We start from the raw sequence: 69013 nt of genomic DNA, 5'->3' as shown, positions 1-69013 counted from the left end.
CGAACTGTTCTTTAGTTGAGCTTTTTACGTCAAAAATATATTATGTTATATATTACAAATCTATTACAAAAATATATTCAAGTTCGCTTTCTGGGAGCTGTGTGCCTAAAATGTTGGTTAGGATATTTCTTCGTGTGTATGTCGCATGCCCAAAATGATCAGATCGAAACACTTTGTAACCATTCCATGAAATTAAAAAATCACTACACTCGGAGACAAACCAAGTTTTAGACACACTAATAAAATCTATCTTAGAATCGGTGAACATATACCTTAAATCTTCTCTTTCCTTTGGCAGGAATTGTGCAAGCGGTAGAACGTTCAAAATAAGACGGATTTTCAAAATACTCCTCTTCACGACCTCTAAACTGGTGCTTAAGTCGTGTTTGAGCAACCTCTCGTTATTGAGAGTAAAAAAAAAAATCGATGCCCTCGAGACAAATACAAAAGTTTCTTTTTCGCGCGAAGATTTTTAAGAATTTTTAAAATCTTGTACTTTTGTAACGGTTTTTTCAGAGGTAGCGCTTCTTTTTTCACATATCTTAAGTACTCACATCTGGTTGTAATGAACTTAGCCATTCCTATGGGTACCTATGGGTACCCATTCCACTATGAGTGAAAAGCCCGAGTTTTTGGCATTTATGTAATTTTTTCTGGGTAAAATATTTGATAGCGACTTAAGTTTTCTGATTCCTAAATATTCCTAAATAGAGCAAATCTAGTTTAAGAAGATTTTTACCTAGTACCATACCTTTTTTGCGCGCTATCAAATGCGGCTGATTTTGAGATGCTTGTTGATAACTTGTGAAAAAGTGCGGGAAAAATTTAGCAACTTGCAGCTGTAATTGTAGCTCGATTACAAAGTTTATATACAAGTAAAAAATGGAAATAACAGGTCGAGCTATTTAAATTAATTGTTAATACATGTTTCTTTTATAATTGCGTTTAGTTATTTAATTGTCCAATGTTTTGTTCGTGTGTCTCTTTAGCTTGGTACTAACAATTGCACGTGTTTTCTGTGGAATATTACTTTTGCACAGCACACCACTGCACAGAGGTTCAAGTTACATGTTATTAACCAAATATTATAGAATCATGTGGTGTAAATGTTTTGATGAAATGTAGATGAAACTTTTACAATTCAAACGAAAACTATCCATTTTATTGCTTAGTTAAACAAGTACCAAGGAAAAGGCAATTGTACGTTGGAGCGATTCCAATCAAATTACTTTTAACCAAACAATCATTCAATCAGGCAATCAAATATTTTTTTTTAAAGTTCTAAAATTTTTTAAAGGATCTTTTATCATAATTTATCTTTTGAATACCTTTTTTATAATAAATACGACGTAAATGGGATCCAGTTCGTATGGTTGCGGGAGGTAGGCGGGGTCCAAATGACCAAATTTTTTTTTTCCGAAATTCGACTTTAGTCTAACGAACATTCATGCCAATTTGTAGAGCTCTAGCTCTATTTTTTGTATCAATGCCAAAAAAACGGGCGTTTTACCCATAGTGCATTCTACAAAGCTGTTGAGTGCATCTACCTAGTATGTATGTAAATATGTATGTATGTATATGTATATACATATGTAGGTGTTTTTCGAATTTTCCTGAGTTTTTAAATTCAAAGCTATACAAAGTTTAATATTTTTTGAACGGTAAGCTCAAACCACAATATGTTTGGGTATACACTATAGATGCATTCATTAGTTTCATAAAATGGAGAATTTCATTACAACCAGACGTAAGATACTTAAATTATGTGAAACAAAAAAACGCTACCTCTACAAAAAGCACCTGAAAACAAAACCAGACCATAAAAAATAATTTAAAAAAGTTCTGCCATAAAAAAAAAAATTTTGTTTTAAACAAAATGTAAAGCCCTCAGTCTATCAGAAAAGTCGGTTTGGTTCGAACCTTAAATAAAGAGTTCAATTTTGTCGGGTAGTGTTATAACTCAAATTTCAGCGACATTTTATGAAAAATATTAATGCAAATTTTTGATAAACGTCGTGCAGGGATGTCTAAATACAGTGACTTAGGGACATGTCCCATGGAACAAAAAATTCGTTGGTTTCACATGTCAGCAAGCCTTTGTGGAAGAACTTTTCTCAAGAATCCGCTTTCTTATTGGATATAATAGTAATAGGAAAATGGTTTTAACTTGAAGAAAGTGAACTTTTGCGTATTTGAATAGGTTTTCAGATCAAAATGCAATAATGCAACTATATGCCAATATTGCCTTTAAATCAATTTATATAAAACTATCGAAGCAGAATTACATAGAAATACGCTTTTTTTGACATTCAATTTTTTTTGGCATTTGGCGATCTTGTCAGACAAATGACCATATATTCTTTATCAGCGTGAAGCGCTAAGTCTTCGTTGACTAAGTCTGACTGTTTAAACTTTAAGTTTTTTCGCTCCATCTGCCATTTACATAACTTCTCAAATCAACTAAAACGGCGTTATCGTAATATATTGGGCAATAAGGAGGCCTTAACTAGTGCTAAAACGTGGCGATCCAATCGAACTACTTTCTGCCGTATGCAAAGCATGCGAGTAAGTACACAAGGGCGAAACACCCGAAGAGCAGAATGCAGAACAGAGACCAGATCGCTAGAACGAGAGTCAAGGAGTTTCAGCAAAAACTTTCCGGACTCTCGTCATTCCGTTGTTAGTCGTCGTTGTCGTCAGTATAGGTTTTCAGGTTTCGGTTTTAGGTTTTTTTTCAGAGGTGGCGGCTATTTTCTTTACATATGTACATATGTAACTTAAGTCATTATGAAAAGCAATTTGATGCAGATAGAAATTAAACCCAAGCACTTTTTGATTTTAACTTACCGCCTTGCAAATATTAAGCTCTCAAATGCAAAAATGATGAAGGAAACGTTTTCGACCCCATAAATTATATACCTATATTCTTAATCAGCATCAATAGCCGAGTCTGTCCGTCTTGATTGTAGGCTAGCTCTCAGATACTATAAGAGATAGAACCAAATAGAGCTATGTATATAGAGCTAGAGTCTATAGCCCATAGAGTCTATAGAGCTAGTCTTTGAGTCAAAGGAGATATCTTTGTGTTTCTAATAATATAGAGGATGGGAACACCATTTTGGCATTTCTAGAGGGACTTCCTAAAATGGTTTTTGAATCTTACTCTTGCCCACTTAAGGCCACACAGGTTGTGGGTGGCCACCTTACTAACCAAAATTGTCCAACCAAAAAACAAAAATGTAAGTATCTCATTGATGTGGCTTTTAAACTTTTCATTATTTACCGCTAAAAGCAATATCAAGGAAATTTAAAAAAAACCTTGGGGTAGAAGCGGCAATAGGGAAAAGTTTAAGGAGCAGAGCAGAATAAAAGGAAAAACGAGAAGGGACGTTTGAGACGCTTCTTACGCGTCACAACTTTTATACCCGGTACTCAGAACTACATCTGTACCTAAACGGTTTTTTCAAATTTTACATTGTTTCTTCAACTGTCATCTACATCTACATCACTTCTCACGCTAACACGCTCTTTTAGCTCGCACTCCTCCCCTAGAGCCACACACTACACGAAGCTGAGTGTGGAGAGATGATGATGTGATGAGAGAATGTGCAAAAAACAAAAAAAAAGCTGCTGGACTGTGTGGGTTTAGTCAGTGCAAATAAATTTCTTCATTCTGGCTAAAATAATAGTCAAATTTGAGTTAGGAGATCTGATAGATATGGTCATTCCCTACAGAACGAAGTTTTAGTTTTCTTTTATCTTCAAAATTGTGGCTGTGGGAGATTTTCGCTTTTTGTGGGGGCAGAAGGGTGCGGGGCAAATTTTTGAAATACACTTGTAACCGTTGCAACATCCTCTAGCTTTTATAGTCTCTGAGATCCAGGCGCTCAACAAGACGGACGGACGGACAGACGGACGACAGAAAGACATGCCTCAATCGACTCGGCTATTGATGCTGATCAAGAATATAAATACTTTATGGGGTCGGAAACGTTTCCGTCTGTGCGGTACATACAACCGTTATTCCCCACAATTACAATATACCTTATTTACTCTTCGAGTACCGGGTATAAAAATAATGCACAAAAAAGAAAGCAATGTGAAAATCATTGGGTTCTTGCAAAGTGCTCGACTTGGCTTCTCCTTTCGTCTGCTAAGGGTGAGACGGATTTGTCCTTCAACTTCTCTTTTCTCGTGGAACGCACACTACCCAATACTAAGAGTAGGAAACTTAACTCTCCTGTTGACTGTTTGTTCCGTTACACTAAGCAATCTCTTCTCCTTCGTCCCTGAATGTCTCGTAGTCCACCACTTTTTTAACCACTTCCTAGTCGCTTTATTCAAGTTTTCACTTTAATTGCAAAAGGCACTTTTTTCCGTCGTCTTGCCTGTGTAAATACCATTACCAGTTTCAACCTTTTCTTCGTGATTGTCACTGAACGAGTCTAAATGTCTTGAATTTATTAAATTAGTTTCTTGAATGCTTTTCAACACACACACATAATAGAAAAATATGCACAGAAATGCCAAAATGATATTGGATATGCTTAAAGAACCTATCAATAAAAACCATAAATTGCACTGGATAAAAAGTCCCGGCATATATGTAATTTTTTTTGGGTTAAATATTTGAATGCGACTTAAATTTTCTGATCCTGAATATCAAGATAAAATAAAACTGGTTTTAGAAGATTTTTACTGAGTACCATACATTTGTTGCGCGCTTTTAAAGTCGGCTGATTTTGAGATGCTTTGACTTATGAAAAAGTGCGGGAAACATTGAGCATCTTTCAGCTTTAATTGTAGCTCGATTTCAAAGTTTTAATAAAAGTGAAAATATGGAAATAATAGGTCGGTCAATACATGTTTTTTGATAGTTGTGTGTAGTTTTTTAATTGTGTGTGCACGTGTGCACGTGTGTTCTGTGGAATATTACTTTTGCACAGCACACATTTGATGATGCCTATGAGTTTACTCATGCAGCGCTGCTGGAGGTCTGGACCAACAACAATCGTGAAGCAGACGCAATAAAATGTTGTAATTTAAAGAGTATTGACAACAAATGACCAAGTAGAGATACAACTTTTAAATTTCAATCGAAAATTATCCAATTTATTGCATAGTTAAACAAGTACTAATCGAAATTCAATTGTATGTTGGAGCGATTGCAATCAAATTACTTTTAACCAAACAATCATTCAATCAGTCAATCATATATTTTTTAAAAGTTCTAAAATGTTTTAAAGGATCTTTGATCATAATTAATCTTTTGAACACATTTTTTTTATACCCGGTACTCGAAGAGTAAATATGGTATATTGTATTTGTGCTAATAACGGTTGTATGTTACGCACAGAAGGAAACGTTTCCGACCCCATAAAGTATATATGTTCTTGATCAGCATCAACAGCCGAGTCGATAGAGCCATGTGTGTCTGTCCATCTGTCCGTCTGTCCGTCCGTCCGTCTGTCCGTTTTGTTGAGCGCCTGGATCTCAGAGACCATAAAAGCTAGAGCCACCAAATTTTGCATCCATATTTCTGTATGCTCACACTGTTTCAAGTGTATTTCAAAAATGAGCCCCGCCCCGTAGGTACTGCAGTTTCTTTACTTTCGTCAGGTCGGTGTTCTTGTCGATTAAAGAGGAAAACATGCTGCAAAACGAAGCCATAATATGTAGCCTCCACCTAATTCCGGCAGCTTCAGTTCCGGCGGGCGAGGTCGACTCTGCACTACGACTGTTACTGTGGCGTCTCCAATGTAATCGGTCTTTATTGTTAGAGCATTGTGGACTGCCGCTTTTTAAACTCCCGCTTTATGCTAATATTTAGCAAGACCACGCAGCCGTTAAATTCGTCTCTCAAGGAACTACCGATCACATCGAGGTCTATTCTCTCCAGGGCATTGCGATGCTCGTTGAATGGCGCCAGAACGTCCGATCCGTAAGTGACGATCGCTGAACTAATCTTTACTGAGCACGCCATCCCCTCCTTACCGACGGCCCTTCAAATTCTCCGTGCTGCAACGTCGGAATCGAGTGACAGGGGGGAGGGGGTGCACAGAAGGACTGTGCTTAGAGTCCGTGATAACGTAAAGGTTAATAAAGCTCAAAAGTTTTTCTGTACTGGACAAACGATTTACAGACCACCTGCGAGAGCTGACAGTTTTAAACGCACTGGTCTGGTATAGTTGACAACAACAAAAGCATACACACTTAGAGCAAACAGAGCTGTAACAACAGCAAGCAGAACGTAAAGCGGATGACGCGACAACCGTTTCGGCTGATTGTGCGCAACCGCACGAGCAAACAGACAGACAGAGACTTAGCTATTGATGCTGATTAAGAATGTGTATACTTTATAGAGTCGGAAGCGTTTCCATCTGTGCGTTACATACAAACATATGTACATCCACTTTCGATCACAAAAACAACGTACCTGCACAATTTTACATGGAATTTTCATGTGGTTGTTAAAACATTTGAACGAACGAACGTACACTCTTTAAGTACTGGGTGTCGTGTAATGAGAAAAATGTCGTCCTGCTGTTACCGAAAAATGGCTCGGGGCGCACATATGTCATGTTTCTGATTTTTCCGGAGAGCCAGTTGCGCCTCGCATACGGATATTGCTGTGCCCTTGCGAGCGGACACTTTTTATACCCGGTACTCGAAGAGTAAATAGGGTATATTGTATTTGTGCACAAAGTGAATGTATGTAACGCACAGAAGGAAACGTCTCCGACCCCATAAAGTATATATATTCTTGATCAGCATCAATAGCCGAGTCGATTGAGCCATGTCTGTCTGTCCGTCCGTCTGTCCGTCCGTCTTGTTGAGCGCCTGGATCTCAGAGACCATAAAAGCTAGAGCCACCAAATTTTGCATCCAGACTTCTGTATGCTCACACTGTTACAAGTATATTTCAAAAATGAGCCACGCCCTCTTCCGCCCCCGCAAAAGGGCGAAAACCTCCCAAATCTACAATTTTAAAGATAAAAGAAAACTAAAAACGCCATTCCGTAGGGAATGACCATATCTATCTGATCACCAAATTGGGATCCGATTGGATCATTATTATGGCCACAATGAAGAAATTAAGTTGCAGTGGCTAAGCCCACCCTGTCCAGCAGCTTTTGTTGCTTTTACACATTCTCTCATTCACACTCTGCTTCGCGCAGTGGCAGAGGCCTCTTCCCCTGACACGTCTCTGACTCATCCTCTGCCACGACTCTGCCGCTGCCTCTGCCCTAACTCTGCAGTGTGTGTCTCTAGGGGAGGGTGGCGAGCTAAAGGAGCGTGTTGGTGTGAGTAGTGTTGTTGATGTAGATGACAGATGAAGAGAAAATGTAAAATTTGACAAATAACCGCTAAGGTGCAGATGTAGTACTGAGTACCGGGTATAAGAGTTGTGACGCGGCTTAAGACGCGTCTCACAACGTTCCTCCTCGTTAAAAATCAGAGAGAGCTTTTGGGACGGATTGAGCATTATTAGAGGATTTGATGAGCGGCACAATTTGAAATTGGAGACATCTAAATTTCCCCTTTCAAAAATCGTACAGTTTTCAACTGCAAAGGGCAAAAGAAGATTTTGGACAACCTCTGTTTCTGAGAGAGGAATATCTTTACTCGCCCCAAAACTTGATATGTATGAACTTAACGAGGAAGTATATAAAATGCGTTTGTCGCAGTTCATTTTGGAGTTCTGTTTTCAGATTGTCATCAAGGCGACAAAGTCAATAAATTCGCTACAGTTCGAAAAAAAATTGAAATTTGTAATTACGCTTCGGTACTCGATGTATAAATAGGGTATATTTTATTTGTGGGGAAAAGTGGATGTATGTAACGCACAGAAGGAAACTTTTCCGACCCAATAAAGCCATGTCTGTCTGTCCGTCCTTGTGAGCGCCAAGTACTCACAGACCATAAGAGGTAAGGCAACCAAGCTTTGCGTCCAGACTTATACTTCAAGTGTATTTCAAAATTTCGCATCGCCTCCTTCCGCCCCACAAAGGGCGAAAATCTTTCACATCCACAATTTTGAAGATAAGAGAAAACTGCAATTCCGTAGAGAATGGTCATTTCTATCAAATCGCCGAATATGATTGGATAGAAAAATTCAAAAGGTTGCGTATGTATAGATATACATATGTATATATGTATTTATGTATGTATCAGACTAAGGTTACATACATATGAATGTACATACATACATACATATACTGACTGAGAACCCAGTTTAAAATTTGCTAGAAGTGTCTCACAATCGTTCCTACTCGTTTAAAATTACAAAAACACTTTATAAATCGATCTAAAAAAATATAAGTTGAGCATTTAATACACAAAAAACTAGCAATTAAGCACCGGAATCAAAGGTTCACTCTGACAATTTATTGGAATGCTCTTAGACATCGTACCATCATGGCCTCGTCCATACTAATTTTGAAAAGCGGGTCAAATGCAGTTAATGTAATAAAGATATCTCAGTTTTTTCAGATGTTATTAGTTTAGCAAGCTGAAATGGCCGAAGGCCCCACTGTTCAGCTAGCCAAGAATAAACCATTTCACTCATCTTTTTTTTTAAATAGTTTATCAAACTAAGCGGAAGAATTTTTCTTTAGAATCATCTACATACATACATACATACTTATCTTATAGGATTTAATCGTAAAACAAAACATGACCATAAAAACAGAGACTTTTGCTTCTTTGCTTCTTCACATCAAAGTTATTTAACTTTAACTTTTAATAAGTTTAGACGATAGCGTTGCTACAGAATTATAGGTTTTGAATGTTTTTTCTGTGAGGTATGATTGTTCATTCTGCCGATTTTTCGGGCTCCACACGCCGCCGAAGCTAACACAATCGGATTAAACCTCTAAATCTTACTATTATATTTAACCATTTTAACTAGAATAAGGACCGTGAAAATAGCCGCTTCAAATTAATTTCTAATTGTTATTCAGGGATCTGATTGATATATGTATCCGTTCTCTACGGAGCTGCGCTTTCAGTTTTCTCTTATCTCCAAAATTGTGGTTGTAGCAGATTTTCGACTTTTTTTTGGGGGCGAAGGGAATTTGGAGTTGGAAATTTCGAAACAAACTGGATTCAGTGTGAGCTTGATGACTCTAGCTCTTATGGTCTCTGAGAGACAGGCTTCAAGCAAGACGGACAGGCGGACGAACAGACGGACGGACAGACTGACGGACAGACGGACGGACAGACAGACATGGTCAAATCGACTCGAATTTTGATGCTGATCAAGAATATATAAGCTTTATAGGGTCGGAAAAGGTTTATTCTGAGCGTTACGCACATTGCTCCCATATACTCTTCGAGTACGGGGTATAAAAATAGAATTAATTCGAATGAATTTGGGAACAGCCTTCACTCTCATTCATTCCATTCCTGTTTTATTGTTTGAAAGTTGTGTATATGAGTTTTACTCATTTACCTACTCATTTAAATTATCTCGTCTCAAAATTCGAATTCACTAAAATCATTTTGAGCTTTGTTGATTCGAATGCAGAATTTATTGACATAAATGTACATGTGTGCTTAAAAGCATTTTTGTGGACATTAAATTGGTTGTTCTCGGTGGACCACTTCAGAGAAATGCGATCGATGTTCAATATTTTATAATTGGTTTGTTTGTTTTTTTTTATGGATTTTCAAATGTGTAACACTTTTCGAATGAATTTTGAAATCGGAAAATTACATGGTAATCCTAAAATTTGTGGAATACCAATTATATGTACTTGTGCGGCCGTACGGCATCCGGTTAGAAGTGTACCAAAACCACAATCCGCCTGCGAGGGATTAGCCTGTGCAGGTACAATGCTCTAACTGAATTCTCCACCTCCTGTCCTCTCGTAGAGCCCCCGGGGACAGCTCTTCACTCAACCCTCGGCTCAGCGTCTGTCACAGCTGGCAAACAAATAGCGATGATGACAACAATTTAAAATCCATCAAGAGCACAAAAAGGCCTCATTAAGTCAAGAGGGTGACAGCAGGAATGGGGTAGGCGTTGCTGGCCGCTGCTTCCAAGGGGTGAAGAGACGCATACCTCACTCCTAAGCCAACACCCGCCCCCCGTTTGTCAGGCGCAAAATGTAAGCATAAGACACAATAGTAATTATTGCCTAAATAATTGCAAATGATGAACCAATGTGCACTGCAACTACTTCCTTTTCACGCTCCTTTTAAATGTGTTATGGTGCGGGGTGACTGTAGAGGATGTCTTTGAGTGGGGTGTCAATTTGGTCCATCAACATTTTGCCGTTGCAAGTGTACTATTCAAGTGTGATGCATTTTTTGTTTTTTAATTCAATTGTTATCTGCAACTTCAGCATGCCGATCATGAGAGAGTAGTTGACACCAATACATTCTTTTCCTTCTCGCTATAACAAATATTTACAATTTGATCTGATCCAGACTCAGCAACCTGTCAGCGATATGTAATTTTATATAATTCAGCGTTTTCATATTTTCGTATAATCAGAAGTGCGGATATCACCTATCCATATATGCGCCTATAACTTTAGAGTTTCTGGTAATTAAATAGATCATTAGGTGAAAATAGTATAAACGGAGCGCAAGAATTAAGAGATAGTCATGGTAAACGCACATGATCAGCGTTTTTGTTGCAAGAATTCATGGATAAGATTTTGAGAAATCTATTGTAAAAACGAGAAGGGACGTGTGAGACGCTTCTTACGCGTCACAACTTTTATACACGGCACTCAGTACTACATCTGCACTTTAGCGGTTATTTGTCAAATTTTACATTTTTTCTTCATCTGTCATCTACATCAACAACACTGCTCACGCCAACACGCTCCTTTAGCTCGCCACCCTCCCCTATAGAGTCTATAGTATGGACCAGGGCTCGGCACCCATACAATTAACAAGCCGTTTTTGCGTTTGTGTGTGAAAACGCGCGCAAAACGGAACATTTCACTTTATTGGTATTGGTACGAATCACTGTCAGGGGCAGCGTGAGGGCAGCGCAGCAGCAGCTCATTTTTCAGCGGCTCTAGCTCTTATAGTCTCTGAGTACTAGGCGCTCATTAGGACGGACAGACGGACAGACAGACAGACAGACAGACATAGACTCGGCTATTGATGCTGATCAAGAATATATACACTTTATGGGGTCGGAAACGTTTCCTTCTGTGCGTTACATACAACCGTTATTCGCACAAATACAATATACCCTATTTACTCTTCGAGTACCGGGTATAATTAACCGAGTAAAAGGAGACTCATAGTTCGCTAGTAAAAATAAATTTAAACGAGAAGGCACGTGTGAGAAGCTTCTTACTCAGTAGTACATCGGTTTTTATACCCGGTGCTCGAAGAGTACATAGGGTAAATTGTATTTGTGGGGAAAAAGTGTAACACACAGAAGGAAGCGTTTCCGACCTCATAAAGTATGTATATTCTTGAGCTGCATCAATAGCCGAGTCGATTTAGCCATGTCTGTCTGTCCGTCCATATGAGCGCCTAGTGCTCAGAGCCCATAAAAGATAGGGCCACCAAGTTTTGCATCCAGTCTTCTGTAGGCTCATACTGTAACAAGTGTATTTAAAAAAAAAATGAGCCGCGCCCCTTTCGCCACCAAGGGCGAAAGGCTCCCACAGCCACAATTTTGAAGATAAAAGAATACTAAAAACGCCATTCCGTAGGGAAGGACCATATCTATCGGATTGGAACATTATTATAGCCAGAATGAAGAAATTACTTTGCAGTGGCTAAGCTCAACCCGTCTAGCAATTTTTTGTCTTTTTTGCACATTTTCACATCCACACTCTGCTTCGTGTAGAGTGCGGCTCTAGGGCTAAAAGAGCGTGTTGGCGTGAAAAGTGATGTATATGTAGATGTAGATGTTGATGAAAGATGTAGAAAAAATGTAAAATTTGAAAAAAAAAACCGTTAAGGTTTACTACTGAGTACCGGGTATAAAAGTTGTGGCGGTTAAGAAGCGTCTCACACGCCCCTTCTCGTTCTATTTCCCATGTTTCGGCTCTAGAGTGGACTTCGAAGTGTATTAGCACTAAGCAAACAACACCAGTCAAAAAAAATGTGTTGTAGTCAAATGAAACGAAAGTCAATTTGCTAAGATTTGTTAGGAAACCTCATATTAGGCACCTTAATACAACTTCCCACGACCAAATGTACCCACGACGAAAGAAATGCACCTTCGAGGCATTGAGTACCTTTCTGAATCTCATTTTCGTAAGTATGTACATCCACTTAAGCTTTGAGTGTATTAATTATCGACTCAAAATCAACAAATTGTATATAATACGACTACTAACCGGTGCATTGAGATCGTTTTTCAAATTTTCCGAAGAGAGAAAGAATTTTTTTTTGATTTTACAACAATTAGGTGTGTTGAACTAAGCCGATGTTGCGTGCATTCTTCCGCGTGTGTTTCGTTATTTTTTGTCCTAAATCGCCGTGAAAGCTTTTATTAAACCCATTTTAGAATCGTAACACTATCTGACGTTGTGTGACCTTCATATCCTGGTGTAAGGATGTTTGTTCTTTCAATATCCGCACAATGTCCTCCTCGAGCCATCCTGAAACTCTAAACAACAATAAAAACATCCGGATCAACAGCAAAAGTTATTTTATATCTTCAATTGCTGTTAGTTTATGAGTTGTTACCAACAAAATTCAATTAAAAATGTTTCAAAAAATGTTATAAAAAAATTAGACTGCGTTTCTATTATTTTTTCCATGACAAAAGCGTGGTCTTCATACAAATCAGGATACACTGCTAAAAAAAACTTACGAAAGAAGCCCTGAAGAGGGTCATATATAAAATCCTAATATCCTGGTGTGAATGCGCCTGTCGTTTCTATTAATATTTCCGCCACTGCACTATGGGTAAAAAGTCCGAATTTTTGGCATTTATGTAATTATACCCGGTACTCGAAGAGTAAATAGGGTATATTGTATTTGTGCGAATAACGGTTGTATGTAACGCACAGACCCCATAAAGTATATTCTTAATCAGCATCAATAGCCGAGGGTATGTCTGTCTGTCTGTCTGTCCGTCCGTCTTGTTGAGCGCCTGGATATCAGAGACTATAAGAGCAAGAGCCACCAAATTTTGGATCCATACCTCTGTATGCTTCCTCCCAAACCTACAATTTTGAAGATAAAAGACTGCGCCTTTCCGTAGGGAATGACCATATCTATCAGATCACCAAATTGCGATCCGATTGTATCCTTATTATAGCCGCAATGAAGAAATTAATTTCTAGTGGCTAAACCCACCCCGTCCCGGAGCTTATATTTGTTTTTTGCACATTCTCTCATTCACACTCTGCTTCGCGCAGTTCGCGGCCGCTGCCTCTGCCTCTGACGTCAGTCTGCATTGTGTGGGTCTAGGGAAGGGGGGCGAGCTAACGGAGCGTGTTGGCGAGAGACGTGTTGTAGATGTAGATGACAGATGAAGAAAAAATGTAAAATTTGACAAATAACCGCTAAGGTACAGATGTAGTACTTAGTGCCGGGTATAAAAGTTGTGACGCACAAGAAGCGTCTCACACGTCCCTTCTCGTTATATTAAAAATCGTGAATAGAGCTGATTTTCGCGATTTGCTGTGGCGGAAGGGGGCGGTGCGATATTTTGAAATACACTTGTAACAGTGTGAGCCATTTGAATGCAAAATCTGGTGGCTCTAGCTTTTATAGTCTCTGAGATCCAGGCAATTCCACAGTAAGTAAACCTGTGGCAGTGACCTGGTGGCAGTTCGACACAAACACGAATACGTGCTTGGCGCCCAGATAGTAACGGATGGACTGTCTCTTGTCCTAGCGCATCAGCGCAAGGTCGAGAAATATAAGAGACTTGAAGTTACTTCTGCAGTGCGACGAGATTTCGATGTGTCTGTCATTGTCGTGGAATCTGGAGAAACCAACCCGTCAAAGGACTGATCGCGAAAGATCTCCTATCAACTGGTGACAGCAATGTCATCAGCTCCAGAGTATTGATTGGCGGAATATACTGCTTCCGGCAGTTCATTTACCTCATAAAGTATTCTAGAGATTGGACTTAGCCAAAAAACACCATGTGAGGAAAGAACAATATTGCTACCTGGGCACAATGTAAATTTAGGTTTAAGCTTCGCCGCTATAAAACTTGAGGGAAGTTTTGGTAGGTAGGTACGCCGAATCTTCAACTTGTTCAAGTGAATAATTTATAGAAACTAGGTTATACTGTCTGGCTGGCTTACGTCGCAAGCTTTACGTCTTCTTGTTCTCGGCTTGCAGATTCAGAATTTGTGTCTTCGCTTTAGGCCGTAACTCATTGCGACCATATGCGATGGTCATCTTTGTTGCGAATCTTGGTATCCATTAGAAGCTCGAAAGGGGTGGTATCGAAGCTTCTGGTGTACGACTCGATCAACGTGCCTAAACCATTTGGATGTATCGTCTATACTGAGCTTGGAAAGCCCGGAGATGATCACTGAGTTGAGCCTTTCCACCTGCCCGTTTACCCGTGGAAGTGCGGTAGTCGTCTTATCCAGTTTAATTGTTTCGTCTTCGCAGTACTGCAGTACTTGGGCGGTAAACGCCGAGCCTCTATCTGATATGATACAAGCAGGGTTGCCAAACGTCACGCTTTGGCTGCGTAGCTTTAAAATGACCTCGTTAGATGTAGTAAACTTTGTAGCGTATAGCCAGGAAAACTTCGTGATAGCGTCGATAACGGCAAGTATATGTTTGTAGCTCTCGCTGGTTGACTCCAGTGGACCAAAAAAGTCGATGTGATACGTCTTCAGCGGTACGTCATATTTTTGCAGTGGGTGCAAAAGACCTTCATGGTTACCTCGCTTGCGATCAACTAATATGCAACGTACACAGCAATCGATTTACTTCTTGATTTTGACGTCTAAACTTGGTATGTAATACTCCTTGTATTACTCCTCCTGTTCGTCTTGCTGAGCTAAACTGCTTCCGTCGCTTATGTGCATAATGGGATATTGGGAAAGTGCGTCCACGTGACGCATTCGGGATCCTGCGCAATGCTCGACTTCATAGCTGTAAACCTGCAAAAGCATTATCCATCTTGTCATTCTTGTGGACAGATTCTACTTTTCTAGTGTTCTGGTGAACGCGTTACAGTCTGTTATAATCTTAAATGGAATACCCAAAAAATAAACTCCAAAATTCGTCCATGCCTCTATGACCGCAAGTATTTGCAACTCACAGCTCGTGTATTTGCATTGCGCATCTGTCGTTTTTGCTCATGTAATACACTGGATGTAAATGCCCATCGTCTGGTGATTTTCGCATAAGCACGGCTCCAAAACTGTCTATAGATGCATCCGTATGGAGTTCTGTCTCGTACTGCTTATTGTAAATGGCTAGCACTGGGTTTGATGTTAAACATTTCTTCAACACTCTTAAAACTTCTTAAAAAACTCGGGAAAAGTAAAACAAAAGTATATATTGTGTTCTCTATTTTGTATTGACAGGTGCATTCTTTCGGCGATATTTTTTCGACTTTTCCCGAGGTTTTTAGACAAAATTTCTTAAAAAATACCTCACAAAAATCAACACTTTTGCATTTCAGAGCATAATATTTAAAAGACGATAAGCTAAAACCACAAAGTGTTTGGGTTTCACTTTTTAGCTGCATCAATCAGATTTTCAGATAAACAACGTTCTTTACAACCAGATGTAAGATACTTAAGTTATTTAAAGTTAATTAAATCATCGCAGGGATAATCGGATTTTGATCACAGCTACGTTGCCGCATTGATCATAGGTTATGTAAAAAAAGAAACCACTAAGTATGAAAAAACCGTTACAAAGAAATACCAGACTTTACAAACACATCAAAAACGAGAAGGGACGTGTGAGACGCTTCTTACGCGTCACAAGTTTTATGCTCCGTACTCAATACTACATCTGTACTCTAGCGGTTTTTGTTCAATTTGTTCAATTGTTCAAAGCAGAGTAGGGATGAGAGAATGTGCAAAAAACAAAATCAAGAGGGTTTAGCCACTGCAAATTAAGTTCTTCATTGTGGCTATAATAATGATCCAATCGGATCTCATTTCGGTGATCTGATGGATATGGTCATTCCCTACGGAATGTAGCTGTATGGTCATTGCGTCATTTTTTAAATACACTAGTTTCAGTGCGAGCATACGGCAGTCTGGAGTCAACATTTGGTGGCTATAGCTCTTATAGTCTCTGAGAACTAGCCGACAAACAAGATGGACGGACGGAGAGACGGACAGACAGACATAGACATATGGCCTCTCCCCCTGACACGTCTCTGCCTCTGCCTCTGCCTCTGCCGAGACTCTGCAGTGTGTGTCTATAGGGGAGGGTGGCGAGCTAAAGGAGCGTGTTGGCGTGAGCAGACGTCCCTTCTCGTTCTGTATCTTAACATGTGCCATTAGTGTAAATCCTGAATATCTCGGCTGAGACAGCGTACATGAGTGTATATGAGTGGCGGCGAGTATTTATGTTTGCGTGGACTTAAAAATATCAAATATCATCCGACGCAAATCAATTTGCTATCGTCTCCCAGTTCTATGGCCAACATCACACATTTTATGAGACACGTGTCTCCACTTTACAAGGGAAACAACAGCCAGTACTGCCAGTAAGCAGGCAGCGGTCAGAGGAACGGAGACAGTCTGCAAAAAATCAAAATAAGTCGCAAACCGGGTCACGTGTGTGTTAATTTTGTCACCTCCTTTTTAGAAGAGCTTCCTAATTCGGTTCAATATGAAATATATGAAATGCTTTGGAGTCCTCCCACTTCCCCTACCATTCCCTGCACTTGCGGTTCCATATCCCCTGCCGTTCCTTAAACTTCACCCTACTGAGCGAGAAAGCGCCTGCTAATTTTCAGTGTGATTGTTGTTTCTTCAATTCAATCATTTTATTTGTTTGTCACTCACCCCAAACACACAACAGAAGGTTCAGAAGTAAAAAAACTTGGTTTTCGTAGCGAAATGGTATTTTTAGAGTAAAAAAAACAAGATCAACAAGTTATGCAAAGTACATAGATAATGGTAATCAAAGAGCTTAGGGATGTCGAAATGGATGTGTGTAACGCTCAGAAGGAATCGTTTCGACTCCATAAAGTACATACAGTAAGCACACATATTATTCGTACACCATCATCACCCTAGTTTGAACACCTATAACTTGGCGTACGGTCAACGTAAACAGGAAACACATAAATTATTCGCACAGCCGTCCGCCATCCTTAAGTAAAATTAAAATATTAGAGGTAAAATGAACAATGAAAATTTTTGTTTGCTATGTTTAGTCTTTATGATGTCTAAGAACACTAGGAACAACCTTTCCCCCATGGAAGTGGTGCCCCATGAATTAATATTGACCCCCTCCACAAGCAGTACCGGTTGCAATAACTCCCTCGATGTAATTTTGGGCTTCCGTATCCTTTTTTAAAAATTGTTCTACACAGGCTTAATGAAACTCATGTTAACTAGCCGTAGTAAAATTTTCAGCTAGTTGCAGTTTTAAATTAGTAATTATACCATGGCCGAAGCCAATAGGAGCCGATCCACTATACTGATTAGGCAGCCAGTTTTACCTCGGTCTGATCCCTCTATGAGTTGTTTGCTTAGTGATAGAACTCTCTCAGGAATTCAAAATCGAAATCAGTACACTCTCTCGATCGTTCTCTCGGGCACAATTGTTGGCTTTTGGTCGTCGTGTCATTGCTTCACCGGTGCATAAGCTTCGCAAATCAAAAGTGCCGCAAAAGTGAACACACAAACGTTTGACCTTGTATTATCTCACTCGTTGAATTATCGTTTTTAATTGTAATCGGCTAGACTTATACACCTTGAAGTCCACTCAAGAGCCGAAACATGGGAAATAGAACGAGAAGGGACGTGTGAGACGCTTCTTAAGCGCCACAACTTTTATACCCGGTATGGTACGCAGTAGTAAACCTCAACGGTTTTTTTTTCAAATTTTACATCTTGCATTTTAAATTTTTTCTACATCTTTCATCAACATCTACATATACATCACTTTTCACCTCAGTGGGGTATCTTAAAAGTAATGATGGACGTGGACAAACATGGGGTGTAAAGTAGTGGCATACGCCGACGACGTTGCAATTATCTTCTCTTAATGACCTCCAAACTCGCGCGACTTTCAGAATGGACGAATTCGCGCGAACTTGGTCTAAATCCCTACAAAACGGAACTCACCTGAATGCAGGCTCTCCTTCAGCGACAGTGCCAATTGCACTACTTGACAAAATCGAAACTTTTGTTTATGGTATTTGGTACGAAATTTTGACTTTAAAACCTCAGGAAAAGTCGAAAAAAACGTTTATCCTGTGTCCGAAATTTTGAAATACACTTGTAAAAGTGAAAGCAAACAGAAGTATGGATGTAAAATTTGGTGACCCTAGATCTAATGGTCTCTGAGTACTAGGCGCTCATAAGGACGGATAGGCGTGCCCCTGCTGACAAACCTGGTGGATGTTGACTGCCCCAGTGAGACCTCAACGGTCCAGCATTGAAGCATCTGATCGATAACGCTCACCGTCCGGGAGTCAATCGCCAGATCCGTCAGTGCTTCCGTGATAGTGGCCGGGAGGGTGTTGTTGAATTTGTTGGTGAATTCCTTTGTGCTGAAGCGACGATTCTATAGGGTGTGTCCTTGGGAGAAAATACCCTCGAAATCCGCTTGAGCCAGTTTATGGCTCATACCCCAGCGTGGATTAACTGTGCTGGAATAATGCCATCTGGTCCCGGGGACTTGTAAGGCTTGAAGCTTTTAATTGCTCAGGATATTTTCTCGGAGTTTAAAAGGTTTAGAATAGATCCTGTGCAACTGGAGGGAGAGGCACTGTAGCTTGTCTTACTTTCAGTGCAGCCTGGGAAATGTGTGCAGAAGAGAAGATTTAGCGATTCGTCGCTGGACGTTGTCCATGACATCTCAGCGTTCTTCAGATAGCCCAAAGATGGGGTTGTCTTAGAGAGTATTTTTCGCAAGCGGTAAGCTTTTGAGTTACTTTCGATTTCGCTGCAGAACTTACGCCATAAGGCGCGTTTGGCTTTCCTAAGTTCTTTGTTATAAGTTGAGAGGCTGATCTTGAAATCTGACCAGTTCTGCTCAGCGTTTAGAGCTTCTTCCGACCTCTGGCTCTACCAGGGGGCATGACTTATCAAGCGCGGCAATGCACGCGATGGTAAAGGTTTTGACCAGGTTGATCGTGGCTGTCCTTGAGATATCCCCCTCTGGGGGGACTCAGGGAGCAGACGGCCTAGCTGCTCTGCGTATCGGCTCCAGTTGGTCCGCCTCAGAAAAAAGTTTCCACGTACCTATGGTCCGAGAAGGTGTGCTCTTCAAGGACCCTCCAGTATACTATGTTATCCTGTATACCATGGGAGGCAAGTGTGAGGTATAAGACCTCCGTGCCGTTCTTTATGAGAAACGTGGTCTTGTTTCCCCGGTTTAAGATGACCATCCTGGTGGTCAGTAGATAGCTGAATAGATACTAACCCCGTTTAATTGTGTCGGAGCTCCCCCACTGGCAGTGGTGGGCGTTGGCATCGCATCGGGACGTCTCCCCATCGCACGGCCTCCAGCTTGGCCACACCTTCAGGTAGAGGGCCGCCGAGCAGCCATCCTGGCAGGCGATGGTTTTCACCGTGGTTTGGTGGCACCCGGCGTCCGTACATGTCGTTTTCCTTGAGCTCCAGCAGAATTCTATCCTGGAGCTCTGCGGCAACATGGTGCCATTTTTCCCGAGGGACAATGCCATCCTTGGCGACAGGGTCCTCTACCGAACGCTGCCGCTTGCTTGGGGCCTTGGCTGCGCCCTTCCCAGCTTTGGCTGGCTGGAAATCTGGGAGAATTTGTCTAGCCCATCGCCTCTGCTCCGCTCCCTTTTCCGACGACTTGAAAGCAGGGTCGTCGATTGAGAGGATGTAAGCCGCGCGCCTCCTTTCTTGGTAAGACGGCTTACTCCTCTCTTGTGCTTCACCGCTGCCGGCCTAAGTTGCCCGGATTTTCCAGGTCGCAAGGCGCTTACAAGCCGCGATAACGCTCTGCTTGGCAGCCTCCTCACTGACTGGTTTGCCCTTGGGTTCCCCAGACTTGGACTGGACCGATTGGCTTATCGGCCCTGTCCCCGCAGCGGGCCGACGCGTTTTCTTCGGACCTGGCTGGGATTTCCGCCTAACGATGCGCGGCGCCCTCTGGCGGCACTAGACATGGTGTGCAGTGATTGAGCCAGCAGCAACATTGTCGGAGGGGGTGCGGGCTAGCCACTGCAAATTCTATTCTTCATTCTGGCTACAATATGTTCCTGATAGATATATATGGCCATTCTCCACGGAACTGACTTTTTATACCCGGTACTCGAAGGGTAAGTAAGTTGTATTGTATTTCTGAGGAAAATTAGATGTATGTAACGCAGAGAAGGCTAATCAACCAATAATAACCAATCAATCAATCAGTCAAATATATTTTTTGTAAATTCAAAAAGTTTTTCAAAAATCTTTAATCACTCTTAATCTTTTAAATAAATTTTTATAGCCGGTACTCGAAGAGTAAATATTCTATATTGTATTTGTGGGGAAAAGTAGATGTACGTAACGCAGAGAAGGAAACGTTTCCGACCCCATAAAGGATATATATTCTTGATCAGCATCAATAGACGAGTCGATATAGCCATGTCTGTCCGTCCGCAGAAAACATAGTTTTTGTCTTTTGCAAAGTTAACTCAAAATATTAAATTTTTTTCGGATATTTTTATTAAGAAAATAGATATTTTGCACTCATGGATAATAATTGTGTTTGAGCTTTACTATTTATTACTTATGAAAATTTCTTTTTTTAAAACATGAAACAACAGTAGCTCTTCTGGAAATAGTTATAAATAGTTATAATTAATGAAATACATATTTTAATTGGGCTTTTTTTTACTTTCATCTTCTATGCTTTTCGTACTTCTTTAAATGAATGGCTTAGCCCATGGCATCTTTGACGCAGATCATTTCTATTTGATCGGAATAGAAGCCGTTAAAGTGGATTCGATGCACTTGATTCATGAAGCGATCGGGGGTGTTCTTCTTAGCCATATTGTTAATTTGCTTGAGGAAAATATCAGCAGTCCGGTAAATTGCAGATCGAAGCGTTTGACGCACTCCGAAAACGTATCTGTCGGATCCAACGATGTCTCCAACTGGCAGAAGGAATATAAATTGAGTAAGTATTATATTTTAATGAGCGGTGCAGAGCTGGAAGAGGCTGGGCTTTCCACTGAAATTCAAAATTCGAAAACTTGGTAGAAAAGGTCATTCTGCTGTATCCACAATTTTAAAGATAAAACGACAACAAAGAAAAACTAAAAGTTGTGACGCGTACGAAGCGTCCCACAAACGATCTTACTCGTTGGTTTTCTGATATCTTCAAAATTGTGGATGCTACAGATTTTTGCACATTGGTGCGAAATATTGAAATACACTAGTAACAGTGTAATATTACTAAAGTTTGCATGCAAAACTTTGTTTTCTAGCTTCATGACGGGCAGACAGAGCTTTGTCTGAGATAGAGCCTTATCGACTCTGTTATTAATACTTGTTAAGAATATTTGTATACCTTACATCACGGCTCGGCTCGGCTCTATGTATTGATATTGGAAAAAGATCTGGCCCTGCGCTGCCACTCACGCACACGTGTGTTACAGTGTTTAGGACATTGTAAAGATTATAATATTCTGTTTTGCGTGCATTCTTCGCAAACAAACTCACTGCTTTATAGGGTCGGAAACGTTTCCATCTGTACGTTACGCAAATTGCTGTGACCATAAATCTAAAATACATCTTTTACTCTCAGAGTACCGGGTATAAAAAACGTACCCGTATTCGAAAAGTGTATTGCTTTTTTTTAGAATTTATTACACTGAGGAACTAAAGTCGAAAACACAAAACCATGTCATACAAAAATTGGAATTTTTGAACTTACGAGGTCGACAAATGTCAAAAAAATGTATGTCAAACCAGAAGGGACGTGTGAGACGCTTCTTACGCGTCACAACTTTTATCCCCGGTACTCAGTACAACATCTGTACCTTAGCGGTTTTTATCAAATCTTACATATTTTCTTTATCTGTCATCTACATTTACAACACTTCTCACGCCAACACGCTCCTTTAGCTCGCCCCCCTCCCCTAGAGCCGCACACAGCAGAGGCTCGGCAGAGGCACGGCAGAGGCAGAGGCCGCACACTGCAGAAGCAGAGAAAATAGATATTTTGCACTCATGGTTAATAATTGTGTTTGAGTTTTACGATTTATCGCTTACGAAAACTTCTTTTTTGAAAACATTATGAAACAACAGTAGCTCTTCTGGAAATAGTTATAAATAGTTATAATTAATGAAATACATATTTTAATTGGGCTTTTTTTTACTTTCATCTTCTATGCTTTTCGTACTTCTTTAAATGAATGGCTTAGCCCATGGCATCTTTGACGCAGATCATTTCTATTTGATCGGAATAGAAGCCGTTAAAGTGGATTCGATGCACTTGATTCATGAAGCGATCGGGGGTGTTCTTCTTAGCCATATTGTTAATTTGCTTGAGGAAAATATCAGCAGTCCGGTAAATTGCAGATCGAAGCGTTTGACGCACTCCGAAAACGTATCTGTCGGATCCAACGATGTCTCCAACTGGCAGAAGGAATATAAATTGAGTAAGTATTATATTTTAATGAGCGGTGCAGAGCTGGAAGAGGCTGGGCTTTCCACTGAAATTCAAAATTCGAAAACTTGGTAGAAAAGATCATTCTGCTGTATCCACAATTTTAAAGATAAAACGACAACAAAAAAAAACTAAAAGTTGTGACGCGTACGAAGCGTCTCACAAACGTTCTTACTCGTTGGTTTTCTGATATTTTCAAAATTGTGGATGCCACAGATTTTTGCACATTGTAGGGCGGTAGGTGCGAAATATTGAAATACACTAGTAACAGTGTAATATTACTGAAGTTTGCATGCAAAACTTTGTTTTCTAGCTCTGAGAACTACACGCTCTTCATGACGGGCAGACAGAGCTTTGTCTGAGATAGAGCCTTATCGACTCTGTTATTAATACTGATTAAGAATATTTGTATACCTTACATCACGGCTCGGCTCGGCTCTATGTATTGATATTGGAAAAGGATCTGGCCCTGCGCTGCCACTCACGCACACGTGTTTTACAGTTTTTAGGACATTGTAAAGATTATAATATTTTGTTTTGCATGCATTCTTCGCAAACAAACTCACTGCTTTATAGGGTCGGAAACGTTTCCATCTGTGCCTTACGCAAATTGCTTTGACCATAACATTGACATGGTCACATTTATGAGGCAGACGCGAAAGGGCTTTAAGGAGCTGACCGTGGGCTTTAAGAAGCAGTACGATCGGCTTCTAGCCATGGAGTCTCAATTCAGCGGTTTTAAACTGCTGAATGAGTCTCCTATGCCCAAAAAAGTCACTCCTCGTGATCTGCAAGTGCCTGTCCCTCGATCGCTCGCTGCTGATCAACTGTCTCCGTCCACTCCGATAGTGCAGCAGCTAATTTCGTTTGCCACTCCAAGGGCAACGACAGCTGCTGGTGATCAAGTTTCGGCTACCGAATCGATAATCTCGGAGAACATGCAGCCAGTTAGCACTGTAGCGTCCGTGTCTGTCGAGTCCGTTCCACAGCCCATCCCATCTATTTCGATCCCACCAGTTAAAAAACGTCCCGGACCACCGGATATTGCCGTCACAGGTATCAGATCTGTGGTGCCAAAACCTCTGGTGGGAGTCCCACCAAAGCGGCAAGTTTTTGTCTCTCGGCTTGCCCCTGACCTCACATCTAATGATGTAACTGCTTTTATACAAAGCAAAATAAAAACCGATGGCTTAAAGGTGGAGAAGTTTAATTTCTCTTATGCCAGGGAGATATCCTCTTTCAAGATTAGCGTGTCTCCAACTCATTTCGAGACCATTTGCTCTTCCAAATTTTGGCCAAAGCACCTGGTTGTGAAAGAGTTTAAGGCTAAGAAGAAAAATAGGCCTCCCATAACTCTTCCTAGTAGTGAGGCCAGTGCTCCTTCCTCCTCTACTCATTCCTCCTCTGCTCATTCCTCCTCTACTCTGTCCACCTCTTCCCACTGCAATTCCTCGCAGTCAAAAAACTAATTTCCCTCTTTGTAGCCTATCAAAATGCTCGCGGCTTACGTAGTAAGCTGAGCACTCTTTTTATGGATAGTTTCACATTTTCATCCCATGTTATTGTGTTTACCGAAACCTGGTTAAAGCCGGACATTCTTAGTTCCGAAGTTTTGGCAGATAGGTACACAATTTATAGGAATGATCGTTCGCCTCGGCGTGGAGGAGGCGTTCTGATTGCAGTAAACTCTTACTTCACGTCGGAACTTTTCATAGTCCAGGTTTTACAAGACTTGGAATTCCTCTGTGTTAGACTGATTCTTCCCGGCCAGTCTATTTATATCACTTGCTCGTATATTCCACCGACTTCGGATGTATTAATATACGAGCAGCACTTGTCCGCCTTAAAAACTGTATCTTCCTCGCTATCTGACAAAGACCATTTAATAGTTCTTGGGGATTTCAACCTGCCAGGTACTGTTTGGTCTTCGGTTATGTAGTGACGCTTGTTTTTGGGTTCGACTTTTTTTTTGTTAGAGGCCGAAAGTATGCCTTAGACTTTCGTAACTTCGTGCCAGCTCCTGTATGGTACATCAGCTGATCGACGGTACAAGGTGGTAGAAGTTCCAGGGAAGAGAGTTTAATTGTAATAATGTTAACAATTTGGAAATGGCGTACCACTTTCGCTGTTAACCGGGGTGTGCAGGAAGTTCAGATAATGCCACGGTCTTTTCCATTCTAGACGTGAGTCAATCAAGTCGCTTCTCAGACCAAACCCAAGTTTTAGTGCGAAAAACTTAAACCGCGACTAAAATTATTACAAAAAGATATTTAGTAAATGCATGAAATTAAATACCGCAGCCGCTGGGCCGAGTGGAATATAAAAAAAGTGCCAAACGCAAATAAGCGGTAAGCCATACATTTTTGTTCGTGTTTTTGTTAAGCAGGAAATTGTGAAACGGTAGAATCAAAATTTTTTTCTTCTCTCTTTTCCTTTTTTATTTTGTCTTTGCAAGTGCAGATTGGCACTTAGTACTTAGTGCAAATCATTTATGTCGAATGTCGACGAGTTCAATCACCTTTAAACTAAAGCTGTACATTAAAGGCAATAAAATGACTCAATTCGCCGATTAGAGAAGCAACAAACAAAAACAGCTGTTTGCCTACGGCAGCGCCGAATAAATTATAATTGATCGCGCACCCAGCTATCGGGAATTCGCCGCTATTAGGCGCAACTAAAGCAAGAGAAGCCGCTGCAATTGGAAGAGAATAGTTTAATTCGCGACTCCGAAGCCACCGTCTGGACGGGGAGGCAGCGATTTTAAAACCGGGGAAATGTCGGTTAAATAACCCTTCGTTTAAATTTTTGTACACTTATTTTTAGTTTTTCTGTCCCACCCTAGCCTAAGTATGGAATAAGGTTGGTAGTGTTAAGTGGAAAATGAATTATTAAGAATTTCCGAGGAACAGCACCATTCGCATAAAAGTGGTTAAAAATTTTAATATTGGGTGAAGCAATAGAAAACGCCGTTAATTGGTGCAATCGTCGTTCCTCTTCCCTTTTTATACCCGGTACTCGAAGAGTAAATAGGGTATATTGTATTTGTGCGGATAACGGTTGTATGTAACGCACAGAAGGAAACGTTTCCGACCCCATAAAGTATATATATTCTTGATCAGCATCAATAGCCGAGTCGATTGAGCCATGTCTGTCTGTCCGTCCGTCCGTCCGTCCGTCCGTCCGTCCGTCCGTCCGTCCGTCTTGTTTTGTCGGCTAGTTCTCAGAGACTATAAGAGCTAGAGCCACCAAATTTTGGCACCAGACTGCTGTATGCTCACACTGAAACCAGTGTATTTCAAAAATGAGCCCCGCCCCCTTCCGCCCCCGCAAAAAGGGCCCCCTCCCAAATCTACAATTTTGAAGGTAACAGAAAACTAAAAACGCCGTTCCGTAGGGAATGACCATATCTATCAGATCACCAAATTGGGATTTGGTTGGATCATTATTATAGCCAAAATGAAGAAATTAATTTTCAGTGGCCAAACCCACCCCGTCCCGCAGCATTCACACTCTGCTTCACGCTGTTTATGGCCTCTGCCCCTGACACATCTCTGCCGCTGCCTCTGCCGCTGCCTCTGCCTCTGCAGCGACTCTGCAGTGTGTGTCTATGGGGGAGGGTGGCGAGCTAAAGGAGCGTGTTGGCGTGAGCAGTGTTGTTAATGTAGATGACAGATGAAGAAAAAATGTAAAATTTGACAAATAACCGCTAAGTTGCAGAAGTAGTACTGAGTGCCGGGTATAAAAGTTGTGACGCGTAAGAAGCGTCTCCACGTCCCTTCGTTGTTCTTCTTGCATGTCTCTCTCTTCTAATATGTTCTGGTATTCACCACAGTGGCGTTGAGAGCCGAAAATAGGCGAGCATAGAAGAGAGAGAGAAGACGAAGATCGCGAGAGCAAAGAACAAAATTATTAGCTCTTCGCCTTAGATTTTGGTTTTTGTGCTTTCTTTTATTTTTTTTCTATTCCCTTTTTAAAAAGTGCAACAGATTCGTCGCCTCGCATCAAAAAGCGCTTTTGGAGATGGAAGGTTCCGAGATATGCACGTAAGTGGAAAACATAATAATTTTATTGCATGTTTCAAGAATTATAAGAGGGTTGCGGAGAGAGAACCGGCTCACAGCTCACTAATATATTTTTTTAACCAGTTTTTGTCGACATATATTTATGTGAATTTAAATTTGATTATTTTCAAACCATTTATTATTTTCTCTATTTATACATATTATTTTTACCTTTTTTTTTTTTTTGATCTAAACCCTTTTATAAATTCCCTTTTATATATACGTTTTTTTTTTTTTTTTAGCAATCTTGTATAATAAATAAGTTTTAATTAGAATTTCAACATGTTCTAGTTTGTTCGTAGGGGGGAGCCATGTCTCGTCGTAGTATGGAAGTAGGTTAGAGTGTTAGGTTTGTTTAAGGGATCATCGGCCATTATATTGGTCTTGCGGCTAAGATGATCATGGTAGGGTGGGCATCAGCTGTCACAGAAACACCAGCGCATCAGCGAAACAACCAAAACCAACTTGGCTTTTGCAACAACAACTTGCCGTGTCATAACTAGTCAATTTTATGTGTTTTCCTATCCTTCCTGTCTGTCTGATTGAACTTGTGTTTGGCCTAAACAAGCACGCGAATTTTAATGTAATTATGTATATACAAAGCGAGCAGGTAGCACAGTGGTCTTTTTAAACCCCCCCAGCCGACGACAGCAGAGCCGGAACAAGCGCGTGCTCCTCTGGTCGCTACACTAACATCAGCTCGTGGTGTCAACATATACCCACCTACGTTATATGTTACAGTTAACGAGTCAAATAACCTTGTGCACAGGTCACGACATGATTTTATTGATGGCTTATTAGACCTATCCCTGTCTCAAGTCAACCATGTGAAAAACTCCTTGGGTCGATTGCTTGATCTGTGCTTTGTCTCGGATCCGACCTTATCGTTGTTAACACGAGCACTCCCGCTCACTATTCCTGAAGACTGCTATCATCCTACTTTCGAAGTGTCGGTAGATATTGGACCTACTGTATCGGATCGTGCGGGTAGGCTATCTGAACGCGTCCGCTGCTTTCGTAAAGCCGAGTACTTGACACAATTTTTGACACGTGTGTCCCACTCTCATGTCCGACTAGATCTGCGAAACCTCCTTGGTTCACCAAAGAGTTATCCAGTCTAAAGAACCAAAAATCAAGACTATTTAAAAAATCTCAAGAAGTTGGTTCTCCGTCTTCTCTTTCTAATTACTTAATAGCTCGGTCAAATTTCACTTTTCTTAATGCTCAATGCTATAGGAACTACCTACTTCGATGCAGGATACGTTTTTCACAGGACCCTAAACAGTTCTACAGCTTTGTAAACAGTAAGCGTAGAACGTCCGCACATCCATCCTTGCTATCATTTTTTAATATGTCGGCAAACAATGATCAGGCAATCGCCGATCTTTTTGCACAATTTTTTCAAACCACCTATTCCCAGGAAAGCTACCCAGGCCATATGTATCCATATAGTTTACCAAGTTCAAATGGCATTTTCTGCCCTATGTTAAATGAAGGCTCCTTACTTCATGAACTTAAATTAGTTAAGCCGGTATTTTCACCGGGCCCTCTGTGCGGACTTTTGCTTAAATTATTCAATCTATCCATCCATTCTTCTAGCTTTCCCCCCATCTGGAAGGAATCCTTTATAATTCCTATCCAAAGGAAAGGTAGCAAGTCTGACGCTAAAACTATAGAGGTATATCTAAGTTATCCGCTATTCCTAAAATATTCGAGAAAATTTTAACTCCGCACTTGCAACATCTTTGCAAATCACTTATATCTCCAGCTCTCCAGCGACGATCAACAACCACTAATCTTTTAGAGTTCAACTTCTTTGTCATTAAAGGATTCCAAGGTAACTTGCAGACGGATGTTATTTACACTAACTTCAGTAAGGCATTCGATTCTGTAAACCACTCTCTTCTTGCACAAAAGCTCGACCTTCTAGGGTTTCCGCCCAATCTGTTGAGATGGATTTCTAACTACCTGTGTTCTAGGTCTCAAAGGGTCCTTTTCAAAAACTCCTTATCTTTACCTGTTATGGTTACTTCTGGAGTACCACAGGGTAGCCATTTAGGCCCCTTACTTTTCACACTCTTTATTAATGACCTGCCTTCTGTCTTAACAAATTCTCCAATAATTATGTATGCGGATGATGTTAAGCTCTGTGTCCAGTATAAGGACATTTCATTTCACTCTCGCTTGCAATCTGATCTCAATAGCTTCAGTCATGGTGTTGTGCAAATATGTTACACCTTAATGCCTCGAAGTGCAAAGTAATGACTTTTCATCGCTCCAGCCCCTTACTGGCACCTTACACCCTCTGCGGTAGTTCTCTTGAGAGAATTACATTAGTTGATGATCTTGGTGTTAAACTAGACCCCAAGTTAAAGTTTTCTGAACACATTTCTACCATGATAAATAAAGCCATGGGTATGCTTGGGTTTATAAAGAGGTGGTCAAAGGAATTTGATGACCCCTATATAACGAAGACTCTCTATATCTCGCTTGTTCGTCTGATTTTAGAATACGGCTCATGTGTATGGTGCCCTCAGTAAAACATACATCAGGACCGTATTGAATCAGTACAGAAAAACTTTTATTATTTTTTTCTACGGGGCCTCAACTGGGATGCAAATGTGAGACTGCCATCCTACCGTAGTAGACTTCTTTTAATAAATCTTCCATCCTTAGTTAGTCGTAGAAAAATGCTTGGTGTAATTTTTATGCACAACTTGATCAAGGGGGATGTAGACAGCCCTGACTTGTTAAGCCGCGTAAACTTTACGATTCCCATTAGACCCACTAGAAACTACATATATTCCTTTGTTCCTTCCAATGTGTAGATCGAATTATGCCTTGCACGAGCCCTTTAGAGTGTTATGCTCGGATTATAATTCCCTCTATCACATTATATCCTCGACTCACTCCCTTCCTCTTCTTAAATCTCTTATACTAGCCTACCTCTCCCGTAGTTCATTTAATTTTTGACTTTGATAATTTTGCTTGCTCAGCTATAGTTGCTCTAGTTTAGTTGTGTTTAGTTCTAATTTTCCTCGAATATTAGCCTAACATCTATCTTTCTGCATGCTCGCGACCGGTTCGGTTACTCGCGCCCCTCGCGCCCCTCGGTCGGTTGGGCGAGAGGAGGGCTGCGTTCTGCTGGGTTCCGCGCGTAACAGGCTTTGGCTTGGTGTCGCATGGGCCACTTGATGGTGCAGTCATTGCATATCAACGTCCAGACAGATACATCTAAAATACATCTTTTACTCTCAGAGTACCGGGTATAAAAAACGTACCCGTATTCGAAAATGGTATTGCTTTTTTTTAGCAATTTATTACACTGAGGAACTAAAGTCGAAAACACAAAACCATGTCATACAAAAATATGCATTTTTGAACTTACGAGGTCGACAAATGCCAAAAAAATGTATGTCAAACCGGAAGGGACGTGTGAGACGCTTCTTACGCGTCACAACTTGTATCCCCGGTACTCAGTACAACATCTGTACCTTAGCGGTTTTTATCAAATCTTACATATTTTCTTTATCTGTCATCTACATTTACAACACTTCTCACGCCAACACACTCCTTTAGTTCGCCCCCCTCCCCTAGAGCCGCACACAGCAGAGGCTCAGCAGAGGCACGGCAGAGGCAGAGGCCGCACACTGCAGAAGCAGAGAAAATAGATATTTTGCACTCATGGTTAATAATTGTGTTTGAGTTTTACGATTTATCGCTTACGAAAACTTATTTTTTGAAAACATTATGAAACAACAGTAGCTCTCCTGGAAATAGTTATAAATAGTTATAATTCATGAAATACGTATTTTAATTGGGCCTTTTTTTTACTTTCATCTTCTATGCTTTTCGTACTGCTATAAATGAATGGCAAATTAATGACTTAACCCATGGCATCTTTGACGCAGAGCTTTTCCATTTGATCGAAATAGAAGCCGTTAAAGTTGATTCGATGCACTAGATTCATGAAGCGATCGGGGGTGTTCTTCTTAGCCATATTGTTAATTTGCTTGAGGAAAATATCAGCAGTCCGGTAAATTGCAGATCGAAGCGTTTGACGCCCTCCGAAAACGTATCTGTCGGATCCAACGATGTCTCCAACTGGCAGAAGGAATATAAATTGAGTATTATATATATTATTATACCCGGTACTCGAAGAGTAAATAGGGTATATTGTATTTGTGCACAAAGTGAATGTATGTAACGCACAGAAGGAAACGTCTCCGACCCCATAAAGTATATATATTCTTGATCAGCATCAATAGCCGAGTCGATTGAGCCATGTCTGTCTGTCCGTCTGTCCGTCTGTCCGTCCGTCTTGTTGAGCGCCTGGATCTCAGAGACCATAAAAGCTAGAGCCACCAAATTTTGCATCCAGACTTCTGTATGCTCACACTGTTACTAAAGTTTTTCAAAATGAGCCACGCCCTCTTCCGCCCCCGCAAAAGGGCGAAAACCTCCCAAATCTACAATTTTAAAGATAAAAGAAAACTAAAAACGCCATAGGGAATGACCATATCTATCTGATCACCAAATTGGGATCCGATTGGATCATTATTATGGCCACAATGAAGAAATTAAGTTGCAGTGGCTAAGCCCACCCTGTCCAGCAGCTTTTTGTTGCTTTTACACATTCTCTCATTCACACTCTGCTTCGCGCAGTGGTAGAGGCCTCTTCCCCTGACACGTCTCTGACTCATCCTCTGCCACGACTCTGCCGCTGCCTCTGCCCTAACTCTGCAAATGTGTCTCTAGGGGAGGTGGCGAGCTAAAGGAGCGTGTTGGCGTGAGTAGTGTTGTTGATGTAGATGACAGATGAAGAGAAAATGTAAAATTTGACAAATAACCGCTAAGGTGCAGATGTAGTACTGAGTACCGGGTATAAGAGTTGTGACGCGGCTTAAGACGCGTCTCACAACGTTCCTCCTCGTATATTTATATATATGTATACTAAAATATATTTTAATGAGCGGTGCAGAGCTGGAAGCGGCTGGGTTTTCCACTGAAAATTCAAAATTCAACAACTTGGTAGAAAAGGTCATTCTGCTGTATACACAATTTTAAAGATAAAACGAAAAAAAAAATAAATAAAAGTTGTGACGCGTACGAAGCGTCTCACAAACGTTCTTACTCGTTGGTTTTCTGATATCTTCAAAATTGTGGATGCCACAGATTTTTGCACATTGTAGGGCGGTAGGTGCGAAATATTGAAATACACTAGTAACAGTGTAATATTACTGAAGTTTGCATGCAAAACTTTGTTTTCTAGCTCTGAGAACTACACGCTCTTCATGACGGGCAGACAGAGCTTTGTCTGAGATAGAGCCTTATCGACTCTGTTATTAATACTGATTAAGAATATTTGTATACCTTTTTATCACGGCTCGGCTCGGCTCTATGTATTGATATTGGAAAAGGATCTGGCCCTGCGCTGCCACTCACGCACACGTGTGTTACAGTTTTTAGGACATTGTAAAGATTATAATATTTTGTTTTGCATGCATTCTTCGCAAACAAACTCACTGCTTTATAGGGTCGGAAACGTTTCCATCTGTGCCTTACGCAAATTGCTTTGACCATAACATTGACATGGTGTCTCAATTCAGCGGTTTTAAACTGCTGAATGAGTCTCCTAGGCCCAAAAAAGTCACTCCTCGTGATCTGCAAGTGCCTGTCCCTCGATCGCTCGCTGCTGATCAACTGTCTCCGTCCACTCCGATGTTGCAGCACCTAATTTCATTTGCCACTCCAAGGGCAACGACAGCTGCTGGTGATCAAGTTTCGGCTACCGAATCGATAATCTCGGAGAACATGCAGCCAGTTAGCACTGTAGCGTCCGTGTCTGTCGAGTCCGTTCCACAGCCCATCCCATCTATTTCGATCCTACCAGTTAATAAACGTCCTGGACCACCGGATATTGCCGTCACAGTATCAGATCTGTGGTGCCAAAACCTCTGGTGGGAGTCCCACCAAAGCGGCAAGTTTTTATACCCGGTACTCGAAGAGTAAATAGGGTATATTGTATTTGTGCACAAAGTGAATGTATGTAACGCACAGAAGGAAACGTCTCCGACCCCATAAAGTATATATATTCTTGATCAGCATCAATAGCCGAGTCGATTGAGCCATGTCTGTCTGTCCGTCTGTCCGTCTGTCCGTCCGTCTTGTTGAGCGCCTGGATCTCAGAGACCATAAAAGCTAGAGCCACCAAATTTTGCATCCAGACTTCTGTATGCTCACACTGTTACAAGTGTATTTCAAAAATGAGCCACGCCCTCTTCCGCCCCCGCAAAAGGGCGAAAACCTCCCAAATCTACAATTTTAAAGATAAAAGAAAACTAAAAACGCCATAGGGAATGACCATATCTATCTGATCACCAAATTGGGATCCGATTGGATCATTATTATGGCCACAATGAAGAAATTAAGTTGCAGTGGCTAAGCCCACCCTGTCCAGCAGCTTTTGTTGCTTTTACACATTCTCTCATTCACACTCTGCTTCGCGCAGTGGTAGAGGCCTCTTCCCCTGACACGTCTCTGACTCATCCTCTGCCACGACTCTGCCGCTGCCTCTGCCCTAACTCTGCAGTGTGTGTCTCTAGGGGAGGGTGGCGAGCTAAAGGAGCGTGTTGGCGTGAGTAGTGTTGTTGATGTAGATGACAGATGAAGAGAAAATGTAAAATTTGACAAATAACCGCTAAGGTGCAGATGTAGTACTGAGTACCGGGTATAAGAGTTGTGACGCGGCTTAAGACGCGTCTCACAACGTTCCTCCTCGTTGTCTCTTGGCTTGCCCCTGACCTCACATCTAATGATGTAACTGCTTTTATACAAAGCAAAATAAAAACCGATGGCTTAAAGGTGGAGAAGTTTAATTTCTCTTATGCCAGGGAGATATCCTCTTTCAAGATTAGCGTGTCTCCAACTCATTTCGAGACCATTTGCTCTTCCAAATTTTGGCCAGAGCACCTGGTTGTGAAAGAGTTTAAGGCTAAGAAGAAAAATAGGCCCCCCATAACTCTTCCTAGTAGTGAGGCCAGTGCTCCTTCCTCCTCTACTCATTCCTCCTCTGCTCATTCCTCCTCTGCTCATTCCTCCTCTACTCTGTCCACCTCTTCCCACTGCAATTCCTCGCAGTCAAAAAACTAATTTCCCTCTTTGTAGCCTATCAAAATGCTCGCGGCTTACGTAGTAAGCTGAGCACTCTTTTTATGGATAGTTTCACATTTTCATCCCATGTTATTGTGTTTACCGAAACCTGGTTAAAGCCGGACATTCTTAGTTCCGAAGTTTTGGCAGATAGGTACACAATTTATAGGAATGATCGTTCGCCTCGGCGTGGAGGAGGCGTTCTGATTGCAGTAAACTCTTACTTCACGTCGGAACTTTTCATAGTCCAGGTTTTACAAGACTTGGAATTCCTCTGTGTTAGACTGATTCTTCCCGGCCAGTCTATTTATGTCACTTGCTCGTATATTCCACCGACTTCGGATGTATTAATATACGAGCAGCACTTGTCCGCCTTAAAAACTGTATCTTCCTCGCTATCTGACAAAGACCATTTAATAGTTCTTGGGGATTTCAACCTGCCAGGTACTGTTTGGTCTTCGGTTATGTAGTGACGCTTGTTTTTGGGTTCGACTTTTTTTTTGTTAGAGGCCGAAAGTATGCCTTAGACTTTCGTAACTTCGTGCCAGCTCCTGTATGGTACATCAGCTGATCGACGGTACAAGGTGGTAGAAGTTCCAGGGAAGAGAGTTTAATTGTAATAATGTTAACAATTTGGAAATGGCGTACCACTTTCGCTGTTAACCGGGGTGTGCAGGAAGTTCAGCTAATGCCACGGTCTTTTCCATTCTAGACGTGAGTCAATCAAGTCGCTTCTCAGACCAAACCCAAGTTTTAGTGCGAAAAACTTAAACCGCGACTAAAATTATTACAAAGATATTTAGTAAATGCATGAAATTAAATACCGCAGCCGCTGGGCCGAGTGGAATATAAAAAAAGTGCCAAACGCAAATAAGCGGTAAGCCATACATTTTTGTTCGTGTTTTTGTTAAGCAGGAAATTGTGAAACGGTAGAATCAAAATTTTTTTCTTCTCTCTTTTCCTTTTTTATTTTGTCTTTGCAAGTGCAGATTGGCACTTAGTACTTAGTGCAAATCATTTATGTCGAAGCTACGAGTTCAATCACCTTTAAACTAAAGCAACTACATTAAAGGCAATAAAATGACTCAATTCGCCGATTAGAGAAGCAACAAACAAAAACAGCTGTTTGCCTACGGCAGCGCCGAATAAATTATAATTGATCGCGCACCCAGCTATCGGGAATTCGCCGCTATTAGGCGCAACTAAAGCAAGAGAAGCCGCTGCAATTGGAAGAGAATAGTTTAATTCGCGACTCCGAAGCCACCGTCTGGACGGGGAGGCAGCGATTTTAAAACCGGGGAAATGTCGGTTAAATAACCCTTCGTTTAAATTTTTGTACACTTATTTTTAGTTTTTCTGTCCCACCCTAGCCTAAGTATGGAATAAGGTTGGTAGTGTTAAGTGGAAAATGAATTATTAAGAATTTCCGAGGAACAGCACCATTCGCATAAAAGTGGTTAAAAATTTTAATATTGGGTGAAGCAATAGAAAACGCCGTTAATTGGTGCAATCGTCGTTCCTCTTCCCTTTTTATACCCGGTACTCGAAGAGTAAATAGGGTATATTGTATTTGTGCGGATAACGGTTGTATGTAACGCACAGAAGGAAACGTTTCCGACCCCATAAAGTATATATATTCTTGATCAGCATCAATAGCCGAGTCGATTGAGCCATGTCTGTCTGTCCGTCCGTCCGTCCGTCCGTCCGTCCGTCCGTCCGTCCGTCCGTCTTGTTTGTCGGCTAGTTCTCAGAGACTATAAGAGCTAGAGCCACCAAATTTTGCCACCAGACTGCTGTATGCTCACACTGAAACCAGTGTATTTCAAAATGAGCCCCGCCCCTTCCGCCCCCGCAAAAGGGCGAAAACCTCCCAAATCTACAATTTTGAAGGTAACAGAAAACTAAAAACGCCGTTCCGTAGGGAATGACCATATCTATCAGATCACCAAATTGGGATTTGATTGGATCATTATTATAGCCACAATGAAGAAATTAATTTTCAGTGGCCAAACCCACCCCGTCCCGCAGCATTCACACTCTGCTTCACGCTGTTTATGGCCTCTGCCCCTGACACATCTCTGCCGCTGCCTCTGCCGCTGCCTCTGCCTCTGCAGCGACTCTGCAGTGTGTGTCTATGGGGGAGGGTGGCGAGCTAAAGGAGCGTGTTGGCGTGAGCAGTGTTGTTAATGTAGATGACAGATGAAGAAAAAATGTAAAATTTGACAAATAACCGCTAAGTTGCAGAAGTAGTACTGAGTGCCGGGTATAAAAGTTGTGACGCGTAAGAAGCGTCTCACACGTCCCTTCTCGTTGTTCTTCTTGCATGTCTCTCTCTTCTAATATGTTCTGGTATTCACCACAGTGGCGTTGAGAGCCGAAAAAAAGCGAGCATAGAAGAGAGAGAGAAGACGAAGATCGCGAGAGCAAAGAACACAAATTATTAGCTCTTCGCCTTAGATTTTGGTTTTTGTGCTTTCTTTTATTTTTTTTTCTATTCCCTTTTTAAAAAGTGCAACAGATTCGTCGCCTCGCATCAAAAAAAGCGCTTTTGGAGATGGAAGGTTCCGAGATATGCACGTAAGTGGAAAACATAATAATTTTTATTGCATGTTTCAAGACTTATAAGAGGGTTGCGGAGAGAGAACCGGCTCACAGCTCACTAATATATTTTTAACCAGTTTTTTTCGACATATATTTATGTGAATTTAAATTTGATTATTTTCAAACCATTTATTATTTTCTCTATTTATACATATTATTTTTACCTTTTTTTTTTTTTTGATCTAAACCCTTTTATAAATTCCCTTTTATATATACGTTTTTTTTTTGCCATGAGCAATCTTGTATAATAAATAAGTTTTAATTAGAATTTCAACATGTTCTAGTTTGTTCGTAGGGGGGAGCCATGTCTCGTCGTAGTATGGAAGTAGGTTAGAGTGTTAGGTTTGTTTAAGGGATCATCGGCCATTATATTGGTCTTGCGGCTAAGATGATCATGGTAGGGTGGGCATCAGCTGTCACAGAAACACCAGCGCATCAGCGAAACAACCAAAACCAACTTGGCTTTTGCAACAACAACTTGCCGTGTCATAACTAGTCAATTTTATGTGTTTTCCTATCCTTCCTGTCTGTCTGATTGAACTTGTGTTTGGCCTAAACAAGCACGCGAATTTTAATGTAATTATGTATATACAAAGCGAGCAGGTAGCACAGTGGTCTTTTTAAACCCCCCCAGCCGACGACAGCAGAGCCGGAACAAGCGCGTGCTCCTCTGGTCGCTACACTAACATCAGCTCGTGGTGTCAACATATACCCACCTACGTTATATGTTACAGTTAACGAGTCAAATAACCTTGTGCACAGGTCACGACATGATTTTATTGATGGCTTATTAGACCTATCCCTGTCTCAAGTCAACCATGTGAAAAACTCCTTGGGTCGATTGCTTGATCTGTGCTTTTGCTCGGATCCGACCGTAGCGTTGTTAACACGAGCACTCCCGCTCACTATTCTTGAAGACTGCTATCATCCTACTTTCGAAGTGTCGGTAGATATTGGACCTACTGTATCGGATCGTGCGGGTAGGCTATCTGAACGCGTCCGCTGCTTTCGTAAAGCCGAGTACTTGACACAATTTTTTACACGTGTGTCCCACTCTCATGTCCGACTAGATCTGCGAAACCTCCTTGGTTCACCAAAGAGTTATCCAGTCTAAAGAACCTAAAATCAAGACTATTTAAAAAATCTCAAGAAGTTGGTTCTCCCTCTTCTCTTTCTAATTACTTAATAGCTCGGTCAAATTTCACTTTTCTTAATGCTCAATGCTATAGGAACTACCTACTTCGATGCAGGATACGTTTTTCACAGGACCCTAAACAGTTCTACAGCTTTGTAAACAGTAAGCGTAGAACGTCCGCACATCCATCCTTGCTATCATTTTTTAATATGTCGGCAAACAATGATCAGGCAATCGCCGATCTTTTTGCACAATTTTTTTCAAACCACCTATTCCCAGGAAAGCTACCCAGGCCATATGTATCCATATAGTTTACCAAGGTCAAATGGCATCTTCTGCCCTTTGTTTAATGAAGGCTCCTTACTTCATGAACTTAAATTAGTTAAGCCGGTATTTTCACCGGGCCCTCTGTGCGGACTTTTGCTTAAATTATTCAATCTATCCATCCATTCTTCTAGCTTTCCCCCCATCTGGAAGGAATCCTTTATAATTCCTATCCATAGGAAAGGTAGCAAGTCTGACGCTAAAACTATAGAGGTATATCTAAGTTATCCGCTATTCCTAAAATGTTCGAGAAAATTTTAACTCCGCACTTGCAACATCTTTGCAAATCACTTATATCTCCAGCTCTCCAGCGACGATCAACAACCACTAATCTTTTAGAGTTCACCTCCTTTGTCATTAAAGGATTCCAAGGTAACTTGCAGACGGATGTTATTTACACTGACTTCAGTAAGGCATTCGATTCTGTAAACCACTCTCTTCTTGCACAAAAGCTCGACCTTCTAGGGTTTCCGCCCAATCTGTTGAGATGGATTTCTAACTACCTGTGTTCTAGGTCTCAAAGGGTCCTTTTCAAAAACTCCTTATCTTTACCTGTTATGGTTACTTCTGGAGTACCACAGGGTAGCCATTTAGGCCCCTTACTTTTCACACTCTTTATTAATGACCTGCCTTCTGTATTAACAAATTCTCGAGTACTTACATATGTATGCGGATGATGTTAAGCTCTGTGTCCAGTATAAGGACATTTCATTTCACTCTCGCTTGCAATCTGATCTCAATAGCTTTCAGTCATGGTGTTGTGCAAATATGTTACACCTTAATGCCTCGAAGTGCAAAGTAATGACTTTTCATCGCTCCAGCCCCTTACTGGCACCTTACACCCTCTGCGGTAGTTCTCTTGAGAGAATTACATTAGTTGATGATCTTGGTGTTAAACTAGACCCCAAGTTAAAGTTTTCTGAACACATTTCTACCATGATAAATAAAGCCATGGGTGTGCTTGGGTTTATAAAGAAGTGGTCAAAGGAATTCGATGAATATCTCGCTTGTTCGTCTGATTTTAGAATACGGCTCATGTGTATGGTGCCCTCAGTACAACATACATCAGGACCGTATTGAATCAGTACAGAACAACTTTTTATTATTTGCCCTACGGGGCCTCAACTGGGATGCAAATGTGAGACTGCCATCCTACCGTAGTAGACTTCTTTTAATAAATCTTCCATCCTTAGTTAGTCGTAGAAAAATGCTTGGTGTAATTTTTATGCACAACTTGATCAAGGGGGATGTAGACAGCCCTGACTTGTTAAGCCGCGTAAACTTTACGATTCCCATTAGACCCACTAGAAACTACATATATTCCTTTGTTCCTTCCAATGTGTAGATCGAATTATGCCTTGCACGAGCCCTTTAGAGTGTTATGCTCGTATTATAATTCCCTCTATCACATTATATCCTCGACTCACTCCCTTCCTCTTCTTAAATCTCTTATACTAGCCTACCTCTCCCGTAGTTCCTTTTATTTTTTGACTTTGATAATTTTGCTTGCTCAGCTATAGTTGCTCTAGTTTAGTTGTGTTTAGTTCTAATTTTCCTCGAATATTAGCCTAACATCTATCTTTCCTGCATGCTCGCGACCGGTTCGGTTACTCGCGCCGCGCGTCATGCGGCAGCGCCCCTCGGTCGGTTGGGCGAGAGGAGGGCTGCGTTCTGCTGGGTTCCGCCCGTAACAGGCTTTGGCTTGGTGTCGCATGGGCCACTTGATGGTGCAGTCATTGCATATCAACGTCCAGACATATACATCTAAAATACATCTTTTACTCTCAGAGTACCGGGTATAAAAAACGTACCCGTATTCGAAAATGGTATTGCTTTTTTTTAGCAATTTATTACACTGAGGAACCAAAGTCGAAAACACAAAACCATGTCATACAAAAATATGCATTTTTGAACTTACGAGGTCGACAAATGCCAAAAAAATGTATGTCAAACCGGAAGGGACGTGTGAGACGCTTCTTACGCGTCACAACTTGTATCCCCGGTACTCAGTACAACATCTGTACCTTAGCGGTTTTTATCAAATCTTACATATTTTCTTTATCTGTCATCTACATTTACAACACTTCTCACGCCAACACGCTCCTTTAGCTCGCCCCCCTACCCTAGAGCCGCACACAGCAGAGGCTCGGCAGAGGCAGAGGCCGCACACTGCAGAAGCAGAGAAAATAGATATTTTGCACACATGGATAATAATTGTGTTTGAGTTTTACTATTTATCGCTTACGAAAACTTATTTTTTGAAAACATTATGAAACAACAGTAGCTCTTCTGGAAATAGTTATAAATAGTTATAATTAATGAAATACGTATTTTAATTGGGCCTTTTTTTTACTTTCATCTTCTATGCTTTTCGTACTTCTTTAAATGAATGACTTAACCCATATCATCGTTGACGCAGCGCTTTTCCATTTGATCGAAATAGAAGCCGTTAAAGTTGATTCGATGCACTAGATTCATGAAGCGATCGGGGGTGTTCTTCTTAGCCATATTGTTAATTTGCTTGAGGAAAATATCATCAGTCCGGTAAATTGCAGATCGAAGCGTTTGACGCCCTCCGAAAACGTATCTGTCGGATCCAACGATGTCTCCAACTGGCAGAAGGAATATAAATTGAGTATTATATATATTATATATTTATATCTATGTATATTAAAATATATTTTAATGAGCGGTGCAGAGCTGGAAGCGGCTGGGTTTTCCACTGAAAATTCAAAATTCAACAACTTGGTAGAAAAGGTCATTCTGCTGTATACACAATTTTAATAATAAAACGAAAAAAAAAAAAAACTAAAAGTTGTGACGCGTACGAAGCGTCTCACAAACGTTCTTACTCGTTGGTTTTCTGATATCTTCAAAATTGTGGATGCCACAGATTTTTGCACATTGTAGGGCGGTAGGTGCGAAATATTGAAATACACTAGTAACAGTGTAATATTACTAAAGTTTGCATGCAAAACTTTGTTTTCTAGCTCTGAGAACTACACGCTCTTCATGACGGGCAGACAGAGCTTTGTCTGAGATAGAGCCTTATCGACTCTGTTATTAACACTTATTAAGAATATTTGTATACCTTACATCACAGCTCGGAACGGCCCTATGTATTGTTCATAGGAAAAGGATCTGGCCCTGCGCTGCCACTCACGCACACGTGTGTTACAGTGTTTAGGACATTGTAAAGATTATAATATTCTGTTTTGCGTGCAGTCTTCGCAAACAAACTCACTGCTTTATAGGGTCGGAAACGTTTCCATCTGTGCGTTACGCAAATTGCTTTAACCATAAATCTAAAATACATCTTTTACTCTCAGAGTACCGGTTATAAAAAACGTACCCGTATTCGAAAAGTGTATTGCTTTTTTTTAGCAATTTATTACACTGAGGAACTAAAGTCGAAAACACAAAACCATGTCATACAAAAATATGCATTTTTGAACTTACGAGGTCGACAAATGCCAAAAAAAATGTATGTCAAACCGGAAGGGACGTGTGAGACGCTTCTTACGCGTCACAACTTTTATCCCCGGTACTCAGTACAACATCTGTACCTTAGCGGTTTTTATCAAATCTTACATATTTTCTTTATCTGTCATCTACATTTACAACACTTCTCACGCCAACACGCTCCTTTAGCTCGCCCCCCTACCCTAGAGCCGCACACAGCAGAGGCTCGGCAGAGGCAGAGGCCGCACACTGCAGAAGCAGAGAAAATAGATATTTTGCACACATGGATAATAATTGTGTTTGAGTTTTACTATTTATCGCTTACGAAAACTTCTTTTTTGAAAACATTATGAAACAACAGTAGCTCTTCTGGAAATAGTTATAAATAGTTATAATTAATGAAATACATCCATATTTAAATTTGACTTTTTTTTACTTTCATCTTCTCTGCTTTTCGTACTGCTATAAATGAATGGCAAATTAATGACTTAACCCATGGCATCTTTGACGCAGAGCTTTTCCATTTGATCGGAATAGAAGCCGTTAAAGTTGATTCGATGCACTAGATTCATGAAGCGATCGGAGGTGTTCTTCTTAGCCATATTCCTTCTAGGGTTTCCGCCCAATCTTTTTAGATGTATTTCTAGCTACCTGTGTTCCAGGTCTCAAAGGGTCCTTTTCAAAAACTCCTTATCTTTACCTGGTATGGTTACTTCTGGAGCACCACAGGGTAGCCATTGACGCCCCTTACTTTTCAGACTCTTTATTAATGACCTGCCTTCTGTATTAACAAATTCTCGAGTACTTACATATGTATGTATGCGGATGATGTTGAGCTCTGTGTCCAGTATAAGGAAATTTCATTTTTCTCTCGCTTGCAATCTGATCTCAATAGCTTTCAGTCATGGTGTTGTGCAAATATGTTACACCTTAATGCCTCGAAATGCAATGTAATGACTCTTTATCGCTCCAGCCCCTTCCTGGCTCCTTACACCCTATGCGGTAGTTCTCTTTAGAGAATTACATTGGTTGATGATCTAGGTGTTAAGCTAGACCCCAAGTTAAAGTTTTCAGAACACATTTCTACCATGGTGAATAAAGCCATGGGTGTGCTTAGGTTAATAAAGAGGTAAATATTCTATATTGTATTTGTGGGGAAAAGTAGATGTACGTAACGCAGAGAAGGAAACGTTTCCGACCCCATAAAGGATATATATTCTTGATCAGCATCAATTGCCGAGTCGATATACCCATGTCTGTCCGTCCGCAGAAAGCGTCATCTTTGTCTCTTTAGTATTGCAAATTCAAATTAAGAGGAAGTGAACTAGTCCTCCAGGCCTACAACATAGTTTTTGTCTTTTGCAAAGTTAACTTAAAATATCACATTTTTTCGGATATTTTTATTAAGAAAATAGATATTTTGCACTCATGGATAATAATTGTGTTTGAGTTTTACTATTTATAGCTTATGAAAATTTCTTTTTTGAAAACATTATGAAACAACATTAGCCCTTCTGGAATGAATTATTAATAGTTATAATTAATGAAATACATCCATATTTAAATTTGACTTTTTTTTACTTTCATCTTCTATGATTTTCGTACTGCTATAAATGAATGGCAAATTAATGACTTAACCTATGACATCTTTGACGCAGAGCTTTTCCATTTGATCGGAATAGAAGCCGTTAAAGTTGATTCGATGCACTAGATTTATGAAGCGATCGGCGGTGTTCTTCTTAGCCATATTGTTAATTTGCTTGAGGAAAGATATCAGCAGTCCGGTAAATTGCAGATTGACGCCCTCCGAAAACGTATCTGTCGGATCCAACGGTGTCTCCAACTGGCAGAAGGAATATAAATTGAGTATTATATTTTAATGAATGGTGCAGAGCTGGAAGCGGCTGGGTTTTCCACTGAAAATTCAAAATTCGACAACTTGGTAGAAATGGTCATTCTCTACGATACTGAATTTTTGTAGCTTTAAAACGGACGTTGTGTTCTTTTAAAGAACGTTGTGGGATGCGCGTAACGATGCGCGGCGCCCTCTGGCGGCACTAGACATGGTGTGCAGTGATTGAGCCAGCAGCAACATTGCCGGAGGGGGTGCGGGCTAGCCACTGCAAATTCTTTCCTTCATTCTGGCTACAATATGTTCCTGATAGATATATATGGCCATTCTCTACGGAACTGACTTTTTATACCCGGTACTCGAAGGGTAAGTAAGTTGTATTGTATTTCTGAGGAAAAGTAGATTTATGTAACGCAGAGAAGGCTAATCAACCAATAATAACCAATCAATCAATCAGTCAAATATATTTTTTGTAAATTCAAAGTTTTTCAAAAATCTTTAATCACTCTTAATCTTTTAAATACATTTTTATAGCCGGTACTCGAAAAGTAAATATTCTATATTGTATTTGTGGGGAAAAGTAAATGTACGTAACGCAGAGAAGGAAACGTTTCCGACCCCATAAAGGATATATATTCTTGATCAGCATCAATAGCCAAGTCGATAAAGCCATGTCTGTCCGTCCGCAGAAAGCGTCATCTTTGTTTCTTTAGTCTTGCAAATTCAAATTAAGAGGAAGTGAACTAGTCATCCAGGCCTACAACATAGTTTTTGTCTTTCGCAAAGTTAACTTAAAATATCACATTTTTTTCGGATATTTTTATTAAGAAAATAGATATTTTGCACTCATGGATAATAATTGTGTTTGAGTTTTACTATTTATAGCTTATGAAAATTTCTTTTTTGAAAACATTATGAAACAACATTAGCCCTTCTGGAATGAATTATAAATAGTTATAATTAATGAAATACATATTTAAATTTGACTTTTTTTTACTTTCATCTTCTATGCTTTTCGTACTGCTATAAATGAATGGCAAATTAATGACTTAACCCATGGCATCTTTGACGCAGAGCTTTTCCATTTGATCGGAATAGAAGCCGTTAAAGTTGATTCGATGCACTAGATTCATGAAGCGATCGGCGGTGTTCTTCTTAGCCATATTGTTAATTTGCTTGAGGAAAGATATTAGCAGTCCGGTAAATTGCAGATCGAAGCGTTTGACGCCCTCCGAAAACGTATCTGTCGGATCCAACGATGTCTCCAACTGGCAGAAAGAATATAAATTGAGTATTATATATATTATATATTTATATATATGTATATTAAAATATATTTTAATGAGCGGTGCAGAGCTGGAAGCGGCTGGGTTTTCCACTGAAAATTCAAAATTCGACAGCTTGGTAGAAAAGGTCATTCTGCTGTATCCACAATTTTAAAGATAAAACGAAAACAAAACGAGAAGGGACGTGTGAGACGTTTCTTACGCGTCACAACTTTTATACCCGGCACTCAGTACTACATCTGCAACTTAGCGGTTATTTGTCAAATTTTACATTTTTTCTTCATCTGTCATCTACATCAACAACACTACTCACGCCAACACGCTCCTTTAGCTCGCCACCCTCCCCTATAGACACACACTGCAGAGTCGCGGCAGAGGCAGCAGCAGAGGCAGCGGCAGAGACGTGTCAGGGGCAGAGGCCATAAACTGCACGAAGCAGAGTGTGCTGCTATAAGCTGCGGGACGGGGTGGGTTTGGCCTCTGCAAATTAATTTCTTCATTGTGGCTAAATTAATTTGGTGATCTGACAGATATGGTCACTCCCTACAGAATGGCGTGTTTAGTTTTCTAAACTAGTTTAGTTATCTTCAAAATTGTAGATTTGGGAGGTTTTCGCCCTTTTGCGGTGGCGGAAGGGGGCGGGGCTAATTTTTTAAATACACTGGTTTCAGTGTGAGCATACAGCAGTCTGGTGCCAAAATGTTGTGGCTCTAGCTCTTATAGTCTCTGAGAACTAGCCGACAAACAAGACAGACGGACGGACGGACGGACAGACAGACATGGCGCAATCGACTCGGCTATTGATGCTGATTAAGAATATATATACTTTATGGGGTCGGAAACGTTTCCTTCTGTGCGTTACATACAACCGTTATTCGCACAAATACAATATACCCCATTTACTCTTCGAGTAACGGGTATAAAAACTTCTAATGAAGCCGTTCTTTTTTAGTTACAATTTTTGTTTTGTTTCATATTTTTTTTTTTTTTATATTTAATTGCTACAGCGAATAATATTATAAAAAAGTTACTGAAAATTTTGAACTCAAAAAAGAGTTGTTTGCCGAACGAGCACTAGAAATAGAATGGTTTCATTTTCATACTTACAATTAACGAACTATTACATACGAAAATACTAAAAACGAGTGGGGACGTGTGAGACGCTTCTTAAGCGTACCTGTATTTAACATTTTAAATTTTTTCTACATCTGTCATCAACATCTACATCACTTCTCACGCCAACACGCTCCTTTAGCTCGCCCCTCTCCCCTAGAACCGCTGACTGCAGAGGCACTGCAGAGGGAGAAAGAATATACACTGCAGAATATAGAGTGTGAATGAGAGAAGGTGCAAAAAACAAATAAAAGCTGCGGGACGAGGTGGGTTTAGCCACTGGAAATGTATTCCTTTACTCTGGCTATAATAGTGATCCAATCTGATCCCAATTGGGTGTTCTGATAGATTTGGTCATTCCCTACGGAACGGCGTTTTTAGTTTTCTTGTATCTTAAAAATTGTGAATACCGCAGATTTTTCGCGATTCGCGGGGGGGAAGGTGGCGGGGCTCATTTTTTAAATGCACTTGTAACAGTGTGAGCATACAGAAGGATGCGAAATTTGGTGACTCTAGCTTTTATAGTCTCTGAGATCCAGGCGCTCATAAGGACGGACAGACAGACATGGCTCAATCGACTCGGATATTGATGCTGATCAAGAATATATGTATATATGTACCTTATGGGGTCGGAAACGTTTCCTTCTGTGCGTTATGTACATTCACCTTGTGCACAAATACAATATACCCTATTTACTCCTCGAGTACCGGGTATAAAAAATAAAACTGCTGGACGGGGTGGGTTTAGCCACTGGAAATTAATTTTTTCATTCCGGCTATAATAATGAGCCAAGTTTAGTTTTTTTGTATCTTAAAAATTGTGGATACCGCAGATTTTTTCACTTTAAGGGGGCGGGGCGAAATTTTGAAATACACTTGTAACAGTATGCGCATTCAACCATATGGTTGCAACATTTTGTGGCTCTAGCTTTTATAGTGTCTGAGATTCAGGCGCTCAACTAGACGGACGGACGTACAGACATGGCTAAATCGACTCGGCTGTTGATGCTGATCAAGAATATATGTATATACTTTGTCGGGTCTGAAACGCATCATTCGGTGCGTTAAATTTTTTGCGCACAAATAAAATACCTATTTACTCTTCGAGTACCGGTTATATAAAAAAGTTTAAATCAGTCAAAATCAAAAATACTGATAAGAAAAATCCAAGCGGAAGTAACAGCAGCTATCAATGTATATTTATAAATGCTTAATACCTGTGGCCAATTCGAGTTTCCCTGCTCAACGTCGACACTATCCATATTGTCGTCGCTCCTATCACAGACCATTGACTTGAGCTCAGCGTCGAGAAAGAAGCGCTGGGAGTGCTATGAGGTCGAATAAAAGGTGTTTTGTTGATATTCAATTGTAGATAGTTGGTAGGCAGGCAGATCAACAAGCAAGAGAAAAAGAAAAATGAAGAGAAAGCGCAGAACCCATATTTTTATAGACAGGGCAAGACAGTTATATTAGCAGGGGTAGAACTCAAAGGTATGTAACAACTTTTCAAATATTTTGATAATAGTCTCACCTGGATAAAGTCACAAAACTTAAGGCAGATCTTGCACAACTTAAATATGGCTCGATTTAAATGAGAGGACTCAGTCAGCATGCAGTTCTTGAGACACGAGTCCAGGAAGTCTTGATGCAGTCCTAGTACGTTGTCCACATTCTCGACCTTCTTCATTTTTTCGATAAATATGTGCCAATTTGGTTCTATGATCTCAATCATCATATAGTACTCCAGGTTCTGAATGGCATTCATCATGCGCTGGCGCAGAGTAAATGCCGATCGATACAGCTCAGCGGCCTGTGCCGAGAACTTTTTTGCAATGGAGTTCTCTTTCCAAATCCTGCGAGAAATAACAAAGTGAATGGCTAAGAAGCGACGTAATCTTGAAGAAGTTGTATACTCACTTGCAAAGCTGACGCTCTACGTGCTTGCAAAAGAAGAGCTGACGAAACAGCATCTGGTACTTTGAAATGGCGATATGATTGAGGACGAGCGAGACAGGCCACTTGACTTCGTAGGTAAAGGCAAAACACTCTAGACCACTAAGGTCCAGGCGATCCTGCGACTGCCAATATTCTTCCTGTTGGTTCATGATCTTTGACATCTGTGTAACCAAGTCGTAGGTGAGAAGCTCGCAGTGCAGGTCATCTTTGTAGGGATCATTGCGGGCCGAAGATAGTCTCAATGTAAGACCCAGTAGATTCTCCAGGGTCATGGGCAGCACCAAGTCTACATTCTTAGATAGCTCGTCCTCACAGGCGTCCATAAATTGCATGGTGAAGTCCCCCTGGTTCAGCAACAAATAGTTTTTTACTGACTGCAGATGCCCCATAAGGTCGTTTTCCGTGAGTAAAACGTCAAGCAGCATGCGGGCGGCAAAGTAATAGGCATCGTTGATTACATACACGTGTCGCTCGTTGGTCGGATCGAGGTGGAGCTCCATTTTCTGAGTGGGCATTACTCGCTTTCCGCACTGTCGGATCACATTTAAATACTTGCCGGTTCGCAATATTTTGTCGGAATACTTTTCTAAGAAGAAAGGGATCCGATCGCGACGGACTGTGTAGCGCTTTTCCCAATAATCGTCCGAATAATGCTCGGGCAGCTCGCCTTGGTGGACAACCTCGTTATCCTCCACCAGAAACTCATGGTTGCGGTCTACAATAACTCCTTTTTGGATCCAAAGCTGAAGCATTCGCATATACGGCTTGGCTGCCTGATGTGTGAGATTAATCATTATCTGCTGGGCTGCCCTGTCCCCTTCCAACCGCTTTATCCGCCCGTGTAAATGCGTCAGTACTGCAGCTCCCACGAACTCTTTTAGTTGCACATCCACTAAAGTCGTGCATATCTCCTTCATCACCCAGATGGTGGGCTGTAAGTAGTACAGAAGCTTCTGAACCGTCAACTCCTGCTGCTGCAGCTCTTTCTCAGATTGTACAACCAGTACCTAAAGGGATAATAGATAAAATACTATTTGATATATGTAGGTGTGATATTTCTTACTGAATACACTTACGTAGAAATCCTGGGTCAGATCTTGGAGCGCCGCATTAAGAGAGTTAATGACCTGCCCGTGACCATCAGTTGCCGCCATCATCTTTTGGATGCCCATAAAGTACGAGGCCAGGGGAAGAATATCCTGCAGCGGCTCTGTTAACGATTTTTCCAGGTGCACATGGATATTGAAATTTGTTTCATACTTGGCAATTCCTGTACTGTTCATATCTGGCGACAGAGGGACAATAAAGTTTCCACGAGTGCCACACAGACAATGGAATAGCTCTTTTAGAAGGACTTGCTGCTGGCTTGCAAAAGGCAGGGCGCCAAGCTCCGGCTTCACCATTTTGTAACCGTCCACTTTGCCGTAATCCCAGAGCATGTGTGTGCGATACTCATCCGGCAAGCATGTCACCGCCATTAGAAAGGAGTTACTAGTCTTAATCCTGACGGATGACTTCGTCGATCCAACTTCTGTGCTTCCAAGAGGATGGTAGCTACTTTTCGAACTGCTGGAAACTGCCATCAGCACGCGCTCTTTGATCTGAATTTAAAATAAATGGATTTGTATAAGGAAATAGAGAAATTGTAGTTATCTGGAAAGTTCGCTCTAACCACGCTCAAATCTGCGCGTTCTGGATCCTTTTTCTGCTTCTGATGGTACAGTTTTAGATTCTGGTTGCGTCGTCCACATAATCCTCCAGTGTAGAGAACTGGGAAACTTTCGCTTCTACGATAATTCATCGGAGTCGATGTGGAAATACTTTGCGACATTGTATGTATTGCACTATCGTCAGAAAGACTCCTCGTCGACGCGCATTGAACCATGCTAAGCGAAGACATGGCACTGACAGGAGAGCTATGAGTGGTTGGTAATGGTATTTCAACCTTTAAGTGGCTATCTTCGCAGCTGAATCGCTCGACGAATACAAGCAGAGCGTACATAGGATCCTTCCTGAAAGGAAAGGAATGTGAAAAACTCCCAATGAACTAGATCGAAATACTGACGTCTTAAGTATATGTGTGACCTCAGTGATCACAGTTTGAAAGTTTGGACGCTTTTGGCTTATGGTTGCAAGTAAATGCAGAAGTTCGTTTGATGAGAGACGCCGTTCGTGTGTGGCACGAAAATGTCTCACAATGATGTCTGGCGTGTATGGAGCCCTATAAGTACAAAATTTTTTTAGTTCACACTGGACTCCGTGAGGTGCGATTTGCTTACTGCGATTCGATTATAAGATTACGTAGTACCCCACGTACTTGATCAACTTTACTCATAATGGCGTGGGCGAACTGTTATAATTCATAAAGCAGCGGTAATTACAACATTTCCATACCAGCATAGACACAAACACAAACATCTAAAATTAAATGGACTCTCGTGATTTTGTTTGGTACATTAGAGTTGTCATCTGTTTGCAAAATCAAATCAAATGTTTACCACAATATTTATTTTGTATTTTTTTTTTTTTTTTTGTTTTATTTTACCGCTCTACCCTTGGGTAAAGGGGGATTATTTGGCCGCCCGCCTTTACAAGGTGGAAATCGCCATATCTCGTATGTAACTTGTTAAAGTTTTACTCCAATTTTGTCGATGAACTCGATTAATGTTTGGTACTATTATGTTTGTGTTGTACTTTGTACAATAGTATCGATAGTATCGCAAGTATCGATGACGCATCGCATATAATATTTAATTGTACCAAGTACAACACAACTAGACTAAACTACCCATCGCTAAGGAAATATAATAATATCTATCAATTCTTCGAAAAAGAACATTACCAAACATTAATCGAGTTCATCGACAAAATTGGAGTAAAACTGTAACAAGTTACATATCTCGACGTGGAGATTTCCACCTTGGAAAGGCGGGCGGCCAGATAATCCCCCTCTACCCAAGGGTAGAGCGGTAACATAAAACCTAAAAAAAAAAAAAAAAAAAAAAAAAGAGTGCCTATCAAATGCACTGCCGCTAAGCAGTCTATTGATCCCTTTAGCGTCAATGGCTTTTAGCTTACATATTTCTATTTAGGAACCATGGTTTTGTTAAGGTAGAGGGAAAAAGTGAGCAGTATCCTCTGCGTTTAACGCTGGCAAACTCGACATAATCTCTCTCCCATTCTTCTTTCAGTATTCGGTGTATCTCATATATTGCGTCTTTAAGATTCCATTTAACGACTGTATATTTTCCCAGTCTGTGTGCTTCTTTGGCTGCTGAATCTACTGCCGTGTTCTGAGGAATGTTGGCGTAGCCTGGTATGAAATGGATTTCTACCTTCTTTAGGTATTGGGCTTGACGGATCTTCTCCATGATTTTATAAGCGATAAAATTATCCTGAATGCTCCTTGCCAGTATTAGAGCCCCGTTTCTGCTGTCCGTTAGGATGGCGATACGAGAAAACCCGCGCGAGATAGCATGGTCCAAGGCCTTTTCAATTGCAAGCAACTCGGCGGACAGAGATGACAAGGTTTTGTGCGTGTAAAAGCTATCTATGAAACCTGAGCTGTCGTGTAGGAAAGCTGCGCTAGAGTGTCTGTTAGCTACTGAACCATCAGTGTAGTAGATCTCGAAGCCACCCCTTGTTAGGAGTGCCCTTTTTTCCCTATGAAGAACTAATATGCCCGCTTGGTCTAAACTATGCTTGTTATCAACAGCCCCCTTTAAAAAGTCTAAGTCTGACCTAATTTTGGTGCAATGCGAAATTTTACTCTCAAAGACCTCGATTCCTCCAGAATATCACCGAACTCGCGAAATGCCTTGGCGTAGCCCGTGTTTATGTCCCTGTTTAGGGACACCGTCCTACTCGCTGGGAGGTTGTACGCAAATGCTTTGGCTAACTCTTTTGCCGCTAGGTAAATCATTCTGTATTTCGGGGGAAGTTCTACCGCCATGTCGTAAATAATCGGGATTGGAGCGCAAATGATTAAGCCTAGTGACTTTCTCAGGTGGTGGTTACAATGAGATTTGATTTTGGATTTTGTGGAAGCAAATAATAAAGAAGTCGTCCGCATATTACAACAGTAAGCAATTGCCATCGTTTATGTCGTGCAGTTCTGCGGTGTACAAGTTGAACAGAGTTGGACTGAGACAGCTGCCCTGACTAACTCCCCTGTTCACCTCAACCTCACTCTTGCCCTTGATGAGTAGGCACCTGCTCAGGAAGCTGGCAATCCAGGCAGTGTGATTCGGGTCGAACTGCATGACATTCATCTTTTGCTCTAGCGTGTCCACTCTTACGCAGTCAAAGGCCCTTTGTAGGTCAAGACAGGCCGCCACGACCTGATTCCCTCTCGTCTTTAGAGCCAGGACCTCGTTGATCAGGTCGTTGATGCAGAGCGCCGTGAACCTGTTCCTCCTGAAGGCGTAGGATCTGACCGGCAAAAGCTCATGCGTTGAAATATGTTCGTCCAGCTTTAACTTTATCAACCCCTCTATAGACTTAAACAAGGTGTTTATTAGGCAAATAGGTCTGTAGTTTTGGAAGGAAGCGGGGTCCGCATTCTTCTTGGGAATTGGTACCACCTTGATTCTACGCCAGACCTCTGGGATGATGCCACTGAGCCATACCCTGTTTATAATTTCAAAGATGCTTTGTTTTTTCCCCACAGGATGTTGCTGCAGCATCCTGAACGATATGCCATCTGGGCCTCTCGCCGAATTTGGATTCCTGGATTTCAGGAAGGACAGAAATTCCCCCATGTCCAGGCTCAGGGTCGCCTGGTCCAATCAGAGGTGGAATGTTCTCTGGGGGTCTACTGCCTGCAGTGGAGGGGATGTCTTTGACCATTTTTAGAAAGCCCTTGTCGTTTTCGTCTGTCCATGTGTTCCCTACTTTTTTGACTTGTCAGTATTTCTTTAGGTTCTTTACTCTGCTCCACATGGAGGGCGAAGAGGAAACCTCTTCTATGAACTTTGAGAAGTTTGACCTTCTGCAATTTGTAATCTCATTTTGCAGGTTGCGGTCAGCCTCTATAGTGGCTCTGGCATCCTCCAATTTTTTTGTGTAATAGTATTTTTGCCTTCACGCATTTCTCACGCGAAATAGTTTTTATACCCGGTACTCGAAGAGTAAATAGGGTATATTGTATTTGTGCACAAAGAGAATGTATGTAACGCACAGAAGGAAACGTCTCCGACCCCATAAAGTATATATATTCTTGATCAGTATCGATAGCTGAGTCGATTGAGCCATGTCTATCTGTCCGTCCGTCCGTCCGTCTGTCCGTCTTGTTTGTCGGCTAGTTCTCAGACACCATAAGAGCTAGAGCCACAAAGTTTTGGCACCAGACTGCTGTATGCTCACACTGAAACCAGTGTATTTAAAAAATGAGCCCCGAACCCTTCCGCCCCCGCAAAATGGCGAAAACCTCCCAAATCTACAATTTTGAAGATAACAGAAAACATTCCGTAGGGAATGGCCATATCTATCAGATCACCAAATTGAGATCCGATTGGATCATTATTATAGCCACAATGGAGAAATTAATTTTCAGTGGCCAAACCCACCCCGTCCCGTAGCTTATAGCAGCACACTCTGATTCGCGCAGTTTATGGCCTCTCCCCATGACACATCTCTGCCGCTGCCTCTGCCCTGACTCTGCAAAGTGTGTTTCTAGGGGAGGGTGGCGAGCTAAAGGAGCGTGTTGGCGTGAGTATGTATGTTGTTGATGTAGATGACAGATGAAAAAAAAATGTTAAATTTGACAAACAACCGCTAAGTTGCAGATGTAATACTGAGTGCCGGGTATAAAAGTTGTGACGCGTAAGAAGCGTCTCACACGTCCCTTCTCGTTGTTACTGGGAATGGTAACTGTGTTCTTACTGGTCAGGGATTTTACCTTATCGTTGAGCTCTTGCAGATTGGTAAAGCTGCTTGCTCCTAAAATACGATTTATTCTATTGTGCAGCACTTTCTTTTCTTGAATGGAGGCATCTAAACCTTCGACTGTTATGACGATTGGGAAGTGGTTGCTGTTGGTTATTTTGGATTTAAGGGCTTGCCAGTCAATTCTACCGTTCCTGTGATTGGAAAAGGTGAGGTCAAGAACTGAGAATTGAGAAGGGTTTCCTGGAGAAAGTTGGAGAGCCGTCGTTTAGACAGATGAAACCCGCCTCACGGGTAGCTTTCTCAATGCTGCGGCCCTTGCGGTCACTGGAAAAGTTTCGTCAGTTTGCTCGATTTGAATTGGGAAAGTGTCATTGAGGGCGCCGCGTATGCGCTAAGAATGTTAAGGTTGTTTTTGAGGTTCAAGGTCTTAATACCAACGATCTCTAGATCACTGTCTATTTTCAGAATGCTAAATCTAATTTTCTTTCTAATATAGATTCCTTCTCCGCCGTAGCCGTCTTCTCTGGGCTTGCCGATGAAGTTATAATCTAAGATACTGCAGTCCGCATTGTTTACAACCCAGATCTCCGAAAGGATTGCAATGTCTATTTCGTTGTTCATTAGAAACATATTGAGGAGCTGTTTGTTGTTGTTGTAAGTCAGACTTTGAATGTTTAGTTGAAGAATCTTCATTGTTTGTTGTTTGGATATCCCGCTTCCATCCCCTGCACAATTTGCAAACGGTCGAGTTCAGCGTTGGAGGTGTTAACATACTCCAAGATCTGTTGAAAAACCTTCTGCACCAATTCTCCCTTTGACATAGTGTTTGGTTCCACTAAGAACGCTTTAAGCATGGATTCCAGTGCGTTAAGCTTTTCCTGGGCCACAGATGAAACCACGGGCGATGTTCTCACAAATTTCTCACTCAATTGAGGGTTATCTGCGCTGATCGCGTTCCTCCATTCTGCCATGTTGACAGCTGCCTTAGCCGACTCCAAATTGCGGGCCACTCTTTTGGCTTTGGTCACCTCGGCGAACGAAGCAACCGAGTGAATTTCCCTAGCTGCCTCTGTGTTGTTGTTCTGGCGTTCAGGGAGGGTGCCATTTTGCCAAGTGGGTCGGGGAAACTCCCCTGGGTCCCCAAGGTTGAGTGAAGATCTACTAAAAAGTGTCGGATACCTAGCCTTGACCTCAGCCCGTGATAGGTTTTCCAGCGTCATGCTTTTTTGAATGGCATACGCTTTTATTCTCGCCTCGCATTGCGGGTGCGTAGCCGCGTGGTTACCCTTGCAGTTAGCACAGCTTAACCCCGAGCATAGCATGTCGCTGCTGTGGTCCTGACCACATTTGAAACATCTCGGCCCGCTCTTGCAGTGCTGCGCCATATGGCCGAACCTAAAGCACCTGAAGCATTGGCTAAACTGAACGAAGGGTTTCAGTATAACCTTGGAATACAGGAACTTGATTTCCTTGGGCAGCTGCTCCCCTCTAAACCAGAGTTTGACCCTGCCGGTGGGTACCCTTTCCCCCGAGGTTCTGTCTCTCCTGGAAATACGCGCTGTTCCCTCTATGGGGACGTCCGAAATGATCAGCTCCGCGAGCTGCTCCTCCGAGTGGTGGCCTGGGATCCCAAAGATTAGGCCCGCCCTTTGCACAAAGTGTCGCAAAATTCGAGGAGAGTACCCGTGGGCGGCGAAGGCACTGTTTTCCACAACCTCGTTAGCGCTGTCGGCCGACCTACAAGCAATCTTGCACCTGCCATAGCCTATCCTCGCGACCTCCTCTATACCGCCAAGTCCCAAATTTACCATCAGTTCGGATAGCTCGAACTGGTTGATGGCCTTTCTGGAATTAATGTCGATGTACACGACATAAGGGCCTTTGTGGCCCTCGTAGTATTTGTTGTTGTTGATGTTCTTGTTCTTGTTCTCTTTCTTGTTGTTAGTTGTTGTTGTTGATCTTGTACTCACTGACGTCTGACAAACCTCTACATGAGACTTCTCTTTCTCACTCGTCGTGATCGTTTTGGTGGTTTTATTATCCGTCTCTTTCCTTTTCAAGATGGTTTTTATACCCGGTACTCGAAGAGTAAATAGGGTATATTGTATTTGTGCACAAAGTGAATGTATGTAACGCACAGAAGGAAACGTTTCCGACCCCATAAAGTATATATATTCTTGATCAGCATCAATAGCCGAGTCGATTGAGCCATGTCTGTCTGTCCGTCCGTCTGTCCGTCTTGTTTGTCGGCTAGTTCTCAGAGACTATAAGAGCTAGAGCCACCAAATTTTACATCCAGACTGCTGTATGCTCACACTGAAACTAGTGTATTTCGAAAATTAGCCCCGCCCCCGCAAAAGGGCGAAAACCTCCCAATCCTACAATTTTTAAGATAAAAGAAAACTAAAAATGCCATTCCGTAGGGAATGACCATATCTATCACCAAATTGGGATCCGATTGGAGCATTATTATAGCCACAATGAAGAAATTAATTTGCAGTGGCCAAACCCACCCCGTCCCGCAGCTTATATTTGTTTTTTACACATTCTCTCATTCACATTCTGCTTCGCGCAGTTTATGGCCTCTGCCCCTGACACGTCTCTGCCCCTGCCCCTGCCTCTGCCGCGACTCTGCCCTGACTCTGCAGTGTGTATTTCTAGGGGAGGGTGGCGAGCTAAAGGAGCGTGTTGGCGTGAGTAGTGTTGTTGATGTAGATGACAGATGAAGAAAAAATGTAAAATTTGACAAATAACCGCTAAGGTGCAGATGTAGTACTGAGTGCCGGGTATAAAAGTTGTGACGCGTAAGAAGCGTTTCACGTCCCTTCTCGTTTTTCTATATCCTCGTTCCACCATTTTTTGGGAATATACTTTTTATACCCGGTACTCGAAGAGTAAATAGGGTATATTGTATTTGTGCACAAAGTGAATGTATGTAACGCACAGAAGGAAACGTTTCCGACCCCATAAAGTATATATATTCTTGATCAGCATCAATAGCCGAGTCGATTGAGCCATGTCTGTCTGTCCGTCCGTCCGTCTGTCCGTCTTGTTTGTCGGCTAGTTCTCAGAGACTATAAGAGCTAGAGCCACCAAATTTTGCATTCAGACTGCTGTATGCTCACACTGAAACCAGTGTATTTCAAAAATTAGCCCCGCCCCCGCAAAAGGGCGAAAACCTCCCAATCCTACAATTTTTAAGATAAAAGAAAACTAAAAATGCCATTCCGTAGGGAATGACCATATCTATCACCAAATTGGGATCCGATTGGAGCATTATTATGGCCACAATGAAGAAATTAATTTGCAGTGGCAAAACCCACACCGTCCCGCAGCTTATATGTATGTATTTGTTTTTTGCATATTCTCCCATTCACAGTCTGTTTCGCGCAGTGTGTGGCGTCTGCACCTGCCGATCCTGCGCCTCTGCCATAGTCGTGTCTAAACCTTCTAAACCCCTTCCCGCAGCTTATATTTGTTTTTTTCACATTCTCTCATTCACACTCTGCTTTGCGCAGTTTGTGGCCTCTGCCTCTGACAGGTTTCTGCTTCTGTCGCGTCTCTGCCGAGTCTCTGCCCTGACTCTGCAGTGTAGATGACAGATGAAGAGAAAATGTAAAATTTGACAAATAACCGATAAGGTGCAGATGTAGTACTGAGTGCCGGGGATAAAAGTTTTGACGCGTAAGCAGCGTCTCACACGTCCCTTCTCGTTTGCGTTGGTTTTGAGACCAAGGTCGCTGTAGATTTTAGCGCTTTCTTTACGCCTGCCGTAATAGCCAGTCTGTCGTCTCCTTCTCTCTTCTTGTCTCCACTAGGATCTTTGATCCTGTCCCCTTCTCCGGGGCCATCCTGGTCCTTCCCATGCCAGCCATGGTTCCGGATTAAGCTGCACCAGACTCCGTGTTACTGGCTTTTCTGGGCCGCCATTGCGGCGAGGCAAGGTTATCCGAGAAAACTACGGATCTACTGCCAATTTTGTCCCGCCGTCTTAGCAGGTTGTGGGGTAACCACGGGTGATCGGATTATTGCTTATTATAAGCGAGTTTAGGCTTAATTTCACGAAATAAGCAAATTTTTTACTTTCCGCGGTAAAACCGAGATACGCGCCTCTTTTAGCTCTGATAGGAGATATCAGAGCGTGAATGAACAGGGTGGTTCTTTAAAATGCATTTATTACAAATACGTTAGGACGGTTAAACTATATATTTCGAGCCTGTGTACCAGCTTTTCTCTCAGTCCACACACGCACTTCGTATAGATATATCGATAAGAATCTGAGTATTTCCTTTACGTTGCTGCAAACTCAATAAACGAAAACGCAAACGAAAAAATTCGTGGACCAGTTTTTTTATATGAAGTTTGACAGGAATTTGTATTTTCCGCGGTGATGGATACCCGGCTTAGAGCCTAGTACTCAGATCGAGGGGCCGCTAGAGAAATCGGGGATAATATTCGTATGGACCTATAAAAAATGTTGTCGCTAACAAGCTACTGTCTAGCGGCTGTACGCCAGGCAGTACTGGCTGTCGGAAAAAAACACTGGCCGATTAAATCTAGAAAATTGTCCGATAGTATTTTGTGGTATTCGATGGTATGTTTCTAGCAGCTGGACATATGTAGATCTGTTTTATATTCCGAGAGGGTACCTAGCAAACAGCGAGTAAAGTATCAACAAAATGGATGCAAAAATGCCGCTGAAGTGGAGAGATAAATGACCACCGTGCTTCTCAACGATCTTAAGGCCATCAAACGGCAAAAAAGGAAACAATTCTAATAGATTAATGAGAGTAAATTGAATTTATTTGCATTTTTAATATGTTTATCTTAAAGAGCCGGCTGGGCTGTTAACAAAATGTTTTAAGTTGTTTAACTTTTGGGACCAAGTACTGCTCCACAAGGTCGGGCCAAGGGGCGATGGCGACAATTTGGACTCGAAACTATCCAATTTTGAATAGGAAGGTTGCTTGGAGGCGCCGTTTTACAACTTTGCCATGGGCGCACATATTCCTTGGCACGGCCTTGCTGCTCTACCAATCAAAGAAGTCTACAGATGTTATTCCCAGACATATGCAAATTCTCTGTCATACTTTCAAACTGCGGAATATGCAAAGGGTATCGTTTCATGGGTTTCCATAAATGAACACACATTTATATGATATACTAGCTGACCCGGCGAACTTCGCACCGCCTAACAGTCAATGAATGTCGTATTACTTTTTAGCTGAACTAATTTAGGCTTTGATGAACGTAAAACAATGATACAAAATAATATGTTTATATAGATAGAAACAAAAAAGTACCAACTTGATAGCGCGTGATTTCATCGTTGGTATTGGATGTTTGGATACCAAATGTATTTAATTGACTTGACCGAATTGCAACCACTTGGCATGCGCTCTAAAGCAGTCTTGAACAGCCTGACCAATGCATGATTTGGGTGAAAAAAATAATAGCACCACTTTTGAAAAATTAATTTAAAATTTAAAAAATGACCAACAAGTAACGAATTTACCGGTTGAAAGACCCATACCAGTGGCATTTCATATTCTGAAAACGGTAGCATTACAGTCTAAATGATATCCACGCACACGTGCTGATCCTTGATGGTTTTTATTCAATATATTGAACCTACTCCATAGTAAGAGAAGCAGGCCCATACCATTACTTTAAACCTTTTATTCTTAATGGTTTTCTTTGGTGTACTGGTGTTCCTTGGACGTCTTAAGTATTATCGAGATCACTCTTCAGTAAATAAAACCCATTTTTTACTCAATTGACATTAAAATTTTCCTCCATTATAGGGATGTCCAATTGACATGCTCTCTTGCAAACTTCATGCGCTTAGTAATATGTCTGGCGTTTAAAAGTGGGAGTTTTCTTGGGCTGCTGGCTTTTCGACTATGTTGGCTAAGATATTTCCGAACTATCTAGCCCATCGCTTTTTTTTAAGCTCTTCTTTAAGCTCGGGAGAAGGCTTGAAGGGAACCTTCTTGCTCTGACGAATAAGCCTTTTGACCTGAAAAGGGGTCACAGATCGTTTTCGTCCTCGTATTTTAAACTTTTCTTCTGAGTTCAAGTTGCTTTTAATCATTTTATTGAAGCTTTCTACCCATTGACCACATTTTTTATACCCGGTACTCGAAGAGTAAATAGGGTATATTGTATTTGTGCAGATAACGGTTGTATGTAACGCACAGAAGGAAACGTTTCCGACCCCATAAAGTATATATATTCTTGATCAGCATCAATAGCCGAGTCGATTGAGCCATGTCTGTCTGTCCGTCCGTCCGTCCGTCCGTCCGTCTTGTTTGTCGGCTAGTTCTCAGAGACTATAAGAGCTAGAGCCACCAAATTTTGGCACCAGACTGCTGTATGCTCACACTGAAACCAGTGTATTTCAAAAATGAGCCACGCCCCCTTCCGCCTCCGCTAAAGGGCGAAAACCTCCTAAATCTACAATTTTGAAGATAACAAAAAACTAAAAACGCCATTCCGTAGGGAATGACCTTATCTATCAGATCACCAAATTGGGACCCGATTGGATCATTATTATAGCCACAATGAAGAAATTAATTTGCAGTAGCCAAACCCACCCCGTCCGGCAGCATTCACACTCTGCTTCGCGCTGTTTATGGCCTGGCCCCTGACACGTCACTGCCACTGCCTCTGCCGCTGCCTCTGCCGCTGACTCTGCCGCGACTCTGCAGTGTGTGTTTCTAGGGGAGGGTGGCGAGCTAAAGGAGCGTGTTGGCGTGAGTAGTGTTGTTGATGTAGATGACAGATGAAGAAAAAATGTAAAATTGAACAAATAACCGCTAAGTTGCAGATGTAGTACTGAGTGCCGGGTATAAAAGTTGTGACGCGTAAGAAGCGTCTCACACGTCCCTTCTCGTTGAAAGTGTTTCCCTCCAATATCAATTTTTTGATAAGGTCGCGCTTCTCCGCATTACAGTGCTTTCCAAGTCTCATTGTAAGGATTATTATTAGCTTTTATGATAGAAACTATGAAATCTTTGTCAAAATTAATAAATGCGTGGCTTCTACAAAGTCAATTCCGCGAAATTGGAGATTCACTAAAAAATAGGGCTAATGGTGCTATTATTTTTTTCGCCATTTTATGGGTATTTTTTCTTAAAGTTTAAAAAAAAATATAAAGAGAGAAATTCAAAAAAAAGGTAACACTTTTTTTGTTTATGGGGAATACTAAACTATATAATAAAAATATAAATTTCAAAAAATCTCAACAGTAATTACATTTTTTTGTCAGGAACAAAATGTGTTGTAGTGGTGCTATTATTTTTTTCGCAACTGTATATATATATAATATATAGTTTCTCCATGAATTTATTGCACTGTTTGCTAGCAAACGCGTTTTTGAATGTGAATACAAGGCTCATCGGTATTTTTACGGTAGATTTAGAAAATGAAGCGGTATATCTCGGTATGTTTTTGAGGGTTTGAAGGTATATTTAATCGATAATTCCGCGGTCACACTGGTGGCAAAGCCAAGGTCTAATGTAAAATGACACAATAAGTACAAATGCGATAACCAAATAGAGCAAACGTCATGTTTTCCTATCTGACGAGTCAGAACCAACGTTTTAACATCCAACTTCTGCAGGAGGCTGCATATCGTGAGCTTATACAACACCTGGACCAGATCGAGGGCTCAACCGTCATCGCGCTGGACGAGGCAATGATTGGGCCGTTTACGCTAGTAACGAAACCAAAGCTTTTTAATGAACGAGCAATTAGGATTGTAACTCTTAAGCCGGACTTGGTCTTTCCCAAAGATATCAGAAACATCGTCTACATTCTTCGACCGAGAGTCTCGCTTATGGATCAACTGGTGGGTCATGTCAAATGTTATGGTCTGGTCAGTGGGCGCCAGTTCCATATTCTTTTTGCACCACGACGATCTTGCCTATGTATTAACCAGTTACAGAACAAAGGCGTGTTAAACAGTTTCAGTCGCATTGATGAGCTGTCCTGGAGCTTTCTGCCGCTAGATGCGGATGTGGTGACAATGGAGATACCTAATGCCTATCGCGACGTAAGCATCGATGGCGACACAAGCTCTCTGTACCAGGTAGCTATTGGCCTCGTTCAGCTACAGCGCCTTTATGGCCGCATTCCAAAGATCTACGGAAAGGGTGTCCAGGCACAACGCGTTTGGAATCACGCTAAAAATCTGGGAATGGAGGAAAAGGCGCTGTACAACGGCGACAAAGGGGCCATTGATCAGTTGATTCTGCTAGATAGGGGCATCGACCTGCTCAGCCCCCTGGCCACGCAGCTCACCTACGAGGGCCTCATCGACGAGTTCTACGGCATTCGGCAAAATAAGCTTTCACTCCCTGCAGAGTTGTTTCCCTCCGATAAGACAGCAGAAGGCCGTAGACCCGATGAATACTTGCCGCAAACTTCAGAAAAGAAAACCATACTGATGCACTCTGGAGAGCAGCTGTACGCGGAGCTGCGTAATAAAAACTTTAACGAAGTAACCAAACTCCTTGCCCGCAAAGCGAGAGAGATCCACACCCAGATGCACGCCACATCACAAGACAAGACCGTACAGGAAATCAAGAGTTTTGTGGAAAACATATTACCCCAGCTGATGGCCCAGAAGAAGTCAACTTCAGAGCACACAGCTATAGCCGGCCTTATTCACGAACAGGTGAATGCCACCACCTTCGCAGACGACCTAGCTGCGGAGCAAGACTTCATGGTCTGCGCCGATATAGACAAGCCTAGTGCGTTCATCGAGGACAAAATAGCCAGAAAGGCCGATATACGCAATGTGTTGCGCCTTATTTGCTTGCAGTGTGCCGCCGCCTCCGGTCTCAAGGATAAGCTCCTCATCCACTACAAACGTGAGGTGGCCCAGGTCTATGGTATTGAAATGTTACTCACCTTCAGTAACCTAGAGATGGCCGGCCTGCTACATCCGCAGACGGATTCGCGAGCATATGCTGTGCTGAGAAAGGTAAGCAAGAGCCGTCTTGATTTTCTTGATGGGTATTCTGAAGTTCATAATCGACAGTCCTGAATTCCTGACCTGAATTATAAAAATTATTTTTGCCCTTTCAAAGCACAACATTTTTCAAACTGTAAGACCACAAAGTGTTTGGGTACACATTATAAATGCATTCATAACTTTTTAGAATGACTAAGTTTCAACCAGCTGTAAGATACTTGGTTATGTAAAAAAAAAGCGCTACCTCTAAAAATGGCGGATGGGGGCGGGATTCATATTTGAAATACACTTGTAACAGTGTGAGCATACAGAAGTCTGGATGCAAAATTTGGTGGCTCTAGCTTTTATAGTCTCTGAGATCCAGGCGCTCATTAGGACGGACAGACGGACGGACAGACAGACATGGCTCTATCGACTCGGCTATTGATGCTGATCAATAATATACTTTATGGCGTCGGAAACGTTTCCTTCTATGCGTTACATACATATGTACATCCGTTATTCCCCACAAATACAATGTTTAAAATTTGATAAAACCGCTAAGGTACAGATGTTGTACTGAGTACCGGGTATAAAATATGTGACGCGTAAGAAGCGTCTCACACTTCCCTTCTCGTTTCACATATGTATGTAACATACGTATCTTAGATCTGGTTGCAAAGAACTTTGTATGTCTGAAAAGCTGATTGATGAAAAACAAACCGCTACCTCTGAAAAAAATTTAAAAAAATAACAGATTTTAAAAATTCTTAAATAAAAAGTTCTGCTATAGAAAAAAGAATTATCATCAGACCATTGCTAAATGCCGAGTAGTGTTATTAGAGCCAGAGTGTACCTATAAATACCATTCATGTTGTTTTTTTTTTAATCCTTGCAGTCGCTACATCTAACAGTAGAGGATAATGTCGAGGTAGATCCAAAGGACATCAGTTACGTACATAGCTTCTACGCTCCGCTGACCGCACGCCTGGTGGAACTTTCTTTGAAGCCGCTTGGCTGGCAGACACTGAAAAGCCAGATTAACAATCTCCACGGGCCGACCTTCGAGGACTTCCAAGCTCAGCTTATTGGAATAGGCGGTCGGCATGCGGGTTCCATGGTCAGCGAGTGCTCGCTGTTGCATGTTCCGCGCGTTGTACTGGTCTGCTTTGTAGGAGGATGCACGTTCGCGGAGATTGCCGCCCTGCGGTTTTTAGCAGACCAAGAGGATAACAATGTAGAATTTCTGATCGCAACCACCAAGATCATTAACAAGAACACATTCCTTGACAGCCTGTTAAGCGCATGATCGCCCCGCCACAAGGTCTCGTCCACTACCACTAATCGACCATGTTTGAGTACCTGCATGGCCCATTTGCACTCGGACCCTTAAAAACAAGGTATGCTTAGATTTTCGATTGTATTGAAGAAATCTTTAGCGGAAATCTGTTACGTTTATGACGTCTATTCATAAATTACATTTATATTATTTACATTTATAATTATAAGTACCTATTTTTGGAGCCAATACATAAAAATGTTAGCAAAGAAACCATTTACATGTTTTTTCCATTTTCCATATAAATAAAAAAAAACTCTTGGCTTATATTTTCATATATACAGTTAATATTTGTTGCTCCGAACTGTCATTTGGAAGCATGAATTGAATTTTCAACTGGACTTTAGGAAGACTTTGAGTCCGATGAGTTCAATTTTTCCGGTAGTATCTTAATTTAAAGTAGTGGCACTTTTCCTGTGCACACACACATGAGCGCTTGTCCATAGAGTGTAAATTACACTACTCGACAAAATCCAACTTTTTTTCCGCTTCGAACCAAACCGACTTTTTTTGATAGACTCAGGGCTTTAAATTCTTTTTAAAAATTATTGTTTTTTTTTCTAGGTCAGAACTTTTTTTAAAGAATTTTTAAAGTGGTATTTTTTTGTAACGTTTTTTTTTTTGAGGTAGCGCTTCTTTTTTTTCACATATGTAACTTAAGTATCTTAGATCTGGTTGTAATGAACGTAGCCATTCTATAAAGCTGATGAATTCATCTATAAAGATCTATAAAGAATTCCCAGATATTTTGTGGTTTTAGCTTACCGTTTGAAAAATATTAAGCTTTGAAATGCAAAAATTTTGATTTTTGTGAAGTATTTTATACGAAATTTTGACTTTAAAAACTCGGGATAAGTCGAAAAAAAAAAGAAATCATGTGTCCACTTTTTGTATACCCGGTACTCGAAGAGTAAATAGGGTATATTGTATTGTATTTGTGCACAAAGTGGATGTATGTAACGCACAGAAGGAAACGTTTCCGACCCCATAAAGTACATATATATATATATTCTTGATCAGCATCAATAGCCGAGTCGATATAGCCATGTCTGTCTGTCCGTCCGTCTGTAGGTGCATGAATTGGGCTGACGAGAAAGACCTTAAACGACTCCCAATTCATGCACCTATTCATAAAAAACGAGAAGGGACGTGTGAGACAACTTTTACACCCGGTACTCAGTACTACATCTGTACCTTAGCGGTCTTTTGTAAAATTTTCCATTGTTTCTTCATCTGTCATCTATGTACATCTACAACACTTCTCACGCCAACGTGACTTGGCCATCTAGACCAACATTGATGGTATTTTGCGACAAGAGCATCCTTTGGACTTAGAAAGTCCTTGTTACTAATTTGCGACATTATAAGTGTGGCTTTTGGGTCTGCCAGCGCCTTAGGGCGACCTTGGCTTTGCTGTTTCGGGACAAAATTTCGCGTCTTTTCCACTCTGATCACCACCGATTGACTAATGCCATGTTTTTCAGCAGTATTAGCTGTTGTATAGCCATTTTCAGTAAGCTACACAATAATATTTAAATTTTCTAGATATTGTTTCTTCTGTCTCAGGGACAACACAGGCACTATTGAATAAATTTATGAAATTTGCTTCGATTATTATGAGAAATGTCTTAATTTGATGTTAGTATTACTAGAATATAAACTAAAAATATTTGACATGAAATCTGCAGGCATATTGTTGATTAGACAATTTTGAAATGTTAAATAAGTGAAAACAACGAAAAGTGCATAAATGAGTACATGCGACTTTTTATACCCGGTACTCGAAGAGTAAATAGGGTATATTGTATTTGTGCGAATAACGGTTGTATGTAACGCACAGAAGAAAACGTTTCCGACCCCATAAAGTATATATATTCTTGATCAGCATCAATAGCCGAGTCTATGTCTGTCTGTCTGTCTGTCCGTCCTGATGAGCGCCTAGTACTCAGAGACTATAAGAGCTAGAGCCACCAAATTTTGCATCCAGACTGCTGTATGCTCACACTGTTACAAGTGTATTTCAAAAATCCGCCTCCGCAAAAGGGCGAAAACCTCCCAAATCTACAATTTTGAAGATAACAAAAAACTAAAACATTCCGTAGGGAATGACCATATCTATCAGATCACCAAATTGGGATACGATTGGATCATTATTATAGCCACAATGAAGAAATTAATTTGCAGTGGCCAAACCCACCCCGTCCCGCAGCATTCACACTCTGCTTTGCGCTGTTTATGGCCTCTCCCCTGACACGTCTCTGCCTTTGCCTCAGCCTCCGCCGCGACTCTGCAGTGTGTGTCTATAGGGGAAGGTGGCGAGCTAAAGGAGCGTGTTGGCGTGAGCAGTGTTGTTGTGGTAGATGACAGATGAAGCAAAAATGTAAAATTTTACAAATAACCGCTAAGTTGCAGATGTAGTACTGAGTGCCGGGTATAAAAGTTGTGACGCGTAAGAAGCGTCTCACACGTCCCTTCTCGTTTTAGTTTTTTATTTCTCGCTATTTAAAAGCTTCACATTTGTATTTTTCTGGTATTGCCTATTTGTTAAGAATAAAGTGATTGATATCTACAAAAAAATTTGTTACGTTTGCATTATGCGTTAAGAAGTTATGGGCGACGAAAGTCAGTTAATGTGAACATGTACTCATCATTGCTCCCCACTGTACATATATACTTTGTGTGGACGGAAACGCTTCAGCATTGACAACCAAAACACACTTTTTTTTTAAAGTATCTGAGAGGAGTTTCGGGACTGCTATTAATATTTAATATAAAACTTTGATTTGGAATTAGCATTTTTGGACTAAGGTATTGACTTCTGTGCTCTGGTGCTTTTAGTTGTATTGGCTGCAATATATTGTCCCCCTGACCAAAATTGAGAAATCCTTGTGTATTTTTAAATAAATAGTATTTTATGGACATTGGTGCATCAAATTAATTTGTCTTTTTTCCTTCCATAAATGCAAAAATACAATTTATTTTTATATAATAATAAGTATAATATAAAAAGTTAATACATTTTACATACTACTCGTTATCTATATCTTTTTCTCTCATTTCTATGTTTTCCAGATTAAGATCCAAAATGATAATGCCGATTCATTTTAGTTCTTAATCTGGTTAATTGATACATACACAAGCACCTGTGTGGTTGTAGGTGATACACCTCCAAAAATAATAATAACCATCACTCTATTATCTAAAATATCATGCTCATCTGCCTCTATCCGACCATACTTTTGTTCAATTCTAATTGGTAATATGAATATATATTTTATGTACTTAAAATAATTACTAACGGACACTTTTGTTGGGATGCAAAATTCACTATGTATTTTTCATATTTTATTGGAAATTAAATTGCTACAATTAATTTTCAAATTTATACACAGTAAATTTTAATTTCTTCATTATTTTTATGGTTGTCTTGTGTGTGCGATTGGTGCGTGCTAATTCAAATCAATGACTGCATTCAAATATTCCCCAAAAAATAGTTTCTTAAATAATTAAATATTCATACGGGCTAATTTTCTATACAATTTTTATTGTTTTGACTAAGCACTTTCCATTAACTCTAAAATAAGAATATCTAGTTTATGTTTTTAATATATCCTGTTAAAACAAAAATAAATGATAAATAAAAAATAAGTGCATTCCTTTTATACAAAATTTGGCCATAAAACTTCTTGTTCGACAAAAATATATGTATGACAACAAAAATACATGTATTATCTGTTATCAAAAATAAAAATTGCTTTTATCCAGCCAAATGAAAAAAACGTTAATCGAAAATATTGAAGATATACTGATATTACATGGGTGGAAACCTTTACAATCAAAACATCAAAATACAAGGGAATCTGATGAGCGCAGTAATAAATGCGCACACATAATTATATTCATAGCTTTTTCATTTCCAAAAAAGCAGAGATGGAAATCACAAAATATAAGTAATTGGTTCAATGTACTGGTAATAATGAATATAGAAACTTTGGATACATATTGTTTTTACTTGTTCTTTGTTTGCTTTTTTGATTTTTTGTTTTTCAGCTTTTGTGATAATTTGTGGGTGGCGCTTGTGCTTAAGTTTATAGTCATGCGGCTAAGTTGTATAATTTTACTCCGGCTGTGTGATTTTTTAAATTTATATCTGTTGATGTTTTTGAATCAATGTCCTCGTATTACAGCTTTTGTCGTTTTTTTATTACACTTCTCGAAAAAATCAAACTTTTTTTTCCGCTTCGAACTAAACCAACTTTTTCTGATAGACTGAGGGCTTTACATTTTTTGAAAGAATCATGTTTTTTTCTATTGCAGAACACTTTATTAAAGAATTTTTAAAGTCTGGTATTTTTTTGTAACGGTTTCTTTAGAGGTAGCGCTTCTTCTTTCACATAACTTAAGTATCTTACATCTGGTTGTAATGTACTTAGCCACTCTATAAAGCTGATAAATGCAACTATAAAGTGTATTTAAACACGTTGTGAAATTTTGACTTCAGAAACTCGGGAAAACCCTCTAAAAAAACAGGGTTAAAAGATAGCAGATTTTAAAAATTCTTTAAAAAAAGTTCTGCAATAGGAAAAAAAATCGAGAAGGGACGCGTGAGACGCTTCTTACGCGTCACAACTTTTATACCCGGCACTCAGTACTACGTCTGCACCTTAGCGGTGTTTTGTCAAATTTAACATTTTTTCTTCATCTGCCATCAACATCTAAACACTTCTCACACCAACACGCTCCTTTAGCTCGCCCCCTTCCTTAGACCCACACACTGCAGACTCGCGGCAGAGGCCGCACATGTCGCGAAGCAGAGTGTGAATGAGAGAATGTGTAAAAAAAACAAATATTAGCTGCGGGACAGGGTGGGGTTAGCCACTGCAATTATATTTCTTCATTGTGGCTATAATAATTTTTTTGTGATCTAATTTTTGATCTAATGGATATGGTCATTCCCTACGGAATGGCGTTTTTAGTTTTCTTTTATTTTCAAAATTGTAGGTTTGGGAGGTTTTCGCCCTTTTGCGGGGGCGGGACTCATTTTTGAAATACACTTGTAACAGTGTGAGCATACAGAAGTCTGGATGCAACATTGGCTCTGGTGGCTCTGGCTTTTATGGTCTCTGAGATCCAGGCGCTCAGCAAGACGG

General features: G+C 40.9%; 2 protein-coding genes across 6 annotated transcripts; one reads left to right on the top strand and one right to left on the bottom strand.

Annotated features, from left to right (window-relative positions):
- Positions 1–22553: 22553 nt before the first annotated feature.
- Positions 22554–50122, bottom strand: LOC117894609 (gamma-tubulin complex component 2 homolog). Of its 4 annotated transcripts, XM_034801763.1 has the most exons (8): positions 49956–50120; positions 49742–49897; positions 49349–49688; positions 48753–49277; positions 47638–48683; positions 47252–47573; positions 46938–47048; positions 44259–44589 (listed from the first exon to the last, which is right to left on the bottom strand). In XM_034801763.1, exons 1-8 carry the CDS (start codon positions 50009–50011, stop codon positions 44371–44373), a joined length of 2775 nt encoding a protein of 924 aa, XP_034657654.1. In that variant the 5' UTR covers positions 50012–50120; the 3' UTR covers positions 44259–44370. The 4 variants fall into 4 exon arrangements, with proteins under 4 accessions (XP_034657680.1, XP_034657672.1, XP_034657654.1 ...); XM_034801789.1 differs by lacking the exons at positions 44259–44589; positions 46938–47048 and adding an exon at positions 22554–22703 and having other exon boundaries at positions 49956–50121; XM_034801781.1 differs by lacking the exons at positions 44259–44589; positions 46938–47048 and adding an exon at positions 43088–43312 and having other exon boundaries at positions 49956–50122.
- A 10935-nt stretch (positions 50123–61057) lies between these two features.
- Positions 61058–64047, top strand: LOC117896600 (vacuolar protein sorting-associated protein 33A). 2 transcript variants are annotated; one of them, XM_034805041.1, is made up of 3 exons: positions 61058–61621; positions 61679–62554; positions 63423–64047. In XM_034805041.1, the coding sequence occupies exons 1-3, from the start codon at positions 61136–61138 to the stop codon at positions 63831–63833; spliced, it is 1773 nt and encodes a 590-aa protein (XP_034660932.1). In that variant the 5' UTR covers positions 61058–61135; the 3' UTR covers positions 63834–64047. The 2 variants fall into 2 exon arrangements, with proteins under 2 accessions (XP_034660932.1, XP_034660924.1); XM_034805033.1 differs by having other exon boundaries at positions 61059–62554; positions 63423–64045.
- Positions 64048–69013: the final 4966 nt, after the last annotated feature.

This window comes from Drosophila subobscura, chromosome A (genome assembly GCF_008121235.1).
Source record: "Drosophila subobscura isolate 14011-0131.10 chromosome A, UCBerk_Dsub_1.0, whole genome shotgun sequence".
Taxonomy (NCBI): domain Eukaryota; kingdom Metazoa; phylum Arthropoda; class Insecta; order Diptera; family Drosophilidae; genus Drosophila; species Drosophila subobscura.
This window is presented reverse-complemented; position numbering and strand designations above follow the sequence as displayed.

What these genes read in the sequence shown, in the direction of transcription:
- LOC117894609 (XM_034801763.1), bottom strand. Translation starts at nt 50,011, where the DNA reads ATGAGTAAAGTTGATCAAGTACGTGGGGTACTACGTAATCTTATAATC. An exon ending in AATCTTATAATCGAATCGCA is followed by an intron (nt 49,898 to 49,955) that starts GTAAGCAAATCG and finishes TTGTACTTATAG; the next exon opens with GGCTCCATACACGCCAGACA. An exon ending in GAAACTCGAATTGGCCACAG is followed by an intron (nt 44,590 to 46,937) that starts GTATTAAGCATT and finishes TCTTTCTGCCAG; the next exon opens with TTGGAGACATCGTTGGATCC.
- LOC117896600 (XM_034805033.1), top strand. Translation starts at nt 61,136, where the DNA reads ATGTTTTCCTATCTGACGAGTCAGAACCAACGTTTTAACATCCAACTT. An exon ending in CATATGCTGTGCTGAGAAAG is followed by an intron (nt 62,555 to 63,422) that starts GTAAGCAAGAGC and finishes TAATCCTTGCAG; the next exon opens with TCGCTACATCTAACAGTAGA.